General features: G+C 40.6%; 2 protein-coding genes across 3 annotated transcripts in view; both read right to left on the bottom strand.

The window, feature by feature from the left end:
- The window catches only part of CFAP20 (cilia and flagella associated protein 20), an 11894-nt gene extending 8228 nt beyond the window's left edge, over positions 1 to 3666 (bottom strand). Inside the window, exon 1 of the mRNA XM_010985708.3 lies at positions 3323 to 3666. Coding sequence (XP_010984010.1) covers positions 3323 to 3406 — 84 coding nt within the window. The 5' untranslated portion in view covers positions 3407 to 3666. The remainder of the gene's footprint in view (positions 1 to 3322) is intronic.
- Positions 3667 to 14483: 10817 nt separating this feature from the next.
- Positions 14484 to 52622, bottom strand: CSNK2A2 (casein kinase 2 alpha 2). 2 transcript variants are annotated; one of them, XM_010985707.3, is made up of 12 exons: positions 52465 to 52622; positions 51583 to 51694; positions 42402 to 42503; positions 39960 to 40010; positions 30911 to 30970; positions 26054 to 26137; positions 25137 to 25247; positions 23477 to 23578; positions 22847 to 22947; positions 21928 to 22076; positions 20561 to 20654; positions 14484 to 14931 (listed from the first exon to the last, which is right to left on the bottom strand). In XM_010985707.3, the coding sequence occupies exons 1-11, from the start codon at positions 52566 to 52568 to the stop codon at positions 20578 to 20580; spliced, it is 1053 nt and encodes a 350-aa protein (XP_010984009.3). In that variant the 5' UTR covers positions 52569 to 52622; the 3' UTR covers positions 14484 to 14931; positions 20561 to 20577. The 2 variants fall into 2 exon arrangements, with proteins under 2 accessions (XP_010984009.3, XP_064345181.1); XM_064489111.1 differs by lacking the exon at positions 26054 to 26137.
- Between the last annotated feature and the right edge of the window lie 19467 nt (positions 52623 to 72089).

The raw sequence follows: 72089 nt of genomic DNA, 5'->3' as shown, positions 1-72089 counted from the left end.
GGCCTGGAGAACTAGCTAAGAGGCACTAGACCACAGGCTACGTGGCCTTAGAGCCCTGTTGAGGTTTTGGACTGGGAAAGCCATGGTACAATGACTAAATTATTTTAATTTCAGATGTCTGGTTTTACTGTACTTCCTATTCCTACACATCTGATAATCAAGCTTAATTGTAAATTTCTCACTTACTCTTGACCAAATGCCTCAGGTCCCTGCCCTATTTAATAATACTGTATGCCACAACTGTTGCTAAGCATTTTATATACATCTTCATTTAATTTCCATAACCATGAAAAGGAAGTGGCATTATTTCAAAATTAGAAAACTGAGTAGTTAAGTACTTGCCCAAGGTTGCACAGCACAGGACATATGACAGAGCCAGTATGCAAATCCAAGGTGTCTGATCACACTCCAGCACTGGGGTTTCAAGGTAAGATACTATTCTTCCCCTCAAGGAACCTGTAGTCTAGTGGGGGTGTACATTAAATGAGCAGCTGCCATACAGTGTGGTATAAAGCGCCACAGGAGCACAGAGGAGACCTAACTTAAGTTGCCAGTGAAATTATGTTTAAGCTGAGATTAGATGGATGAGATGGGAGGAGGAACGGAGTACTTCAGAGTGTCAGATAAATGCAAGTGTTGCAAATGTAGCCACACTCACAAAACTGCAGTTTGTAAATTCACTGGTATTGTGAATATGGCATTCACTCCTCATATTCATAAGGAGACAGAGTCTAAACAGAAGCCAAATCTAATTTTGCCAAGATTGTTCTTCATAGTAAACAAATTACAGAAATTCTCTCTCCATAAACTCAGGAAGACAAATAGTACAGCTTTGTGAAATCAAAATATGTAATGACTAAAAATAGACACTTATAGCCAATACGTACCTACTAGCAGAGGGCAGGATCATTTCCAGACAAATGTGGACAGTCCTTCCCTCCCTTCATCAAACTCTGCCCTTATTATAAGTTGGCCTTATTCCATGGGAGCAGGAAAAATGTCTTCTCCAACTCTGTATCTCCTCAGATCTACACAATGCCTGTCCCTTAGCTGTTGCTCAATAAATCTGTGATAAGAATTTCAATTCCCAGTGTTTCCCTGACTGAACTGGATTCCCAGCACTTTCTGAAGACTTTATAACATAGTCGAGAAATAGCACATACACACCACAGCCTACGGATCTGGCCCCAAACTATCCCTTTTTTCCTCCCTTTCCTTCTTCTGCCTCAAGGGGGGGAAAATTACATTTTTCAATCTAGTCTAAGAAGAAGAGTAGAAACATGTAATTCATTTTTTTACTACTATAAGAATTTTGCTTAAAATGAGTGTTCTTCTAAAGGTTCTCTTTGCCAAAATGCCTGCTTAATTCACTCCATGTAATTCTGCCAGTCGATCTAGCAATGTTTTCACACGTGTTTATGTCATTAAGTTACCATCCGACCTCTAGTGGTGTTGTTAAGGGACACAGTGCACCATGGTTACTTTGCTTTTATATTCCATGTGTAAACATGTTGACTAGTCAAAAAGCTGCATTTGAAAAATAAAACACATTTCAGAAGATCAAGCCCAGAAAGGATAAAATGGGGCAACTCTAATAAAAGTTTCACTTAATAGAAATGCTGAGGCCTCCCTGCACTAGAATTCATTCTTTCAGTGTTGGTAAATTCACTCACCTGCTCTGAAAACCTCTCCTCCTAGATCAAGTCCATTCTCTATCTCAATTGCCTCATATTGACAGTTTTTTTATAATTCCAAGTTCAACTAGGCACAATCCACTCTCTCCATCCCTTCTGACAGTCCATAACTAAGTCAAGCCACGGCTGAAAAGCCATCATCCTTACAAAGCTCCCAGGTACGCTCATTCCGGGTTCTCTTTGTAGAGGTACAATTTCAGAGTTTACAATGTTTTTTATTCCAATGTGAACAAAACCATGGAACTGAAAAGCTCAGTTATATAGGAAAACAATTAAGGAACTGCTTTCCTATGTAATGAGTAACTCTTGTCATTATCTCTAGCTTGAGGATAGAATCACTGAAAGAAGAGAGCTGGTCAGATTTTTCACATATGCTTAAGGCCAAACTCATTATATTCAGATCTTTCAACTATCTTATAAAAATAACATTGTGTACACACCACCCCAAAGCTGCTCTCAGAATGCAGACTTCCCTAGTGGTGACAGGCAGAAAAGGCCTAATCTCTACATGGCCCAAAACTTTTATCTGTGGATAAGGGAAGATGAAAAAGATGAAATCCAAATTTCTTGGCCTCATTACCAATAAACTGCTTTTTTCAGATTATCCCACATCCACCTCTATAAAAACAGCATTCAACATAACCACCTCTCCGTATTTTCCCAGGAGGAGGGTAGTACTAGGGTTATATCCTAAATCATCTATCTTCCACAGCAGAGTGCCTTATATTAACTTACATTTAAAAAAAAATTCAGATGATTGAATGGGAATTTGCATGAAAAAGGAAATATCAATGTAATAAAATGCAGACCAACTCAGATTGCTAGACACACATGTCCCCTAATCAACATCTCCAAGAAAGTAGGCAAGGTTACCATCTCCTGGAGTCAGTGAAAGTATCATCCAGTGGATGCCTTAATAAAGATGATGAGGTTCGTACGTGGCTTTGAGCTTGTTAACCCAGGCAAGACTATCACCATCTTGCAATTTTCCTGAGGGAGAAGTCAGCCACTGAAGACAGAGTACAGACCCCAAGTCACAGTGAGTGTGGAGATGGTGCCAAAGGTCATCTAATTCTGGCTTCTTTGGGATCAGTGGGAGGAAGGGAGCAAATGAATGAACCCAAACATAACTGAGTTCTGGCTGTGCCTTTATAAGGGGGCCTGGAACAAAGGCTCTGTGTCTAGTGCCCAGTACAGTGCCTGGCACAACGCAGGGTATCAGTAAATATTTGTGAAATCAGTTAACAGCAATCCTTTCATCTGCACGTCCCCAAAGCAACCTCACGTGAAGGTGCGCTTTTCATGCTATGAGACGGGCACTATCAACCCCACCATTTGGATGGGAAAACCGAGGCCAAGTAACCTAACGGCCCAGGTCAAGTATGCGCCGAGGGACCACAGTTCTAACCACACCACGGCCGCAGGACATTTGAACCCCAGCCACGCCCACCCTACACGCACCCCAGCTGCTTACACCTGACGCCCCCATCTCGCGCCTCAGTCACGACAGGCTGGGGACGGCACAGCAGCGACCGCCTGGCCTCCCCCAGAGCCCCAACTCGACACAACTACCCGCCACTCCGGGCCCAGCCCCCGAACCCCACCCGCCGCCGCCCCCAGCCACTGACCTTTTTGTCCCAGATCTGCAGGGGCTTGCTGCCTATGCTGTAGAGGATGGAGAGGAAGCCGCTTTGGAACGTGTTTTTGAACATCTTGCCGCCGGCCTTCTCCTCAGCCGCGCCGGAGCCAACCTAGATTTGGGCACCAAGTGGCGAAGGCAAAACAGGGGGCTGGCTCTGGTCCGCAAAAGGGACGCTGAGTTCCCGAACTCTGTATCAGCAGCCACCGACAGCCGAAATTGAAAGGGAGACGCCACGTCTGTGAGCTTCAGGTCCCAGAAGAACTAACCCACCTCAGCACAGAAACCACAGCAACCGCCAACCGCGGCGCTCTCCCCTCCTTAAATGGTGGCGGCGAGCCGCCCGCCGCTTGAGATGGATCCCTCCGCCCACTTGAGCCCGCCCCCCCTAGAGCGCAGGACCCAATCCCGCCACAGGGATCACAGACTTCCTGTTCCTTCCGCCCTTAAGCCCCGCCCTAGTCCCGCCTCCTCATGGAAAGAACTAGGTAGCAAAGGAACTATTTTCCCATCGTAATCTCTGAGCGCTGCTTTTAGAAAGCGGAAGGAGACAGAGGATTATAGAACGTCTTATTAGTACCTGCGTGGTGTCATGGGAACCTGGAGGGTGGGGTCAAAGGGCGTGAAAACCGGGCCCCATCCCCTACGGAGCTAGGAGGAGTTACAAGAGTGAAAGAAACGTGCGGAAAGGGACGGAAGGTGGCTTGGATAAGCAAGTGCTTATCTGGTGTCCTGCGAATAATAAATAAATGCTTTTTGGACAGTACAGGATAAGGTTAAAGCAGCTAACCAGTACTGCACACTAACTGTGCCCTGAACACTAAATTTGCATCATTGATTCAATTATTAACAGAATCGCTATGAATGCACCTTATTTGCATCATTTTCATCATTGTTTTAATTATTAATAGGATTGCTGTGACTGCACCAAATAGCTTAATTTGTGGAATGCAGTCAAAGCAATAGTTTGAGGAAAATTTCTCGCCTTAAATACATTAGAAAACAAGAAAGCCTAAACATTATGATAAGAGAAATTAATACAATTAAAATACGGTTGGGTTGGTTGACTCAACAGCTTTTTTTTTTTTTTTAATCAATTAATTCCTAGAACATTTCTAAAAGACACAAAATGAACTACGATATTTCAGGTGTGGAAGAAATACCTAATGCTGGAAAAGTCATGGAGAAATAAAAAGATCAGTGCTTAAGCCAGGGGTTGTGGGTGAGGAAAGATGAATAGCTAGAGCACAGAGGATTTGGGGGCAGTGAAAATATTCTGAATGGTAACATAATGATGGATACATGTCACTATACATTTGTCCAAACCCATAGAATGTATAACACAAAAGTGAACTCCAAAGTAGACTATGGACTTCGGGTGATTATGATGTGTCAATACAGGTGCATTAATTGTTAACAAAGGTACCGCTCTTGTAGGGGATGTTGATAATAAGGGAGGCCATGCATGTGTGGAGCCAGGGGATATATGGGCAATCTGTGTACCTTCCCCTCAATTTTTCTGTGAACCTAAAACTGCTCCAAAAAATAAGTTCTTAAAAAGAAAAAAAATCCTTAGAAATATCTTCTAGACCTTCAGGTAGATAAGGATTTCTTAAATAGGACACCAAGTGTACTAATATAAAAGAAACTATTGAAAAATTGAACTTCACTGTAATTTTTAAAGTCTGTTAATTAAAAGACAACATTAGGAAAGTGAAAAGGCATACATACCACAATCTGGGAGAAGGTATATGCAATACATATATCAGACAAAAAATCTTTTATCCAGAATATATAAAAAAAACTCCCACAAATTAATAAGAAAAAGAAAACCTAATTTTGAAAAATTGATCAAAGTCTTGGAGAGGTACTGTACAAAAGAAAATATCCAAATGATCAACAAGCTTAGGGAAAGATGCTCACCATATCTGGTCATCAGGAAAATGCAAATTTAAATCATGAAATCATTACTACATACCAACCAGAATGGCTAAAATTAAATGGACTGACAATAATACCAAGTGATGGGAAGAATATGGAGCAGCTGGAACACTCATAACTTTTTTTTTTCTTTTTACAGTGTTTTTTTTTTAAATTGAAGTATAGTTGCTGTACAATATTATACATTACAAGTATACAATATAGTGATTCACAATTTTTAAAGGTTACATTCCAGTTATAGTTATTATAAAATCCTAGCTGTATTCCCCAGGTTGTACAATATACCCTTTTAGCTTATTTTATACCTAATAGTTTACACCTCTTATTCCCCTACCCCTATGTTTCTCCTCCCCTCTGCCCGCTGGTAACCACTAGTTTGTTCTCTATATCTGTAAGCCTGCTTCTTTTTTGTTTTATTCACTAATTTGTTATGTTTTTTAGATTCCACACATAAGTGATATCATGTAGATTTTTCTTTCTCTGTCTGACATTTCACTTAGCATAATGCTTTCCACAGCCATCCATATTGCTGCAAATGGCAACATTTCCTTCTTTTGTATGGCTGAGTAGTATTCCACTGTATGTATATAATTACATCTTCTTTTTCCATTCATCTGTTAATGAATGGATAGTTTGCTTAGATTGCTTTCGTATTTGGCAATTGTAAATAATGCTGCTATGAACATTGGGGTGTGTATATATTATGAATTAGTGCTTTTTTTTTTTTTGGATATATACCAAGGAGTGGAATTGCTGGATTATATGGTAGCTATATTTTTAGTTTTTTGAGAAACCTCTATACTGTTTTCCACACTACCTGCATCAATTTACATTCCCACCAGCAGTATACAAGAGTTCCCTTTTCTTTGCATCCTCTTTTGTTATTTGTGTGGAACTTCATAGCTTCTTCATGGAAGTTTAAATTGGTATAGCCACTTTTGAAAATTGTTTGACCATGTCTAATATATATATACATTCTGTGACTGAGAAATTTTAATGCTGGGTACCAAACAGAAATGCTTGATAAAAGACATGTACAGGAATGTGCTTAGCAACATCATTTATAATAACTCTAAACTAGAAACAACTGAAATGTCCATCAGCAGTAGATGGATGAGTTGTGATATATTTATTCAGTGAAATACTATGGAACAGTGAAAATAATGAACCAATGCTCCACTCAATAACATGGATAATATGTCTCACAGAAATAATGTTGAACAAAAAATGTCAGACAAAATAAACCAGACTGTGTGATTTCACTTACTGAATATTAAAAAAAAAAAGTTAAACTAATCTATAGTAATGAATCTTGCTATGGTCTCTAACTAGTATATGAACTAGTTCCTCTGTTCTCCATGGTCCCCGCTCCCAGACTCCAGGTCAGTCATCCCATAGCATTCTCTGCTCCTGTTAATCTGCTGCCCTTGGGTAAAGTCCAAATTCTTGCCCTACATTTAAAGTCCTCAGAACTCACCAGCTGAGTGTCTAGGTTTCGTGGTGATCACCTCTTTATAAGACATAGTTTTGTAATATCATTTTTATAAAGAGAATAGGATAACTGAGTCTATCATGGTTGATGGAAGGATTCATAAAACATGCATCTTTTAAATAAATTAAAATAAAATAATTTTTAAAAATTTTAGAACAAAAAAGTTAAAAATAAAAATAATAAATTAATTTTAAAAAACATGCAACTTCACCCACATATGTGCCACTGCTTGTAGTACTGCTACTTGTTTGTGCCCTCCAAACACAGGGACTGATTCATTCTATTTTGTATGAGTTTTACTTTTTAAAAAAAAGTTTAAAAAGGAGAAAAACCCGTTGTATGTTTATAACTATATACCCTGCATTATTGATTTTATTTCTGATGGGAAGGAAGTGCCATTTTGACTCAGCTTTGATGAGACCCAAATAATCTGCTTGCCTTTGCAGATTTTACAAAATCGTATGGAACACTTCAATAAATTGCCAAGGCCCCTCCCAGGGCCTTGGTAAGGGCCCAGAAAGTGAGAGGTCCTGATGCTTGAGTTTCATCACAGTGAATATACCTCTGCTTCTCTCATATTATTCCCTTACTGGTACAAAGTTCAGCCAGAATGGTCTTTGACATTTCCCAGAAATAAGCACTTTCTCTCCTTATTTCCTGCCCATGCCACTCCCTCCTTCACTTTGTCTACTTATTCCCAGGAGGTATGGCTTCCCCCTCAAGCCTCTTAAGTGAGGGTGACTTTTCCTTTGTACCCCTCAACCACTGGGTCTAGAGGTGGGACATGCATCCTCCTTGTTCTTCATCACTCTTCCCAGACCACTGCCTTTTTCTCATTCCCAAAACCTCCATCTACCTTGAAATTTATTCACTCACGGTTCAGGTGGCTAGAAGTCCATAGTCAGGGTGTCGACAGAGTCATGCTGTGCCTAAGGCTCTAGGGAAGAATCATTCCTTGCCTCTTTCAGCTTCTGGTGGCCCTAGGCATTCCTTGGCTTGAGGCAGCATCACTCCAGTCTCAGCCTCCATCTTCACATGGCCTTCTTCTCTCTGTATCTGTGTCCTCTCCTCCTCTTATAAAGATACCAGTCAAGTCATTGGATTCAGGATAAGTCTGAATCCAATGATATCATCTTGAGATCTCCAACTAATTACATTCACAAAGGTCTTCTTTCCAAAAAAATTCACATTCCGAGGTTCTGGGTGGAGGTGAATTTGGAGGGGACACTATTCAACCCTCTATACTTCTTTATCAGGAAGGACTTCTTTTACAACCAATCTGAAATAGCACTCCCTCCATCCGAACTGCTCATCCCTCTACCCTACTCTATTGTTTTTCCATAGCATTTATTATCAGTTGACATTCTTTGTAGTTATTTATTGTCTGTCTCCCTGCACTTGATTTTGAGTTTCTGGGAGAAACAATTTTGTCTGTATTGCTTATAGCCGTATTCCCACTGCCCAAACTAAGTGCCAGTATGTATGCAGTAAGTTAAGTGCTGAATCAGTGAATTACAGTCACAGACTGGGTGGGTCCTGGCCTCTGCAGGCCCAGCACAGGCTTTCTCTCAGCCTCAGCATCTCCATATCCATCCAGCCAGTAGAGGTTATTTTCTGCTTGGAATTAGGGCTCACCTCGTCTATTTGCCACCTCACATTTCTCTCAATAAACATGCAATGTCCCCAGTTAAAATGGAAACAGCTTGAGGTCTGTGGGCTTCGTGCTTTGGACAGATAGCCAGTCAGTGAGCAAGCTGATGGAGAAAATGAAAATGCTTGCTTCTCCTAACTACTCATTCTCATTCTCGGTGAGTGTCCACATGAACTGTGTTCAGTTCTTCCTTAGGTTGGGGTTCAAAGTTTATCGTGATCACAGCCTTGGCTACAGTAAAGATTATTTGGTCCAAGGTTTGGAGAACATAAGTTAGAGGGTTTGCTCCTATTGTAGACTTGACTTTGATGTGCTCCTTCTAGGTGTAGACTGTCTTCTGGCCATGTATCCCACCATGGCAGGCACACAATTAATGAATGAATGGATGGATGGATGGATGGATGGACAGACGGACTAGAACCAAATGGTTACCTCTGACACTTGCCTTCATTTCAAAGTAATGTAGACTAACATAACCTAAGACCACAGATATCTCACAGAAACATGCATTAAGCACTATATAGTCACCCTTGAACAATGCAGGGGTTAGGGTCACTGACCCCCCCACCCCTGCAGCAGCTAAAAATCCATGTACAAGTTACAGTTGGCCCTCCATGTATGCTGTTCCTCCTTATATGTGGTTCCTCTATATCCCTTCCTTATCTGTGGTTCTCCATCCTCAGATTTGACCAACAGCAGATAGTATAGTATAGCTGTGTTTATTATTAAAAACACCCATATGTAAGTGGACCCTGTAGTTCAAACCTATGTTGTTCAAGGGTCAACTGTATTTTTTCAAGAGTGCTTTCTCTTCATCAACATGAAGGATGTAAGGACAAAACACACAAAGAAGTCTTGCTGATATTTTGCTTCTTTCAATGACTTTGCTATTAGAATGAGGTGGATGAGTCAGTTTTAAAAAGTAGTAAGTGAAAAGAGCAGAACTAATGAGGCAGTATAGTGATTACATTGTGAGGAGTGTGTTCGGAAGCTCAACCAATGCCAATCAGGCCACTAAAGGCTGCAGAAGACACAATATTGTAAACTGACTATACCTCAATAAAAAATATATAATATATAAAAATTAAAAGATAAAAGCTGCAGAAGAGGTAAAAGTGAAGTAATTACATGAGGTGCAAGGTATGGGGTGGTCTGGATAATCCCACTACTACAAGAAGGGGCTTAGTTTGTTAACCTGTTGTTTGGGTAGAACCATTGCAGACGCAGCAACCAATTCTGTGCCCAGCGCAGAATCTCTGACCATGAACCATAGTCCTGCGTTATATAGAATATCTCACGTTGGTAGGGTAAGTGTCAAAACACGCAGAGAGATTATGGCAAGTAAATCAAATCCATGACATCAGTAATCGTGCTGAATTGAGGAATAAGTTTCTGATCATTGTGATATTTGTTATTTAACATATTTGAAATAGTTCAGATAGCTCAATTAGAGGACTAGAGGATCTGATACTTTGAATTTAATTTAAAATGCTTAAAGGAATTTGAAATTAGATCTGTGGTTTTAATTTTAAAATGCTAAGAAAATTTAATTAAGTTTGTAAACAATAAAAGATTTTGATTGATTAAATCTCTGAGTTTAGACTTGGATATGTTAGTATTTGAATGCTTAGGAAGATTTCATCAGACTATAGGTCTTTCATATTAGCTATTGAAAGTGTTTGTGCAAATCAAACAGATTAAATATGTGTTTTTCCTTGAAAATGCCTACAGAAATTAGATCAAGTATGTGAGCAATGTTTAGGGTTTAACCCATTACGTTTTGAATTAATCAAGCATCAATCAAGAATTAAGCAAAATAAGTGTTCAAATTTATATACAAAACCAATCGCTTTGTAGTTAAGACAAGATCTGTAAACTGATCTTGAAGACACAAGACAAATTAGACTTTTAGATGTACAGCTTTAATAACTAAGATATTATTTAAAGCACCAGGAACTGTAAGAAACACAGTGCACAAAAGCCCCAGTCAGACGTCAAAACCCGGACAGCGTCCATTCATGTCAGCCCAAGATGAGAAAGTCTGAGCACCTGGCCCTGAGACATAAGGGACTTATCACACACTGTAAAGCAGAGTTTATTCTTCACTCCTCTGTGCTGATGGGGATGGGGAGGTATAGCAATGAGGTGAGGAGTTGTGCCTGGAGACTCATCCCTTAGCTGGGAGCAAAGATGGAAGAGGGCCCATATGACTGGGGTGCTCAGCTGGCAGAGTGCGGACAGCTGAATCTCAGCTCCAGGGGTTATATCCAAAGACATGGGTAGAAGAGCCAGTGATGGGCAGATGAGGCTCCTGCTAGTCTGCGAGTGAAGTTGTAAGGGAATTCTGTTGGGTCCCTGCAGATTACTATTTTTTTTAAATTTACTTTTAAACTTACATACAGTAAAATGTACTCTTTTTGGTGTATCATTTTGACAAAGTCAAGTATACAACCATCGCCACATTTAGGATACAGAACAGTTCCATCAGCCCCCAATTCCCTCATGCTATCCCTTTATAGTCAACACCCCCACCCTCCAAACTTCACCCCTGACAACCATGGGTCTGCCCTCCATTCCCCCAGCTTTACTTTTTCCAGAATATTATTAAATAGAATTACCCAGCCTTTAAGTCTGGCTTCTTCACTTAGCACAATGCTTTTGAGATGCACATTATTTTAAATGCCTGTAGAATATTCTGCAAAGGATTGATCATCCATTCCACCACCCAGCCCCCTCTGGACAAGGATATTTTAAAATATTTGTCAGCTGTCGGCATGCTTACTTTTGAAGGCTTCCCTACAGCATTTCAAACATTAAAAGGCAGCCATTTTTCATTGAAGATAATTTTTTTTTCTTGTAACTTTTTGGAGAAAAGAACTTTGGAATTGCTTTTGAAATTATTTGATTATTTTGTGATTGTCTATGACTCTTCACTAATTATCATGAGAAAAATATTTTTAAAAGTAAATACTGGAAGTGTCTGAGAGATCAGATTGCTGTCAGAAAAAGTTCATGTGATCTGTATGTATTAAACATAGTAATATTGCATTTTAAAAGAATTGTCTGAAGAGAGCAGACATGGCCCATCAAGGACATGACGAACATGGTCACAGTAAAATGAAACTTCCAGATTATAAACAATGCAAGATAGAAGGGATATCATTAAAAACTGTCCAGGAGAAGCTGACTGCACAAGGGTTAAGGGACCCATGGGGCCGCAGAGCAGCTTGGAGATACATGGGTGGCTTTGCAAATAATATTTCCTTTGTTGGTGCAACATTAAAAGGATTCAAATGGGGATTTGCTGCATGTGTGGTAGCTGCAGAAGCTGAATATTACCTGGAGTCCCAGAAAAAAAGATTAGCAGCATCACTGAAGATAATACCTGGAAGTATCTTTTAAAGTGGTTTCTTAACTCTTATAAAAAGGAGATTTCTTCACTGTAGCCAACTGGTCTGTGTGTTTGTCCTTTAAAGAATACTAGTAATATTTAATAAAATAAGAAAACATGTTTAAAAAAAGTAAATACTGGATTCACAGTTCACAGGATTGTAGAGACATTTCATTACATTTATTAATTTTTTATTTTGCAACTTTCTTATGTTAGAGCCAACATCCTTTTTTCAAGTCCCAAACATTTCTGTAGATCCCTGGAAAGCTCACAGACCCTGAGCACCATGCCCCAAGTTCCTGACAGAGTCCCACAAGAATGTCATAGCTGAAGGCAACACGGTGCCAACCTACACCAGTGAGAGAAGAGAATGGAAGACTGCTTTCTCTGAATCATAATAATGCCCTTCCAAAAAGAAAAAGAAAAAAGAAAAAGAAAAAAAAATGGCACAATAATTCTTTTCTAAGATTGTTTTTATCTCACAAACATAGACTGTGTAAAAATGTATGTGCAAATTTGTTCTTTGTAGCAATATTGGTAATAGTACTGGTAAGAGTATATCCATAAGGGATTGCTTCATCTGTGGTACATCATCACACAGTGGAATACTGTACAGCCATGAAAAGGGGTGAGGTAGATCTATACATGCGAACAGCAAAATTTTCCCAACTAAGTGAAAGCACAAGTCACAAAAAAGAATGTATAATCTGACTATATTTCTGTAAAATAAAAATCATTATGATTTTAAAATGTTAGTAAATGCACAGAAAAAAAAATGGAAAGATACATGCCAAATTTAACTATGGTTACCTCCAAGGGAGGAAAAAGTTTTTTATGTATGTATGTGTATGCGGTTGAAGGGAGGTTTTCGCTATTTACTTTTATGTAACATTTGAATTTACCATGAACATATATTAATTTGGTAATCAGGAAAAGTCACTAAATATTACTTTAGACGATCCAAACACAAGCAGGACTACTGAAAAATGTGAATTGATGTTCTGAATTTCCAAGCACATTGTGGATGAGCTTTAGACTGTTTCGGGGTTAGTGGGTTCCTTGTCCCCTTTTCTCAAGGTCAAAACAACCTAAACAAAAACTCCTCTTTCGCCTTCTTTCTACAGCCGAACACTCCCACCCAACGATAATCATTCACAAAAACCAAGATTATCTTGGAAAATAAGACTTTCCCACTGATTGAGAAGGGAAATTGGATAAAACTAGCATTCAAGTTCTACATGGTATCTAAAGAACTCCCAAACTAACTGACCGTGCATGTGCTCTGAAGAGACCCTCCTTGTCTGGGAAGGCCCTCGAATGCCAGCGGGTCAACATGGAGATAATATACTATGTAGATCAACACTCATGTATGAAGCACCATGTTTATGAGTTTTGGGGATGTGCTCATTAAAACATGGTACTGAGATGCTGTCTCAGAGATGTGGGAGACCAACAGAAGCTTACAGAGCCTTGGGTCAAAAAGGGTCTTGTGACAGAGACCGCTTGAGAACACGAGGCCGGTGATGGAGCTGGAAAGTAGCAAGTCCATCCATTCAGTGTCCCACCGGCCTTACAAAGTCAGCTGGTGATGAGCCTGTGGGCCCAAACTCGTTCGTGTCCAGGGCAGGCACAGTCTTGAGCTCCCACATCTGAGGAGCTGCTTGGATATGACAGGAGCTGGTCCAAGGGACACTGTGATGCTGAGGTGGCCCTGAGAGGCCTCTGCTTTCCCCCCATAATTGCTTCAAAAATTGTGAGTGTCCACACGGGTTCCCACAGTCACTTGTTCAGGACAAGCAGCAGAGAAGGCAGGAGAAGGGATGTTCTGTGGAACAAGTGGCTTGGCTTTTGTGGAGAACTAGCTGGTGTCTCATCCAGCCGCCTGGGTGCCACAGTCTGCCCACCACTTCTGCTTCCTGCAGGTGGTGGGAGGATGCAGGCTTCAGCCAGAGACGAGGCTGGCAGCCACCAGGTTGTTGCTTTCACCTCCCTGGGGCACAGCTGTCCTGGGAGAGGAGGGCTGAGGGAGCCAGGGAGCTCATTTGTAAAACGGGTTTCATTTTCTCACTTAACAGACACATCTGGTGCTTCTACTCCACCCTCTCTTCACATTTGAGGGGCCTCTTCTCCTCCCAGTTTAGGGAGCTTCAGGATGCTCTGAACCGGAGACCCTGACCCCTTCCCTGCCTTGGGGCAGCAGACTCCACCTGCCTCCAAGGTGAGATGCTTTTTCAGAAGGGGGCAGGGGGTGAGGGGGAAGGATTAAAAGGTGGAATGAAATATGGCGACACTTGCAAAGGGAAAGCAAACAAGGGGCTAAGGCAGCTTCCTGAGTTCACTAGAGGTGATCTTAACCTACGATCTAAATGGTTGGGAGACTCACCTGCTTTGGAAGGAGGGGCTCAAGGAGACCTGTGTTCAAGGCAAGGCCTGGCTTTCCTGGCTCACCAAGTCTACTTGAATGATCTGTGGTCCCCCATTGCCAGCTCTGCTTCACGTACCTCTTCAACATCTTGTCTCTGTAAAGAGCATCCTTGAAACCGCCCTCATCACCGCTGGGAAGCGCCCTCTTTCCTCTGGCTAGAACCTGGCATAAACGCTTTTCTATCTCACTCAGTCCTGGCGGCCATCGGTCTCGGTTAGTGGCCCCTTCCACACTGAAAACTCTCCATACATTTCTTTTAAAACCTTTTATTCAATAATATATACTTTTAAAATTATAATATGTAACCGCCCTTCATGCCACATACCCCCCGTGCCCCCACTGTGGAGTCTGTGGTCGGCTAGTTAACGTGGTCTGCTGGAAAACAGGTGGCCACGGGATGAGCCAGGGGCACGGGGGGAGCAACAGTAACCAACAACCATTTTGCATACCCTTCACATTTCCCATGCTTTCTGGGTCAGGAGGAAGTCAACAGGAAGCCAAAGGCGTGTGAACCTTTTACATTCGGAAGTGAGGTTTGATATACGGTGGTGGGCTGCCCTTCGGTTGGTCTAGTTCGTGCTTGCCAAACCTGCCACCATTTTGTGTCTGCTCACGGAACGTGATCTCTCTACACACGTTAAGACGTTTGATTTGGTTCTTGTTCTGCTTATGGAAAAGTGGGAGGAACCGCAACAGACCTGGGGAGAGATGGGAGGAGGGGAAAGACGGCATTAATCAATCTGACTGGGAGTGAGAACAGGTCTCCACTGGCTGGTGGCTCCCTTCTCCAGGGGAGTGCTGGGAATAGTATGCAAGCCCAACTTGCCCATGGCAGTTTGTGGGAAATCAGGTAAGAACCAATTTTACGATTTCAGGTTTCAAGTAGTACCCTTTTCCTTCCTCTTCTGATCACCACTAACGGGCAGTCTTTGTCCCAGCCTTGCTGTGACCCACTCCCTCCCTTTCTCTCAGTCCAGGAAGCTGATTTAGAAGCTCCATAGTCTCCTGACCATTCTGTGCAAGCCAAGCTACCAAGTTCAGCAGATCCGCATGACCTGATTTACAGAGGACACCTTGGGACCAAGACTCAGATGACTGTTTTTACACAGGGTAAGGGTCCAGTCCAAGAGAGCTCAAGTATTTTTAACTCTTCCCTGGAAGTGGCTGTCAGGCTTGGCCTGAAAACCTCATTTCTCCTTCCATGTCCAGCACAGCAGAGTGGGTGGTGAGATGCCAGAATTCTAGAAGCAGCATCTCAGGATGGTACGAGAGCATTGGCAGAAGGGACTATGCACCTGGGAAACTGTCACACAGAAACACTTCATGACTCAAAGTTCCTTTGGGCAAAGGAAGGGTTCTACTGCTTAGTACCTGAGAAAGGCTGCATGGTGCATATGGTTAAGAAAGAAATGACTCTTCAGCAGATGATTTTCAAGCTTTCAACTCCACAGAGGGATCAGTGAGAAACAAGCACACTAATGAAAGACACCACCATCTGCCAAACAACAGCATGTGCCTACTTGCGTTGCAAGGAATGGAGCTGTGGAGAGGTTTTCATAAATGCAGACACCCTGCCACAGTGGTTAAAGTCGTGCAATGAAATGGTCAACCCCCAGCAGCAGGTTCTGAGTGGTGTAACTCAGAAGCAAGAAACAGAACAATCCCCACCACACCACCCTAGTCCTGCCTCTTGCTAAAGGAAAGTCATCACACCAAGGTAATTAACTGCAACCACCCACCCACATCTTTGCAGTTCAAAGTTTATCCCTCCTCTCCCCCAAGACACAGGAAATACAAGTTTAAGGTCCTTATGGCAGTGGCTTGTCTCCCACTTGGGAAGGCTGGTGATTATCAACATTTTTATTTATGAAAACAGAATTTAACATAGCATTTTTCTTTCCTCTAAGGGCAGCAGCACATAAATCATACATCAGTCATCCAGTGATACAAAGAGGTGGCCAATTGAGTCTGAAGTAGTCATTAGTAAAAGATCACAACCCAGGCAGTGTTGCTTTTCTGCAAACAGAAGGAAATGGCTCCATGGTTCTCGAAGATTTATCCAAGCTTTCCACTGGGTGTAAGATTTCTGTCCCAACCTCTTAGTCACCATTTACAGCAAAAAAAGCCAGCAAGTGAAAAACTGTTAATTTATTGATTCAATGAAAGTTTTTTTTTTTTAAACAATCCCCAATACATGCAGTTCAGGATTAAGTATCACATTTGTAGCACATTGTTGAGTCTCTACACAAAAGTATGCATCACCTGTATAATCCCCTCACATCACGTTCCCCAGCCTCTACAATACCTGGTTGGGGTCATTTTCATGGACACATCCATACAGCTCCAAAGTGTATGTTATTACTGGTTTTCTTAGCCAGATGTTTCCCTGCCACCTCCCCTCTCCTCATCCCCACCCTGGGGTTAGTTTTTAACGGCAAGATACTAGTCTTAGATTAATTAATAAGCTTACTGACAGATTTGGCTTCTTGTGTGCTCACACGGACCCTGCTTTTGTTTTCAGGCTTATGTTCTCAATGACCTTGACTCTGATCAGTTACTATCCACTCCTATTAATTTGCAGGAGGGAAGTTTGCTTTTTCTTGTGAGTGCTCATGCAGTAACACAGGTTTCTAAACAAATCATTAATCTGAACTGGCATTAAAGGAAACTGTCAACGGGGCTCTCTCAGATCCATTTCAATGCATATATAAAAATTCTTCCAATTTTTGTGTCCCCAAATAATTTTGCGTCCATCCTCATCATAGCAGCACCTGGGAGAAGCTAAGTCATTTCCCTGAGTAGGCGCAGACTGAGGCCCACGGCTGCCAGCTCTCTCCGGGACTCAGCATTTGCCTCGAGAGCACCACCTTGCAGCCCCACTGGGACCAACCCTGGGGCAGTGCCCATCTCAGGGCACATCAGAGAACTTCAACTTTGTGCCCCCTAGCTTTCTCCTCTCAAGAAGTCCTGTTCCCTCCTCAAGATCTACTTTTTGACTGTTTTTACTGGTTCCCTTTCTTCTTTTAACACCCTCCTCTCCCATCCTCTCTCCCAGCGCCCAAGGATTACAAGCTCTTTTGTCTCCTGTAATCAATCAGTTGGAGAGTACTTTAATTCTCTGCGAGGGAATACATATGCTTTGAGCCTTGTTAGTACCGACATGTTAGAGAAATGCCTGTTAGGAGACCAGTAGAGTGACTGATGTTCACGTGCCTCACAGAACTGGCAACTGGCACCCCTCTAACTAGTAAGAAGCCCCGGGAATGCTTGGTCCGCATTACACACCTGATGGCTTCTCCCACCTGGTACCTACCACAGGGATAGGGCAGGACAGGAGCAGGCCAGCTGACAAGATCCTGGGAAGAGTGAACTGCAAGCAAACCTGATGGAAATATTAACACTTCCTCAGTTCTACTCTCACCATGAGATTTCTCAGCTAAAGCAAAACCTTGCAGTTATGCTCACCGTGGCCAATAAACCATGATACACCCATCTGTATTTGGCACAGGAACCTTTTGTTCTCACCATACAGGTCTATGTTCTTGAACATAGGCAGTACCTGAGATGACAGTGTAACACTACCCTGTTCCCCACATTTTTTTGCTTTTCTTTAGGAAATAAGTCCTTATCATAGGCACTTTTAACCTGTTAAGGTAATGAAGCAAACAAAATGTCTAATGAAAATTACTGAGATGAATTTAAGAAATAATATGCCAACCCAAACAGATAATGGATGGGTGAATCTATCATAGCTTTGTCTAAATGTAAGACTAGATTCACACATGCACACACACACACAAACACACACAGGCATACTTTCATCCGTCGTTTGGAACTCTGCAAGACCGCCTTCTAACCCAGGTAAATACTCTAAATCTCAGGGGAGCTAGGTCCATCTGGACACAAAATGGTTTTGGTGATTGGTAAAAGAGGAAAGGTCTGGACTGGATTCAGTTCAGTTTGGGCAAGAACCACGCACAGCCAACCAGCCAGCAAGCTGAGTGTTAAGACCAGACCCAGAAGAGAGCACTTCAAACTCAGTTATGCTGTATGTCTAAGGCATGAGAGGTAAAAAGTATAGGTGGTGGAAAAGTAAACTACATGAATAAAAAGGAAGAACTACTCCTTTGCCAAGCCGCAGTCACAGCCCAAGGACAGGCAGGCCAGCTGTGTTTGCACCTACTACATCATGACCAGAGGAGAGAGGCAGCAGTCAGTCACCTGACTCTTCTCCTCCAGATGCTTTTATTGCCTCTGGGGGACCCAAGAGAAAGAAATGGGGTTACCACTTCACCAAGACCATACAGTAGGCTAGCCTGCTTGGTCCAGACAGGAAACATTTAAAAAAAAAAAAAAAAAAAAAGGTGGTGGGGAAAGGGAATGCGTGACAAAGCAGGAGATGGGTGGAGCAGGAAAGACACACAGTCGCACATCTCCCTGATAAATAACAACCAACAGTTTGGTGTTGCCTAAAAGGGAGCAATAGAAGGCTTTTGATAATCCAAAACACTGAGTTTCACTGCCTGACGTATCAATATGGGTTCAACCAAGAGCTCCTGTCTTGTCTGATATTCAGGTAGAACAAATGTACACATTAATACACAGAATGTGCAATGCAGGTAGGTAGCACTGGTACAAGAACCTTAACTGAATGCATTTCCTGGCTTTGGGATCTTATCTTTCATCTGTAACCTATAATAAAAGTTTTATTTGTATTTTTAGTCCCCACCGACCAAACAACAAAAATAGAATCTACATTTAGAGATAGGACCTGCTACCAATACCAATATGATTTTATTGGAATATGGAATGTAAACAGATGTTCTCAAACAACCTCACCTTATAAAAATGTATGGCATTATTAAATAGTTGATAAAGAAATCCTAAAGTGTGATGTGGTGGTAGACACCTTGACCTCTAGCCTAGGTGTATGAGGTCCCCACAGCTGTGGCATGGCTCTGCAGCTGGGGTCAGGGGATTGCTTGCAAACCATGTTGATGACAAGTCCCCAGAATGAAATCAGCCTATTTTTTATTTCCTTAAACAATATCTAGCTTCCTTTGCTAACATGAAGGCTAGCATAATGGATCCCAAGCTTTGATACTTGCCCCAGGAGCTCCACTCCCTTCCCCAAGCCCCTCACATCTTACTCTCTCTGATCACTTGGGTTATCTGCTGGTCCTGCCCACACAACTCCAGTCCCTGCATGTGAGAAAGACTTATCTTTGCCAACACATTCCTGTGTTAACTACCAGAGCTTAAAAATGCAGATTACCCTGATTACAGTGGGAAACTGTTTCTCATGGGGCTAAAAAGGAACAAAGGGTGGGAAGGGAATATTTTTTTTCCACCCAATAGGCCTTTCTTGCCTAAATTCTAATAGGACTTTTTTTTCTCCCTCTCTGACTTCCCTGAAGACTGACTTTCCAGCTTTAGTTATGGTTGTGAACAGAAAATCTTTGTTTCTGAGATGTGCATTAAAGTAAGTGCACACACAGGGATGTGCTGGGAAATAGTGAGGTTTCCTTATAAGGCTGGGGAAAAAAAAGCTACATAAAAAAATAGCAACAAAGTTTTAAATTAGGCAAATCAACAAAGGTTACGGTGAGCTCCAAGTTATGCACTTAGCATCCAACTTTTGATGAGACAGACGGACCTGTTCATGGCATCACAAGGTTTAAAGTGATGCCTCCTGACCCATCAAAGGGGACTCTTGTGAGAGTGACTGCAGTTTTTTCCCAAATGAATACACTTGGAAGAAAACTGCAGGGATGAAGGTACATTTCCTAGAGAGCTCATGTCATTAAAAAAAAATACATAAAACATGAATTTGTAAAAGAGCTTTAAAAAAAAATACTGTCACTGTTTTAGTATCTCCTTTTCATAAATGAGGCTGGTGTGTCAGAATAGACTGCTGATGCTTTGCTAAAACTTGAGCCTGAATCTCACCAAAAGAAACCCAGACCACAGTGGAATAGATAGGAAGTCAGATATTCAGAGCTTGTTGACTGAACGGGTTAATTCAACAGTGGTCTCCTGTTAAATAAAGGTAAACGTGCAACAACTCCGAGTCTCTCGTCTCCCATATGCATTCCAAAGGGAGAGGCCCCTCAGATCCTCAACTATGTGCATCGTCAGGCTACCAGAACGGCAGCTCCCTGTAGACTAGTACTGGGGAGTTTCTTTCTTTTTGACAGACTTTTAGGTCTTTACTCTTCTTTGCGTTTAGAAGGAATGGCTAGAATTTCTTTTTATCACACTGTAGTTTTCCTTCAAGGTTTGTGTTTGGTTGGTTGGTTTTATTGGCAAGCATCAATGCCGCATTACCCGTCGCTTTCCAGTCTTCATCGGGCCGCCGTGAGACCACTGGAAAGTACAGCATTATCTGCACAAGGCTGGGACTGCTCCTTCACCACAGGGTCTGTAAGAAACAGGAGAGTCAGCCAGTGTAGGGGAGAACATCATGACAGACCCAACCCCGTTCCACAGTGAGATCGAGATAGGCCGCCAGGAAGTCAGGGTCAGGAGGGCAACAGAAATTACAGACACTGAGATGATCAGGGAAATGCTAGTACAGTCAACTTGTATACTTCTTCAGAGTACAAGTTCAACTGCTGAGACTCAGGGAAAAGAGGCACAGAATCACACATCTGCCACTGTGCAAAATGTCTACTAACTTCTTACGTGTTATTTTCCTTGAATATTAATATCATATCCAACTCATGATTTCTTTAAAGCATGTTAGACAATAAACACTTTGGAGGAAAGGGTGAACAAAAGGAACCATTAGACCTATCAATTTAAAAAAAAAAAAAGAAGACCTATCAATTTTAAGCAACAGTATAAAAGTTTTTTATAGAAGTACAGTATATATTCAGAAAATCAGAAAGATTATGATTTACATAATCAGTGTACTGGAAGAATGAAGGGTAAGACCTTCTAAATTTGCTGTCTACTAATGCTTAAGGGCCAGTAGGTTCAAGACTATTATCTTGAGAGGGGGATAAAGGAAAAGGAATGAGAGTACATTTTCATCTCACTTCTGAGAGAAACGGAGCAGGTCACTTAAACTCCCTTACTCTCGGTATCCTCTGTGACTGGACTAAATGACCTCATGTTGCCTGAAATAAGAGGAAAGTCTGAGACACACTTTATCAGCAGGGAAAACTATATGCACACAGACAGATACGCAACCACATAAACTGAATATATACACATCCTGTGAAGTGAAACACCTAAGAAGTTGGTAATTCAGAGAGGATTTTAGTGAGATCTTTCCATACTTGCTTTCCTTTCCTCAAATTCTTTCTTTTTATTTAACTTACTTCCTTCTTTAAAAATACACTATGGTCATCTTATTACTTCCAACTAATCACTTATTTTTTTTGAGGGGGAAAAACCTTTGATTAGGTTTCCACACAAATGTATATATTTGAAAACAAAATTTTAGATACTTGTGATCCATCAACTCAGGGTCAAGGGCAACAAACAGGCCAGACTCAAGGGAGCTACAGTGGGGAACAAGCAAACATCTTTGGGCATCAAGAAGCAGATCTGCAGAATTCTCAACAGCCTAGAACTAATGAGACCAAATCCCAAGGACGAGTCATCCAAACACTCAGAATTATCCTGACTGTCCTCAGTGATAAAGGGTGGAAGAATTTCCCTTTGACAATCAGGCCCCGGAGACTCACAGAAGTACGGGTGCTCCATGGCCTCTTTGGCAGTCAGTCTCTGTTGATGGTCATATCGCAGAAGTTTGTCCAGAAGATCTAGGGCCTCGGGGCTGACAAGATGCCTGTTCTCACTATGGATAAAGTTTTCCCAGCGTTTCCGTGAATGTCTGACAAAAAGAGGAAAGCATTAGTGTCCTGAGGTTAAGTTAAACAAGAATCCTTACATATTAGGGCTAAAGCCAACAATGTCTTAAAACACTGTGCTGATTACAAGCTCATTAAATCTCATTCTTACCAGTACCTGCCTCACTCCCCAGTTATGATTATAGCATCCTTAAACAAAACAGTGCCGACTGATAAATAGAATTGATTACAACTTCTACATCTGATTTAGGACTTTGTGGAACCTCTCTAGATAATTTTCTAGGTAATTTCTAGATAATGCTCCAGGCTTTTAGTCAATTCTGGGTGAAGCATGGAGATGGAAATGGTGAAAGTTGTCCACACATTTACTTTTCAACACTACTGTACTGTATCTGAAAAATGTGCTTTAAAATTTGCTCCCTTATTCAAAATCCATTACACAGAACAAGAAAAAACTATAAATCTCTTATTCAAAGAAGAATCACAGCTTTCTAAGATTTTTCATTAAAATAAGCATATGCTGTCCAGAAAGCTTTTTTCTGTTACATGATTGTCTTTCATTTTCTACTGATAAACAGGTTATTTCTTACAGAAGTAAAATGATTAGAAGACACATGTAAACAATGCCCAATTATCTCATGATAAGATAAAAAAAATACAGATGGGGAAAAAAGAGTATTTCAATTCTGGTATGACCAGAAAGGGGAAAGAGCTTTAAAAAGTGATTTTGGCTAACCTTTCCACTTCTGAAATGGGTAAGTTAAAACCCTCTTTCTTTCTCTCTCTTACTTACTGTCCCAGGATATCGTTGAAGTGCGGATCTAGGTCTATGTGATACTTCTTCAGATACCCATACAGCTCGTCTGTACCCAGAACCTTTGCAATGCGAACAAGCTGAAACACAAAACAAACTGACCAAATCACTGAGCACAGAACTCACTGCAAGCCCACGGGGATGCTGGATCAAGAAATTAGGAGACTTCCACATCACTAAATCTCCAGGGACTAGATACAGATCCAAGCCTGGGGCAGACAGGCAGCAAACCACAGATAGGAAGTTTACATGAATGCAAATTTCCAAAATGCCTTTAAAATGGTAACACAACTTATGACAATAATCTTCTAGAAGCTGATGATTATGGGGGCATAAAATCTAATGACCAGAATCCTGTTTTATTAGACAAGGAGGTACATGACTTCATAAACTCACTTTGGAAGTTGGGCATAACACAGTACTATCTGTCTCTATCTTTGGAGATTGGCTAACCACAGACAAGATTTTGTGAAATTTTTTACCCTGAAGAAAAGCTCATATGCAGACACAGAGTGATTTTTAGTGCCTCAAGGACAGCATCCCTTATCAAGATGCTATTTTCTTGGCATCTGCCCCAAAGTAGATAGGATCCAGACAGTGCTTGCTTACCTGGTCATAGTTATCCTGTCCATGAAAGAAGGGCTCCTTTCGAAAGATCATGCTCGCTAACATACAGCCCAAACTCCACATGTCCAAGCTATAATCATACATCTGAGGAAATAAAGACAACCAGTCAGTCAAGGATGTTACAAATGCCATTTTTCTGATCTGAGTTTCTAGTCTTTAGTTGACCTTTGTAGATATTTTTAAATTCAAAGTCAAAAAAAAAAAAAAAAAAAGGCTGAGAAAAATCTGTAATTAATCATTTTGCAGTAGAATAGACTGGATTTTGAATATATCCAAATCCAAATCAACTAAATAAAAACCAGGCTTTTTAAATAAAATGGCTTAAAGACTTAAACATAAGACAGGACACCATAAATCTCCTAGAACAGAAAAAGGCAAAACATTCTCTGACATAAATCGTTGCAATGTCTTCCTAGGTCAGTCTACCAAGGCAACAGATATAAAAGCAAAAATAAACAAATAGGATCTAATTAAACTTAAAAGCTTCTGCACAGCAAACAAAAACATAACCAAAACGGAAAGACAACCTACCTACTGGGAGAAAATATTTGCAAACAATGGGACTGACAAGGGCTTAACTCCCAGAATATACAAACAGCTCATACAACTCAATAACAACAACAAAATTAGCAATCAAAAAATGGGCAGAAGACCTAAACAGACACTTCTCCAATGAAGACATACAGATGACCAATAGGCACATGAAGAAATGCTCAATATCACTAATTAGCGGAGAAATGCAAATTAAAACTACAATGAGGTTATCACTTTACACCGGTCAGAATGGCCATCATTATTAAAAAGTCCAGAAACAATAAATGCTGGAAAGGATGCAGAAAAAAGGGAATCCTCCTATTCTGTTGGTGGGAGTGTAATTTGGTGAAGCCCCAATGGAAAACAGTATGGCTATTCCTTAAAAACCTAAAAATAGTTACCATATGATCCAGCAATCCCACTCCTGGGCATATATCTGGAGAAAACTCTAATTCAAAAAAATACATGCACCTCAATGTTTATAGCAGCACTACTCCCAACAGCCAAAACATGGAAGCAACCTAATGTCCATCGACAAATGACTACATAAAGAAGTTGTGGTATATATAACCAATTTACTACTCAGCCATAAAAAAGAATGAAATAATGCCATTTGCAGCAACATGGATGGACCTAGAAATGATCATACTAAGTAAGTCAGACAGAGAAAGACAAATATCATATGATGTCACCTATATTTGGAATCTAAAAAAGAAAAACACAGATGAACTTATTTACAAACCAGAAACAGACTCACAGACTTACAGAAAACAATGGTTACCAAAGTGGGAAGGGGGGGAGGGATAAATCAGGAGTTTGGGATTAGCAGATATAAATTAATATATACAAAATAAACAACAAGGTCCTACTGTAGAGCACAGGGAATTATACTCAACAGCTTATTATTACCTATAATGAAAAAGAACATGAAAAAGGAAATATATATATAAACCTGAATCACTATGCTGTAAATTAGAAACTAACACAACATTGTAAATCAACTATACTTCAATTAAAAAAAGAAAAAACCAAAATACCTCAGGAAAAACCAGGCAAAGCCCTAAGGAAATATAAAAAGAATCCAGAGGTGCTTCACTAGCCATCTTACCTGATAGTCCACAAGGAGCTCTGGTCCCTTGAAGTACCTCGAGGCTACGCGGACATTGTACTCCTGAGCAGGGTGATAGAACTCTGCCAGACCCCAGTCTATCAGTCGCAGCTATAAATATGACAGAAATAAAACATGTGAAAGGAGTGTTTCTCGATGCCTGTGCCTTACAACAAGGCCACGTATATTAGAAAACAATTATTTGACCATATAGAAAATGTCAGCAAGTACACTGGCTAAAATCTATACTTGCAACTGCATAAGAGGTCATTTCTAGAGCAGAGCACTCAGAAACTTATTTGCTGCTGCTTTTTTCTTTTTCAAATTTAAATTATCCTGGCTTACCACTCTCTCTAGATCAATAGAGCTTAAGCATTTTTTCTGCCTCCATACCAGCTTCATGTGTTAACACATCCGCCCATTACTGAGAGTTCTTACTATAAGCTCTAGTCATAACGGAAGGGATGGGGACATGCGCCCACTCCTGGATTGAAGTGCTGCTCTAGCCTTCCATTAATCAAACACTAGTTGATTCATTTACTCACCAGTCAGGGACAACCAGAATTGGATACTGAAAATAGGAAGGACTCAGTGTACTTGTAAGGCCAGGCAGATTAGTCTGAGGGTCATTAAGAAAGGAAGTAAAAACCATCAACTGTAGTTTCTTTCTTGAGGCCCTCCAGAAAAACATGACCGAAGTAAACAAGTGACTACAGTTAGGGTTAGCTGTCTACTTTCCTTGTGTACTACGCTTATGTATAGTAGAAACCAACACTGGAGACTGGAGAAATACTATTATCACAAGTCTGCCAAAGAAAAGAGAACGAGTCTTCAGAAATCACCTAGTACTGGTCAGAGTTTTGACTGGCCCTAAGCCTTCCAATGAAAGGCTTGTGGCTGCCTGGCTGTAATGGTACCTTTTTCTGTTGGTGATCTATCATGACATTGTGAGGTTTCACATCCCTGTGCATGATTCCCTTGCTGTGGCAGTAATCCAGAGCCTATTAGATAAGAAAGCACAGAGAAAAGTAAGCAAACCCTCTACCACCCCCTGCAATGTAAACATATTCTTATTATTTGTTTGTGACAGCTTGATTTGAATACAGTCTCTCAGGGGCAGTTTAGTGTCTGTAAAAAAAGAGAAAAAAACATGTTCAGAAGGCACCCCTAGCTCTCTGAGCACACGATGCTGGCAGCTGGTAGAAAGAGGGCTATGGAGAGGACGTCAAGGGCTATGATGAAGGTTTCTTAAAAAGGGGCATGATATACTTCTTAAGGTACTCTTCTACCTGTCCCTGGTGGCAGTGTCTCAGCCACCTGGATTTAGAAATCATACATTAATCTGCAGTTGTGTTTAAAACCAGATCTAGGAACCTCACTGGAGTCACTTCTTATAGTTGTTCAAATAACATGTAAGGGTCCACGTGGACATGAAGAATGACATCCAAATATACCTGTCAATGTGGCTTGTCTTTCAGGTAAGTGTCTCCGGGTTTTCTAGATTTACTTGCATTCTAATATTAGTATTTTCTTTAAAAACAATCCCTGAGCCAGCTGGTTTTTAAGAATCATGATTATGTTATTACTCTAAGAGAGAAAATTACTTCCTATAAGATTGTTGGCATGCAGCTAAGATTTTTAAGTTTACAAGTCAATGATTTTTTAAGTAAACTTCTCAAGTTGTGCCGCCATTACCACAATTCAGCTTTAGAACTTTTCCATTATCCCAAGAATTTCCCTTAGGCTGGGCTTGCCTGCAGTCAGTCCCACTCCATCTACCTCCTACTTCCTCCTTCCCTCCCCTCTCCTCCCAGCTACTCATCTACCACCTAATGCTACAGATATGCCTTTTCTGAACATTCATAAAATGAAATAACACAACATATAGTACTTTATCTTCTTTCACTCAGCACAATGTTTCTAAGATTCATCCATGTTACTTTTTTCCTTGCTGAGCAGTATTTCATTGTATATATTAGTTGATAGACATTTGGGTTGTCTTAACTTTTGTCTATTATGACTAATGTTATCTATAAATGCTGCTTACAAATCTTTGAGAGGACATATTTTTTTCCTTTCTTTTGGGTAAATTCCTAAGGGTCAAAGTGTTGGGTTGTATGTAAGTTTACATTAAACTTTTGAAAAATCTGCCTAATTGTTTTCCAAAGTGGCTGAACCATTTTACAATCTTGTCAACAACATATGAGGGTTCCAATTTCTCTACATTCTCGTCAGCACTTGCTCTTATTTATTTCTTTGATTACAGCTGTTCCAGTGGATCTGAAGAGGTATCTCATTGTGGTTTTAAACTGCATTTCTCTAATTAGTGATCAAATTAAACATCTTTTAATATGCTTTGGGGCTAGCCTTTATCTCCTTTGGACAAATGTTGATTCAAAATTTTCACCCATTTCTTATTTGGGTTAAGTCTATTTTTTGTTTTATGTAATATAAAAATTTGCTCCTAAATCTCCCTTTTCCAACACAGTAACTATTTCCATAAACTTCAATGTTGGTTGCTTTGTCTTATCTTAAAAAGCTCTTGAAGTCAACACGAGTCCCATAATATACTCCTTGAGTAATGATGCTATCAATCCATAATCTTATGGTATCTATGATGTGCTTGGCACTGAGTACTCTTGTAAGAGGGACAAGATTAGGGTTTCTCACCGTTGGCACAGTTGACATTTTGGACTAGATAATTCTTTGTTGTGGGGAGTGTTCCTGTACACTGTAGGATATTTAGCAAAACCCCTGGCCTCTACCCACGAGATGCCAGTAGCACCCCTCCAATTGTGACAACTGAAAGTGGCTCCAGACATTGCCAAAGTCCCCTGGGAGACAAAGTTAACCTGGTTGAGACTCAACGGACTAGACTAGCAAGGACACTCTACTAGGCATCTTTACATGGGAGGGAATACACAAACTAGAGGATGGTCCTAAGGACCTCATTCTAAGAACAGGCACACTTTGCCTTCCCCAGATACCATAGAGTATACCCTGTATGATGCTTTTTACATCAAGGTCAAGAACAGGCAAAACTAAACTATGATGGTAGAGATGAGAATATAATCTATGCAAGGAGAGAAATATTCTATATCTGCACTGTCCTGTATGGTAACCATTAGCCACATGAGGCCACTGAATGCTTGAAATGTGACTAGTGTGACTAAGGAAGTGAATTTTTAATTTTTAACTTAAATAGCTACCTTTGCGTAGCAGCTACTATATTGGACAGCATAGTTTTATGTAGATGTGGATGAAGGTTTCACATTTATGTAAAATCCAGAAAACTGTACTCTTAGATCTACTCATTTCATCTATGTAGGTTCTACTTCAGTTTAATTTTTCTCTGTCTTGTTTTACACCAACACTTGTAGCAAGACTCCACAGTGGCTTTGTGGCAGTACCTTAGGAAACCAGGGCTCCTGAGGACAGACCTCCCTAAATCTGAATCAGGAGCTCACACCTGGTGGGAAGCCTCAGCAAGTCACCACGCAATCACTCTGATGCCCTCAGACTTAGTTTCTTCTACATTTTTAATGATGTTAAGTATTTCCTCTTCCCCAATCCTGTTTTTCTTCCCTTTTCCAGGAGAAAATTTAGCAAGTGTTGATTTTATTATTTTGCCCTGTCTTTGCCCAAAGGAATAAAGTAATTAAAACCACAGTACCTGGGGTGTGAAAAATACCTGATGAAAGCAAAGGCTGAACAGATACAGTAAGGGAATTAATTCTTCTGTCAAGTTCACTAGTCAAGATGATTCCCTGTGGAATTACTGACTGCTTTTAAATTCCTTGGGGAATTATTTCATTTTTAAAAGCTGATAGTTTCTGACTATTAAGCATGAAGGAGGTTTTTCAAGTTTCATCTGGGGTTCTAAGTCTCATTAGCAGAAAGTATGCCCTTATCCCTAGCTGCTACCCCCGGAAGGCAGAGGGAACATCAGATACTGCGTGCCATCGGAATGACTAGCCTGAAGACCTGCATCACTGGGATGCTGTTACCTGATCAAAGGACAATTGCACTAGGTTATAAATATTACCTTTAGTGTGCTAGCTAACCACAAAATCTTAATCCTTACTTAAAAAAAAAAAAACCCAAAACAAAAACAAAACAAAAAACCCAACCAAACCAAGTATCACTATGCCCACCCCAACAAAAACAAACAAACAAAAACAACCCTGTAAGAGATCTGGATTGCAGCTTTCATGGAGTGAATGCCTGGGGTTTTCTGAGAAGCACCTCTAGGAAAAAGGCTAGCCTGACAGTTCACAGGGCCATAGCGCTGCACACCCCTGTCCCACCGAGTCCTCCAATTCTAGCCCGGAGAAGAGATGGAGAAAGATGGGATAGATCAAGCTCTACCTTCTTCATCATTTTGCTTATTGACAAAAGAAAGACCCGTGAGCCATAAGAGTGAACCCTTAAATCCACCACTATGGCTCTAATGATAAGTGGTTTGTGCAAGTGCTTGTAAAAAGAACATGTTTACTTCAAAGAGCTAGTTCTTCAAATCCCCATTCCCAAAAGCTTTAGCCTTAATTTAACTTGGTATTTTGTTCCAGCAACTGTTCACAATCCCATCAAAACTCCATCCTGGCAATTTTCATCAATAATGCCAATACCTTAGTCTCCTCTACATTCTTCCAGAGTTTCTTATATTGAGATCCACATGTTTCACTCTAAAGCTGTACATAATGCTGTATGTATATTTTCATATGCATTTTTGGGGAGAGTTCATAGCTTTCATTACACTTTTGGTGATCCATGACCCTAAAAAAAATTGGTCTATTCTATTTTACAAATCTTTTCAGAATTCTTAAGTGTTTACCTAGACAAACTAAAAAAGATCTTTCCTCTATTTATCAACAATGCTTGAAAATTTCAGTCTTGGGATTAGTAAGTCTCCAAGAAGGTCCACCTATCACCTCTCCCTGCATGTTAAGGTTAACCAGCCAGGGCTAAATAGGTAGGCTAAAGGGTATGTTGTCTCAACGAGACAGGGGAAGAAAAGGATGGCTGCAAAATGCCTGCCATCCCTGAATGCATGTCCTTCCATGATGTGACTTCAATGCTTTGCTCATCAAGAGGTGGAATCTACCTCTCCAACCCCCTGAATCTAGGTTTGGTCATGTGGTTTGCTTTTGCCAACAAGGCATTAGCAAACATGACACAGCAGAATCTTGAAAAGTGCATACATGTCGAGGTTTCCCTCTTTTGCTGTCAGGACCCTCAAGACCACCACAGGAAGCAGCCCAGGATAACCTCCTGGAGAATGAGACCTCAGCTATTACAGCTGCCATCGTAGATATGTGAATTGGACCATCTTGCCCCAGTCAAGTGGACTCAAACCAAAAGACTCATCCATTCAACCCACTGAATTATGAGAATTAATAGATCATTTTAAAAAGTCATTAAGTTAGGGGGTGATCTGCTATGCAATGAAAACTAATAGTAAGTATAAATTAAGCAGGAAAAAAAAAATCCAAGTACCAACAGGAGTTATGAAGAGTGAGGTTCTAACCTCTGGTATAATGTCCCCAGTACCCCTAACTTGACCATTTTCAGTTCCACTGGAAAATTTCTATGTAAAGATCCCCTGATGGAGACCTCAAAATAAGTTAAAAAACAAACAAACAAAACAAACAAACAAAAAACACTATAAATTCTCTGGGTATCAAAAAATATTCCTGAGGTCTCTTTGTCCTCTCAAAAACTTCTCCTTTAATGAATAAGCCTGAAAAAATTCACTGTTTAAGAATGTCACTTACTTTAAGTAGTTCATACATATAAAACCGGATATCAAAGTCTGTCAGGATCTGGTACAGTTGCTGAAACAGATTTTAGAAAACAGAAAGTTTATTTAGTCTTGTTGTATCTTGTCATCCCAAAGTTGGTCATTTTTCTCCATAAACTTAGTGCTTAAGTCACTCAAGAATCCCAGAGCATTTTACTACCTGATTTGGAACAAATAGGGATAAAAACATAAGACAAGGCGCTAATACTTCAGTCTTCAGAAGAAAAAAAAAGAGGAATTCCAAGGGGAAAAAAAAACATCTATACCAACATGGATCTTTCAAAAACTCATGTAATGCTCTATGATTTCAACACCACAATTACATTATTATGGAGATGAAGTCCAAGTTGTCCAACTGACCTCATATTTTTACTGCACTTCAAACAAACTAAACCCATTGCAGCACCATGGTTTAGATAACTGACTTCTGAGTGGACAGCGGAACTTGAAAAATTTCATCAGCCCACATGGTAAAATAGTGACAAAACAGTCTGCTTGTGAAACATGAAGGAAATGAACTGCTATAGCATTTGGAGATGGCAAGAGACTAAAAAAATCTGTACCTTCCATTCCCAAAACGAACTGCAGGCTGGAAAAAAAGAACACCTCATAGGCAATAACTGATGGGAACTAAAGAAGTAAAATGTTGTAGAGGGGAAAAAAGGAGTGGTGGGGTGAGATGTTTAAAAAAATAAAGAAAAGAAAATATAGAAAAGGAAGAAAGTAGGGAAGGAAAAGATACAGGTACTGAAAATGATTCAAGACCAAACTGACATACAAATGAAAGTATTCATAATTGATAATCCAAAGACCCACCCGATGGGAGTTTTTAAATTCCAATTTCTAAGAGAGACAGCAGAATTTACACATCCAGGTTCATTTAAATTATCACAAACCCTTATCAGAAACTATACTATTATTTTTGATAATCAATTCCAAGCAAATCTTTCCCCAACAGTCAAATAGTACCTTCTATAAAATTAATTTGCACACCTTTATCAAACCTATTTTGTTTCTCTCTTTACTGGAAGACTCAAACCACGTGGGGAATCTTTCCAAGGTGCACAAAACAGCATAAACAATCTGTGTAAAAGGAGGGGAAACTTAAAACTTTACATGCATATTTGTTTGTATCTGGAAGAATGATGTAAGAGATTAATGAAAAGTGGTTTTGTGCATATATGTCTAGAGGATGGACAGTTGGACACAGGAATAAGGAGACTTTTTACTGCGTACTATTTTATATTTTAGATCTATGTAAAGATATTACCTGTTCAAAAAAATTTTTTTAGGAAAAATAACAGGTTTGCCAAGAACCTAACACTTTCTATCACCAGGACTTTGCCTCTTTCTCAAAATTCCATTTACTAAGATCTGATTTCATGAATCTCAGGCAGTGCCTAGCTAAGGGCACTATAGGGAATGAAAACATACTTTCCAGTACACTGGTGGTGCCTTGAGCTGCTCCACTACTGGAGGCTGACCCTGGTTGGGAAAGAATCACATTCAGGCCCAACAGCAAACACGCCACCACTTCTGCTCAGGAGACTCAATCACCTAACAGCTAAACACCCAAGTGTTTTGTTCTCCCTCAGCTCTGAAAGGCTTCTCAGCCAGCACATGAACAGCCTGTATGGAGACACAGGCTGAAGATACCATCTCTTTGGATGCCAAATCAGCTTTTCCTCTGACAGTTAAGGAGATCATTCCCAGAGACTGGGCCAAGTTGAACCTCAAGTCAATAAACAGGCCATGAAAGTGAAAAGGACATTTTCTAAACCCTAAAGGGCTAGAATATTTTATTTCCGAAAAACAGATATGGGCTATTTAATTATTTGGATTTCTATCTGTGGGAGGCTTTCCTCTCATATCACGTGGTATCTATACCAAGCACCCATGTGAACAGTGTAAGGCATAAAAATTGCCTTGGACTGCTAACATAGTATTTCTGGCTACTCCAACCAATATCAATTTTATGTAATACAAAAAACCCTAGCTGACTATAGCTTTTAGGCCTAATACATTATAAAGACCTAAGCGACAGGCTGACATTCACTCTCACTTTTCAGGAGCTCTGGGTAGGAGACCAACTATACCTGTAACATCTGACCACTGGGGCCTGGAATTCAGGCCTCGCCAGGGTCCAGTCCGGCTTCCCCTAACTCTGTAGCTCCTTCTCCACTGCAACCCCCAGGAGATCCCCACCCTGACCAAACAAACCTGTGTGTGCCACTTCCATTCTTCCCTCTCCAAAACCTAGAATACCTGCCCCTCCCCCTTAGCATCCCATCCCATCAGGGTTCTACAGAGCTGACAGTGGTCTCTTCCCTCTCTGAGCCCCCATGATGTTTACTGTCCTCTGGGGAGCCCACAGGACGCCAACAGCAGCAGCATGCCCAGAGTTAACATTTCTCACTCAGGTACTGGCAGTGACCTGAAGTTATCAAGATAATTTCTCACTCCGCTGGAAACAACAAAGGGCTTCTTCACCTCGTCCACATCCTAAGAGTCCCATGCCAGCATCCTTGCGCATTGTGGCATATGCATGATGGGGAGGAATGAGTGATGTGACTGGTGGCAGTCACCAATTTGGTGATTCAAGATCTCTGAACCTTCCCTCCCCCAAGTATGTCAAGGGCCCACCGTACAACCCAGTCCATATTCTAAGTCCTCACACAGCAGAACAGCCTATGTTTTATATACCCTACACCACACGTGGCGTGATCCTCTGCTTGCACACAGAAGACAGTCAACAAATATTTGTCTTTGATGATCTTCACCAGTCAATGAAACAAAATTGATACCTTTCCAAGAAACAGAAGTACTGAGTCAACAACACATTAGAAAGGGAAATTTCACAAGAACTACACTTCTCCTCCATTATTCTTAGTCAGGTACATGGACATCATTAACCAACCAATGGCAAAACGCTGCCAGGAAGTTAGTTTTACTTACATTTTCATAAAGTAAGTGACTTACCAAAAACAAAACAAGCCTATGCTTCCCGGAAAACTACAAAGGTGCTGAGGAAGAAACTATTCACCAATCCTAGTTTGGGTCCAAAGCCTCAAATATACTGGCATTTCCCTAGAAATCAGTTATACTCCAGAACTATTCAAAGAACCCAAGGTGGAAATCTCCTGAGACCTTTATTAACCTCAGAAAGTCTGGGGAGAAGAATGCAAAAAATACAATTTGATCAAGAAAATCAGGGCCTACTTGGTCAAAAACCAACATGCAGAATGGAATGGCTGCAAGGCCCCAGCCCCAGTGACTGTCATTCAGGAGGGCTTCTCACTTTAAGAAGGTTCCCAGCCAGATATGGGAATTACCAACACAGCGAACTTTCACCCTGCACACACAGCTTGCACATTCCCTGACATACACAGCTTGGTCTATGTCCATAAACCCCAGTGGTCCCCGTGTAGGGAGAAGACAAAGTGGGGGAAGTGTGATATAAAGTAAAAGTGAAAGGTGGCACCCATTTTGCCACTATTTACACATAACCCCAAGATTCAGAATGAGACCAAGGGAAACATTTTTAGAAATTTAAGGAAGCAGAACAAATCATTAATCAAGTACATCAAAGTTACTACAAATCACATGAAAATGTCTTACAAAGATGACAAAATAATGTCAGTGACCAATAATAATAAAAGTAAATTTTGTTCCCCCAATTAAGGAAACTTGAGACTGTGAACTCATCCTCTCCACATCAAACTCTAGCAACATGAACAAGACCTCAAAACATCAGGAGTCCAAGGCCTCCTCTAGGAGTGATATGAAATTTTCCACAGATCAATATAGGTCTACCGTCTTCTTAGGATGGGGCCCATTTGAGATGTCTTATTAATCTTTAAAATGCCCACATGATATATTTTACTTAAACTGTATATTCATTTTTATTTATACTCTTCCAAAGGCATAGAAAACTGAGAAGCATGTCTCAACGAAAACTCTTTCTACCTCAAAACAGTATCTGAACCTCCTTGGGATAATTTTGAGTTTGAGAGTTTTCTGTAACTATTCATCCCAACTTTTAGAAATTGGCTTTGTCTTTTGTTCTAAGTATCACCACGTATCTTTTATTATCACTTTGACATATATGAAGCTTAACTGTTGATTTCAAGGAGAAATTGATCAAACTAGTACCTCTATCATAAAATAAAGTATCAAGGAAAAAAAATCAGCAAGGCCATAAAAGATCTGAACTAAATTAACAATATAAAAAATATGACTATGTACCAAAGTCACAAAGCAACCATCAACAAGTTCCAAATAATCAACATTATATACATACAGATCATGTTCTCTGGCCACAGTGCAATCAAATTAGGAACCAACAAAATAGAAGAATCATTTTTTAAAAAAAACCAAGTAGATCCTGGATATATATTCACAAACATACAGCTATGAAGGCCATTCCTAGGATAATAACTACTGGGAAACTTTTGAATTTAAACTCTGTATGGTATATTAGATGGCATTATTGTATAAATATTAAATTAAGTATACCAATAGTATTGTAGTTATGTTATATTAAGTTAAGTTATATTAAGAAAATATCCTACCTAGTTCCAGTGCTAGCATATTTAAAAATGAAGTATCATGATGTCTACAACTTACTTTATGATGACTTCAACAGATAGAGACAGAGATAAAGAGGGGAGGGTGGAGGAGAGAGAAATAACTGCAAATGTGGCAAACAGTATTAACAACTGGTAAACCTAGGTGAGTAATTTAAGGGTATCAACTGTGCTATTCCTCCCAATATTCAGTGGGTTGAAAACTAAACAGGAGTTCCATAATCATGGAATGTAGCTAAAATGGTTCCTGGTGTTGTACAGACGTAACACTTACTACCGATCAAGAAAGAAAGAAACAAATCAAGTGAGTTGACTTCAACTTGAGAAGTTAGTAGGAAAAACAGTGAAAACTCAAGAAAGAAGAAAGAAGGAAGGGGAGAGGGTATACAGCTCAGTGGAAAAGCACATGCTTGCCATGCACGAGGGTCCTGGGTTCAATCCCCAGTAACTCCAGTTAAAAAAAAAAAAGGAAGAAAGGAGAGATGGAAGAAAATAATTAAGATAGGAGCAGAAACTGAATGAAATAGAAAAACTAACAAAAACTATCTGAGCAACAAAACCAAAAGCTGGTTCTTTTGAAGGTATGAATAAGAGAATTCTAGCAACACTGATTTTTTTAAAAAGAGGGAGAAAACACAGCAAAGGTACAAGTAATGTTACAAACGTAAAGGAAAGCATAAATTACAGATGCATTATGTTTTTAAGTCCTAAGAGAATTCTATTAACTTTATGAAAATATAATCAAAAGTAGACAACTTTAGAAATAGATATTATCTAAACAGACTTGGAAGAGATAGAAAGCTGGGATAAAACTTTAGCCAATATTATGTTTTAAAAAGGAAAGTTTAGTCCAAAGTCTCCTCTCCCCACCCCAAAAGACACCTACCTAGATAATTTCTATTTCATGTAAACTTTCAGAGAACAGAAAGGAAAAGCTATCTAGTTTATGTTATGAAGTTAGTATAAGCCTGATACCAAAACCAGAAAGGTTCTACAATAAAAGGAAATCAAAGATCAAAATTTATTATCAATTGTATCCATAAAAAATACTGAAAAGAATGGGCTGCAGGCTGTATCACTGTTGATTCACCCCTGATATTTAAACCAGGGATGGGGGGAAGGTATAGTTCAAGTGATAGAGCACATGCTTAGCATGCACAAGGTCCTGGGTTCAATCCCCAGTACCTCCATTTAAAAAAAAAAAAAACTAATAATAAATAGACCTAATGACCTCCCCCTCAATAAAAAATAAAATTAAAAATTTAAAAAAAATGGACAAACCTCTGGATATCTAAAAGCCAGCTATTAGTACACTTAACAGTAAAATGAGAAAAAATAAAAACAAACTTTCCTAATAAAATGGACACTGGACATTTAATCAACTGATTTTCCCACCTGTGGCCTGTTATACCATCTGGAAAAGAAAATAATTTTTCTGTCATGATCTGTTCTTCCAAAGCACACAACTGCTACCTAATATTTAATGATCTTTTAAGTTACTAAAATGGCATGGCTTGAACATGTCAAAGGGACCTCCAGTTTAACATGGCAGAACAAACCCATCCTACCTCTGCTTCTTCCCAAAGCTCCTCTAAAATAACAGTAAGAGGAAAAGGGGGGATTAACTCACAATAACTAAAAGAATGGAAGCAATAACAAATTTTGAAGCTATAAAACAGATGTCCAGTTGACTTAGCAGACCACACAAAAGCTGAGAATTCTGCTAACATTCTGCCAACAGAGGCGGTCCAGTAGCAAACACTTCACACTGAAGAACTACAGAAAGGTTCAGGAATTAGTGACCCCAGGGATCCCCGAAAGAGGGCAGAGATTGAGCTGAAAACAGGAAAATGAGTTTAAAACACCACACTGAAAAGGGGGAATTAAGTGAAAGTCCACATGACACTCCCCATAGCTCTCCTTAACTTGAGAAGTTACTAAGACGCTGGCAGCCAGACTCGCATCCTCGAGATAGGAGCTGACAATCAGTAATCATTGAATTCATTACTCTGAAGTATGAGCAGACATTTAATAAAAACTATGACATTTCAGACAACTGTAAGAGGCAAAAACAGAGAACACCCCCCAAAAAAGGAATTTAGAAGAAAAAGAGAAAAAGGAATGAAGAAAACATAATGGGAAAAAGACCACATATTCTCAGTGAGAAAATAGAAGATATTACATAAAGCATAAAAGAACAGGATACTATCTTTAAAAATTCAGAGAAGAAAATAGAGTTCTAAGATATGAAGTCTAACTTTTGAAAGAGTTCTAGAAAATGAGAACAAAGAAAGAGAAGAAAATAAAAGAACATTAAAAATATTTTTCCAAATGGAAGGACATGGGTTTCTAGACTGAAAAAGCCCAGTAAGTCCCCAGGACAAAAGATGAAAGCGACCCATACGAAAGCACATCACTGTGAAATTTCAGAGACTGAGAATGGAGAGAAAATCATAAAAGCTTTCAGAAGAAAAACCAAAAACAAAAACCAGATCACACAAGATGAAACCAGAATGGCTTCAGTGGTAGTAGTGGAACAATCTCTTCAAAATTCTGAGGAAATTATTAATTACAACCTAGAATTCTATACCATGGTAATTATATTAATTGCAAGGATAGAATAAAGATGTTTTCATATATGCAAGCCTCCAAAAACATCAGTTTCCCTTTTAAAGGAAGCTCCTAGAGAATGTACCACATCAAAACATCCCCTTTGTAAGAAGGAAGATTTCTCTAGGAATTAAAAACTGATCTTCTGCATGTTGTTAAATCAAGAGAGCAGCTGTCAATTTAAGAAATACAAAAATGCTGAAGTGAATATTTTTACATGTGTGGCTAGATAATTGGTAAAAACTCATTAAGGAAGCAGAGGCATTGAAAACTGAGGGATTTTACTATGAAGTCTCATTAAGACCAGCTTTAAACTTTTGCATTAAGAGAATGTTTGGTTTCATTAAAGCCCTAAGCCTTCTTAAATGCACACACATTCCCAGCCACGGACATCTTGCACAGCAGAAGTGTAATCATCTACAAGCATCAGCACGGTAGTCTAGCAGCTAAGCACTGCTCTGCTAGGTAATGAAAAGTTTACATCCCACCTTTTAGAATTCACTATTGATTTCACCTTAAGGAGTCACATCAACAAGGAAATTTGTTACACATGGGAGAAGCTATACAACCGGCCCTCCACATCTAAAGGATTCAACCAGCCACGGATAGAAAATATTCAGGGAAAAAAAAAATCCAGAAAATTGAATTTGCCAAGCTCCAGCAACTATTTACATAGTATTTACATTGTATTTACAACTATTTACACAGCATTTACATTGTATTAGGTATTATAAGTAATCTAAAGATGACTTAAAACATATGGGATATGCATAGGTTATATGAAAATATCATGCCATTTTATACAAGGGACTTGAGCATCTTCAGATTTTGGTATCCCTGGGGGGTATCCTAATCCCCCGTGGATACCAAGGGATGACTGTATATAAAACTTCCTTATTGTTTTATAAGTCATACAATCCTCTTTTGCTTACTTATCACTAACCTTATTTTAGAGTGATTACCTAATAAAAAGTAAATGTGAGAGTAAGATTCTTTTATTTTCACCCAAAAGTATCACTCCTGTTACCAGCGTCTTTCAGCTGCTGTGTTGGTTTTGCCATACCTTCTATAACAATAAAACCACAAGCCTTTTTTTTCACTGATAGAGAATTATAATCACCTAAAAGTTCTCTAACTGCCCATAAAAATCAACACGACTATTTATTTTTATATTGGTTTTCATATTATGCTCTACCATGTTCAGTATGTCTGGCCCCAAAAACCTTATCAGAAGGTTGCAGTGTTTGAACAATAAAAACATATTCATGAAAAAACAGCTTAAGACCATGCTTTTCGAAGAACACTTCAAAGTCTAAATTAACATGCATTATAAGAAATGTAAACACCCCAAAATAGGGCTTTTCTAAAGCACAGTGATGCTGCATCATTTGCTTTGTATACAGTGTGCCTGACCAACACACATCATCTAGATGACAGCTTGAATCCAATGTACTATACTGCATTTTTTCACACAAGCTGTGGACCCATTTACCATTTGCTATCAGGAATGTAAGATTCCTATAAAAAGTAGAGTTAACATCTACCTAAAACTATGTTGTCTAAAACATGAGTGCTATAGATGACGCATTAACTTAGAGCCAGACCAGCAGCGATTCCCAGAGTAAGCAAGGCAAAGGGTGATAAAAATGTAAGAACCTAACGGCTTTCTGCATCCTGTACTAATGCTGTAAGGAATCCAATCTGTTACTTCCTGCTCTCACCAATGACCTTTCCTGCCCGCCTTGTGTTCTAGACTATCAACAGTACTTATTACCACATCCCCATTCCCCGTTAACCCCATGCCACAAAGAAAAAGTACATACGCACCTTAAAATCTGTATTATTGATATATTCAAATACCAAAGCTGGTGTCTTTGACTGCAAGAGAGAATAGCAATGCTTTATAAATATTCAAAAAATAAACAAATTTACTTCTATCATATTGGCCCATTCCCAAACCCTACTCAGATGAAAGAGATTCACTCATCAGGGAACGCCTATTAAGAAAGTATCCTCCTGAAATTTTTTGTTTGGAACTTGCTTCAAAATAACTGGGGATGGTGGGCGGTGGGGAAGTGGGTGGGGTGCAGATGAACAGCGCTGACCACAAGCTGATTAACTTGAGCTCAAGTTGGGTGATGTGTGCAGGGAGACTCATTGTATTATTCATTTTACTTTTTTAAATGGTTGAAATTTTTCATAATAAAGGTTTTGCTTTGTTTTTTAAAAGAGACATATCCTCTGACCAACTTGTTAGTGTGCCTGGCACATTATGTGAAGATTTATACTCTGCAGTGTTCCAGTTTGCCAACCACGAAAGAGTGATACATTTTCATCTTGGTTTAGTAAGCCAGATGCATTTCACAGAATTATCAGAGGTCTTGGGAATTTATCACAGGTCTTTTCAGGATCAAAAAAAAATCTGTGATTATTATTAAATTATAATGTGAAATTACTGCCTTGCCTTGGCTAGAGACGATTAGAGAATGTCTCACTTTACAAAGATGCATTCCTCAAAAACTCATGTAAAATCAAGTATTTTGAAAGCACTATGATCTTCAATGCAATAATAACAAAATGTTCAATATTTCCTTGTTTAAATACAGATTTTCAAATGTCAGGTTTACTTAAGTAAGGTAAAATAAGGCTAATTGGCAGTGGAATAAGCTTTCAAAATTGAGAGAAAAGCAGGGGCTTAAAAGGTTATAGAAAGTAACAAAATCATCTTGGAAATCTTTATGGCTAGGAAAATTTTGCTCAAGGAAGCAGGTGAAAGTTACCTAGGAAATAGGCTACAATGCATGCATGCAGGTCTTTGCCAGAACAAGCAACAGCCCTGGTCCAGGGATTCCTCACTAGCCCAACACTGAAAGGGCTTCATCAAGACCACCAGATCTGTCTACAGGCTGGGAGCAAGCCTGTTCCCGTACAAGTTATGGGACAGAGGTTCCCTGTTGGTTTCCATCCACTTCAGTTTACTTGAATTACTTATCATGTAAAACACACACATGCTTTAAATAACGAATTACCAAAATAGTAAGACAGGAATCACTAAGTTCTAGGAACTTAAAAAAAAAAAAAAAAGCAAAATGAAGATGTTCCAGGTATAAAACTACATACTGCTTCACAATGCAGGCCATTTTCAAATATTATATAGTTCAGAGTTAGTCATCACTGTAAAATCAATCTGAGCTTATAAGGCTGGGATATATTTTTAATGCCAACTAGACAATCTAGATTACAATCATCCTTATCAATCTTGTCAGGATCCCAAAGGAAAAACTTTCCTTATTCTTCAGTTCAATGATACTGTGTAATCTTGGGCAAATAACTTCTGCAGACTTCAGTTTTCTTATCTGTACAATGTGACAGGATGGACAATGATGGTACCTACCCCACCTGATTGTTGTGAGGATTAAACAATGTGATACAGTTAAACATTGAGAATAGTGCCTAGCACACAGTTTCAATGTATGTTAGCTACTACATTACAAGGATGTCTTTAGCAGATACAAACAAAAACCTATTTCTTAAACAAAAAGCTATCATGGGAGAACAGAGAAATATCTGAGGTAGAACAGGTGAAGAACAGAAATGGGATGGGATGTGCTATAAGCATGGTACCAAAAAACCCTCAGCTAATCATAAACACGTGAGGTTAAGTTCCTCCCCTCAGGGAGAGAAAACAAAATTAACAGCACATTTAAAATGGCTAAAAATCAAGCATTTTAACAAAAATATTTAAGTTACATCTGCAAATACAATGTGAGTCCTAAAGATGAATGCTGAATTAAAGACCACTATGAGAAATAGCAAGACAGCCTTTCAAGGGGTCTGTGGGGCTGTGGTCTGTTCAGCTCTCTATGGCAAGGGTCCACATGGAAACACTTGATATTTCCTTCTCTAAACCCAGATTTTCAAATGTCAGGCTTACTCAGTGAGGTAAAATAATGTTAATTGGCAGTAATAAGCTTTCAAAATTGGGGAAGAAGCAGGGGCGTAAAGAGATTCAGCAAACGTTTGCGGACCATATCAAAATAATGAGGTAACAAACCTGGGACAGGAATTTTTTCTACATGTGCTTTTAGGTTCCAAAAAAGTGGTGGTGGCTGTTTTATCACTAGGCCGCTATGATTTTTTCTGGTTTTCATAACCATTCAGTAGTAAAGACAAACTCAATCATCCCCAGTAGATTATAATGATGTTTCTCATATTCTGAAATTCTGTGACACACTCACTCACTCACTCTCAGAACCACCAGGCACCTACCACAGGGTCCTTCACAGTGTCAATCAGCTTAATGATATTCGTTCCACCACGAAGGTTCTCCAGAATCTTAACCTCTCGTTTTATCTTCTTTTTCTTCACTGGCTTAAATACATAAAAGTAATCAAAAGTGAGACTCCTTTTGAAGTTAATAAATAAAACTTTAAAACCATGTTTATATCAAATGGATACTGCATTATCTCACACACTGTGTTATGCTAAAGGGCATGTCTAAATCAGGAGAGAAAAAAAAAAAGAGAGATAAAAACGGGCCTGCCCATGAGAACTTTTAAGATTAAGTTAAATAATTCACAGACTCATATAGCTTATGTGTCAGATCTTTAAGTAGTTACATTTAGGGCACTTAAAATTTTTGAACACCCATGTCATACTTTAAAAATAAAATGCTTACTAGATAACTGCCAAATGGAAACTGTTATAGCTCTGAACAGCTGTCTATCACGCACTCACAAATAGAAAAACTGAAACAAAATGGTGAGACACCTGCTCTTACAACGAGTTGCATGTAATTTTGTCTTCTAGGAGGGAAGACCAGTTCACTGACATCAAGTTACAAACTTGTTTCCCAGCTGCTGGCTCCCATTTCCTGTCACCACTCCCATTTCCTTAACATCTAGAATCTGCAATCAGCACAAAGCCAGTAAAACTTCCCAACAGATCCCATTCCTACAGAAAAACATGATGGATCAGCAAAGGAGAAAACTGATCTCTGATACAGCAGTGATTGAAAAACCTCTGCTACTTGCTAACCTCTTAACCTACTTGATAGCAAAACTGAAGACCGTAATGAGAAACACTAGCTTTGCACACATTATTTCTTCTCTTAAATGGGCTAAAGAATTTGCAGAAGAATAAAAGTAGTTCCAGAAAAGTAAGTATCACAATCAATTACATTTTATAAAGTATTTAAACAGTGACTGGCATTTAGTAGCAATCAATAAATGCTAGCTTTATTATTTTCAAATTTTTAGTTAGTCATAAATCATATTTCATCCTCATAAAATTTCTATGAAGACTCAGCCAAGTTGAGCTATTTGCCCAAGATTGCACAGCTAATAGTAAAGAGTGGAGGCAGGATTCAAATCTACACAGTCTGACTCTGTCGGCCTCACTCAGCCACTGTGCTTTTACTTCCCAAGTGTGGCTTTGGGAGAAATGTAACTAAGGAAAAGGAGTATTCCATCACAGTGTTATACTAGCTATACTAGCACAGGCAAAAAGAGTTCAATGGATTGGCCATGAAACAAGATTAAAAAAGTCTGTGTGTATGGTGCATTGGTGGGGAGGGAAGGGGAGACGTAACACACGCATATGCTCGAGAAACCATCATCTCTTGCTGGTCACCAAGCTACAGCTTTGAACACACAACAAAACAGAGATTATGAAACACAGAACACCTACATCACCTATAACAAGGTGCTCAACTGAGGCTCTGGAATCTAGCTGCATTCTTTTAAGCCAGCTGCCACAATCATGACCACTTCACTTGGTCAGGGTTCTCAGCGGAACAGACCTCACTACTGTGGTTCTTCCCTATCTTCACTTGGGAATTTTACTCCTTATTTTCCTTTTTCATAATTACAGAGCTCAGTACTTTGGGAAGAGAAAGCTCTTGAAAATAAAGTACAACTTGATCAGAAAACAGCCAGAGAAGGACATATCACAATATTTTAGTCGATAAGCTTCAAAAATGTCAATGTCATGAAACATACAGACTGAACAACTGCTCCAGATTAAAAAGATATGATAACTGAATGTACCGCATGATCTGAGGTTTCCCTTTGTGATAAAGAACACTGTAAGGACAACTGAAAAATGAGAATGGGGGCTGTAGATTAGCTAACAGCACTGTATGTTAATTTCTGACTTTGGATCATGGCACTGTGAGTTATGTAAAAAAAACTGTTCTTGATTTTAGAAAATACAGGAAATCAGGGATGACTGCAATTACTCTCAAGCACTTAAAACATGTAAAAAATATAGTTATATAGGCATATACATACATATCTATGTGTGTGTGTATACACAAGAGACAGTGTGAGAGAGAAGGATAAAAACAAATGTTGATACTTGAGAAATCTGAGTGAAACATACACGGGAATTTTTGCACCTTTTCTGTAAGTCTGAAATTTTGTGAAAAAGTTAAAAGGAAAACAAAAGCTGGGTATTATATCTAAAAATTTACTAATGCTACCAGTATATTCAATGTAAGAAAATTCCAGAGTTTTCATCCACTACTGGAAAGCAACTACAAATCTGTGGGATTAGGACTGGTAACAGAGGGAGAAAAACACCACAGCCAGAAGCAGCCTATATTCACCAAAAGCCCTCCTCTCCTTCTAACAGTGGGTGAGCACAGGGGTAAACCATTAAATAAGTTGCTTTCATGACAATGCCCCATATAAAGCCTTGCTTTGTTCTCCTGCTATTCAGCAACTGATCAGACAGGCACACTGTTCCTGGACAACCCAGTTAAGTTAAGATGAACGTATCTTTCATTACGTCTAAAGGTAACTTATAGAGCAAGTGAAGCATATTTTGTTGCTGAATTGTCACCTGTCCAACAACTTCTCGAACCAGAGACTGGGGACAGCACGGTAATTCTGAAGTCACACAATGGAGTTATACTGCAGCTGGAGTCCTCATATACTGACAAAAGACCAAGAGACTGTAAGAAAGGAAAGTGATGCACAGCTCAAGACACACCTCTGCAAAGCAGGAGCAGCAAGTCTCTATAGGAACCAGGCTACAGGTAACTTCCTTTAGCCTCAAGATTACTCTGCTGAACCTGAGAGATGCTCCAGAAGCTAAAAAACCAATGAACTCCCAGGAAGTGAAAGCAATGATTTAAATTCTATAAATAGTAACTGAAGAGAAAAAGTTAGGATTTATAAGGGACCTTTGCCATTTAAAGGAAAAGAGACCATGAATTTTTACAGAAATAAGGATGCTTTGACCCTCTAGCCCAGAGTCTGCACTCATTCACCACCAGGAAGGTGGCGAATACATTTCTATCACAATCTCATCATTTCACCCTGCACATTAGAAAGAGCCTCTCTCCTACCCAAGGTTCATTTATTCCAGTTCAGAGAATTTACCTGATTCTAACTGGATCAGTTTAGCAGTTTAACAAAGCAAAAAAAGGAAAAAGAAACACAAAGTCTAGTAGATAAAATGGTAAAAAGCTAAAAAAAGAAATTAAAGTATTAAAATAAGTTTCAATAATAAATGAATTTTGGCACACACCTAGAGACAATATTTATGGGGAAAAAAACACTCATTAAAATTTTCTGTGCATGAGATCTGAAAAGAAAGAAAAAAAGCATTTTTTTCAGGTTTCTGCCCACAGTGAAGAGTCCCAGCTATTTAGGAGAAACTTGTTCAAAATAATTCAAGAGTAAGGTATTTTTTCTCTTTCCCCATTCACCAACTTAAAACATTTTAAAACAAAAGAACAATTTAGTGATGGGCTGCTTGGAAAGGAAAAAGTTGATAAAGTCAGTAATCTGTTCTATTTATTTACTCAGAGCTGGTTTTTAAAAAGCCAGATGTGAGAAAGGTTTCAACTACTAGCATTTAATTGTGATTGAATTTGCAAAGTAATGTCTACCAAAGGCTTAAGAATTATGACCCCAATAAATCCCAGCAAATATTAACAGGCAAAGTCCCATCTTAAAGTCTTTCCAAGCACAACCGACCTGATAAATTCAAGGAAAGTGGGACTATAGCTCAGAACTTTCAAACGTGGGATTACTTTTATTCCACCACGAAAGCAACAATTGCCCGACTAAGATACTGATTTCATCACCAGTAACAAACAATTACAATGAACAATGGTTGTCAGGAATGTATGATAGGAGAAAGAAAGCTCAGTCTGGATGATAGCTTTTATTTCATTACCTTGGTAGCATCTCTAAAATCTACTGCAACTGACCTAAATATAAATATTATCTGAGCAATGTTAATTTCTTCACAGCAACTTTCCCCCTAATCTTTCAACTCTCATCTTTCCAACCACAATACCAACTCCTTAAGGGTAACTGTTTATTCTCAGGATTTAAAAAATGTTTTTTATTTTAAAAAGCGAGATATACAGCAAGTCTTTTGAATCTCATTGAGAGGATGGTATAGTCCTTTCTATGACTGGTTCTGCCCTCTAAAATCATTCACCTGGCACAAATGAAATATTGTTGTAACCATATTTTTACTGCTTTGTAAGTCCCAGGCACCGCTTTAAGCACATTTAATAGTACTCTGAGATGAGTACTACTAACTACTGCAATTTTACATGAGGACACTGAGGAAGAGAGTTTAAGTAACTGCTCAAGGTCACAAAGCTCCTAAGTGTTGGAATTAACACCTGAATCCAGGCAGTCTACTTCACACTCGAAAAAGAAAAAAACTTTGTAGATTACTCAAACACCATCCTCTAACTACCTACTCATCTATCTGCATCTCATCTGATTTTCCCAACAACTTGTGAGTCAAACAAGAAAGGTATACCCATTTTACAGATAACAAAAGTCAAGTGGGTATAAATGAAGAAGCTGGTTCTAGAATCCAAGTATTCTGCCCTCCATTTGCAGTACTTCTTACACTATATCACCCTGATTATGAGGTGACAGATCCTAAAATTAGGCTCTAAAAATTATTTGGAGTCATGCTCTACACATGAAAATAGGTACTCTATATATACCAAAAGATTCTTTTCACACATGGTGCACTCTCCAATAAACTCTAATGTATTAAAAGAACAAAACTGTTAACCCCTAAACCTTACAAGTAATCAGGATGAGACTTGGAGAAACTGTATGGGTTAAAAAAGTACAAAAACACTGGTTCTTGTGGTATCAGACCAAGAAAGGAAAGTAACATTTCACTTATGCATTAAACATGCTGCTGTGAATACAAACCAGAGAACCCAAATCTGGGTCTCCATAGCTCTCTGGGTATTCATCTATTCCACACTTCAACTAGCAACCCACTGACATCAAGTTATTTCCTTTCAGAAGAATAACTCCAAAAATCATTAGAAACAAAGTAATTCATTTGACTTCTGCTGAGTGTTCGTCCATCTTTCCAGCAAGATGTACAGCAAGAAGTCAAATATCCAGTAAATGTCCTACCCTTGCCCTTCACATCTACCAAGACCCCGAAACAGGGACAGAGGGTTGTGAACCTAGTGTTTCCCCTCACAGCCATGGGACCCTGAGCAAACTGCAGGCACTCCTGGGTCTTGGTTTATTTGTGAAAAAAAGGTTTGGGTTCTAATCATTTCTATGTTCCCCTATTCTGTGATTGTTTCACAGGTTAACCACACTCTTAATCTCTGACCCCACAACCACAATATTAGAAACAGCACTGACTAGTTCACATACAACTTTTAAAATCTGTATTACTTTTAATGTCAGTGATACTTAGGGAGGAAGGTATATAGCTCAATGGCAGAGTGCATGCCTAGCATGCATGAGGTCCTGGGTTCAATCCCCAGTACCTCCATCCAATCAATAAATCAAATTACCTCCCCCCTCCAAAAAAAATTAAAATGAGTGAAGTCAGTAATAGTTTAATAATACTTTTAAAAAAAATTTGTATACTTTGAGACGTGTGGAAACTAGAAATCATGAAAAATTCTGATGAATTAACATTAATGTCTTGCTTCAGGAAGATGTCTTGTTACACTTGCCTAATGAAGTAAATGGAGGGGTAAAAAACCTTCCACCTGAGAAAGTAGAAATAAAGGAGAAAGCACAGTATCAGCATGGAGAAAACATCATTTTGATATAAGATAACAGCCACCAGCTCATCATGAAGTAACTAAAAAGGATCTATAATCAACAGATATCTCATCCTTCTTTTAATACTACCTCCTGACAGCAAAAAATTTAAAAAATATCTATAAACAAGTAGGCTAAACATGCTGAAAAAATGAACTTGTATTACTACCACTCTTTGAAGCTTGAGAATTAATTTCTGGGGGAAAAAATGGATAGTCAAGCTCTTTATAAAATAATACTAGCAACAGGAAGCCTCATGAGGATTTCTAGTCATCACAGCATGGGTCCAAAGTCCTGTACATCTGATTTTTAAAAACTGGTATTGCTCTTAACTTCTATTTAGGAAATAGCAGTTTAATTCGAAGGATCCCAAGGAGAATCGAAATCCATATATAGGTGGTACTCACAAAGGGCTGGAAGTTGCCCAAAATGGCCAAATGCTCTCATTTTTGTGTAATTTTCCTAAGAGTTACCACAAAAGAACTGAAAAACTGATTTTTTCAGAATCAAAAGATGAAACTTTAGGAACAAAAATGGCTTCCTGTCATACTACAGTAACCCTTACCATCTGCCCTCCTCCCTTTCTCCTCAAAACAATTTGTCAAAAAAGATAACCTCCTTATTTGATTGGAAAGTTTAAGACTTCAGCCTCAGAATTTCACTTCAGCATAGACAGAAGCATTTTGCTCACCAGTTTCTAAGTTCCTCTTAACAGCCCTAATATGTTTTGATCAAAAAAAATTTAGAAATCTGATGTAAATTAAATGATACAAAATTTCTCCATGGTCATTCATCATCCAACCATTCTCATATATGGAAAAGGACTGGATGGAAATGTTACTGACCAAAAAGATAGGCAGCTCCTTTCCTCGAGGAACATACCCTCTCTCTTGGTCACAACGTGCACATCAATACGTAAGTTCCTTCCTGCAGTTGAAGTACAGTAGGTCTACATGAAGAGGAAGCTTTTTCTAGATTCCTCCAAATTACGAGCAACTGGCATTCTATTGAGTACCTAATTTCCTGTGGCCAAACACCACAATAGTAGGCAGTAGTCATAACTTTGTCTCATCTGAATAGGTACATGTAACTTAGAATAAAGATCCTAATCTTTAAAACAAACAAAAAAATCCAGTATTTTTAATCTACTTTAATTCAGCCTGTCAGAACAATGGGAAAACCCCAAAAATACAGTTAGTACTTTCTTACCCCATCATCCTTCATACAGAACAAAATCTGGATAGAAATGTTACAAGGCTTTGAAAAACAAAAAGTGAGTATAGTTTTTCACCAGTGGAAAGAAGGTGGTTCAGGCCATAGTCTGAAAGGAACTTGTGTCAAAGAGATACAAAAGAAACAACACTTCATGGACTAGAGCATCAAAGGGGCCTCCCAAGTCTTATTCCAGAACACTGGGACTTCCTCTGTGCTCAACATTAAGATACAACCCAATGGTAAAATGAGCAGCAAGAGACAGGAAGAAACAGGAAATGGGAGTTCTGGCTAAAGGTTATTTCAACATAGTGATGTGAGATATGTTTCTTTGTGCCTACGTTTCTTGTTGGTAAAAATAAACTTCAGCTTCCATATTGGATTCCCTAGACATATCCCATGAATTTTTAGAGCAGGGGAAAAACTATCCAACTGAGGTTATGAGGTTCTCTAGAAGGATGACTAAGGGGCAATAAGATGTCTTCCTAAATCAATGTACTATTACTTGCACGTACATCTGAGTGCTGTTCCTTTTCAAAAAAGACACCATGGGAAGTTGTACATTTACTCTAAAATGCTACCATCACACAAAAGTTTAGACATTTTTCTGGAATTTAGTCAGAAATTCATTCTTCTGAATGCACAGCAGTGGAATAAGAATATTCCTAATTTCAATTTATGTCTTGCTTACTTCCTAGAGAGATTTTAAGCAGCTTTTTAAAAAAACATTTATGCTAATGTATAAAGGAAAAAAATGTATAGCTTTCCCAGGTGACTTCTCTGAAAGGAACATTAAATATTTATGCTCGTGAAAAAAAATATGACTTTGTAGGTGCAATTCATATTTAGGGAAGAGGGGAGTCAAACGCCACATCTTCAGTATCAGTTCCTCACTTCTCACCCCTACTGTTTCTGGCAGCACAAGTAACTTGCCTGTTTCTCTCGACTGCAATCCTGCTTCTCCATCACTAAGCTAGGATGGTACTGAGAGACAGAGTAGACCACTTTTCTGAAAGGTGATTTTCAGACAGTCTAAGTCTGACTCTTCTTTCTAAACAGGGACACAGCTGCCATAACTCTACTTAAAACTTTTCAATCCTACATTCTTATTTACAGAGCCTCTCCAAAATGGCCACATCTGAAGTCCTGTACATGTAAAATGCTTGTATGTATATATTTAGACATTAAAAAAAAAATCTTTACTTATTTTTTTGTGGAGGTACTAGGGATTGAACCCAGGACCTCATGTATGCTAAGCATGCACTCTACCACTGAATTATATCCTCACCCCCTAAAAGTGTTTGTATTAATTAATTAACTCTTTGGTCTTATCAAGATTTCACTGAATGACAGCCACACACAACAAGTGATCTGGTAATGATGAATAACCTTCACAGATTCTAAGAATTATTTTTTAGTACACCCTATAATACATTATTAAAGCTACAAAATCAGTTACCTGAAAGAGAATTTAGCCAAATCTTCACATTTCATCCAAGAGATGACAGAAGTTGTCTCTTTAACAAACTTAGGCTGCTAAACCAGACTGAGAGGGTTTTGTTCCAATTATAATGTTAGTGATTATAAGTGTACTCTCTACCGCTCCCAATTTCACTTTTACTAGATGATAAGCAACAACGAACCTTCCTGGCACTAACAGCTCACCACGTCCACCCCACCTGAAACGTTTATTGCTAAAGGAGAAAAATAAAGTGATAATCCACTGAGGTGTTTCCCTCCACTCAAGCTTCAAACTTATCTTTAGAGCTGCTCCAATTTCTTCCAGCTCTCTTTCTGGAATAACTTAGAGCACCAAGAGTAACGAACTCAGTGCTCAAGAAGCCCTTGGATTGATGAGATCTTCACGAAAAGGCTCTTCTTGCTTCTGAATACCTATTTATTTTGTAACAAATGGAGCCCCTTTGGAATAGGCACTTTGGGAGCCTATAATTACATTTCAGAACGAGAATGTTCCCAAATTCTCAAGCTTAGATTTGAAACAGGTCTGCATATTTTCTCAAAAGATTACAGGAAAACAGGGGGTGGGAGTAGAGGGACATCAGAAGATAAGTAAAATGAGACCTAGTACTGCTCACTCTAGAATGTGGCTGGAGTAGTTTATATCCTTCCGACCTGTGAAAAGGAAATTTCAGTGCGACTCATAAGACACTCACCTTGAGAATTTTTACAACCACTCTCTCATTGTTGGTGATGTTAATGGCCTCAAATACTTCACTATACTTTCCCCGACCAAGTTTTCGAACCAGTTGGTAATCATCTTGATTACTGTGAAAGGCAAGAGTGACAGATAAATGCCAGGATTTGGAATTAACCAAACCTATGCCCATTACATGCCCCCATCTAACCGCCTCCATTAATCAGGCATTTGGTAGTGTCTAAACATCACGCCACAACTCATTCCCTAAATGAAAGCCACAACATAAACTTGGCTCCTTTCACTGGACACAGCTCCTAACGTAATCAGTCCCTCACAACTTGGTGGAGATGAGGTAGGAAAGGTACAGCTCTAAGCCAATTTAGGGGGAGAGCAAAGCGTCCATCCTCAGAGGGTGCCCCTCTGCCCACAGCACCTGCCTTATATTTCACACCCGGAAGGTAGACTGCGCCTGCCTTGAGAATCTGGACGTCTTTAAAAAATTTCCTCCCACCCAGCCTCATTTCACGAAACTAAAAAAGCAGAGAATTTTAATAGCTCAAGAGGACAGCTGCTGACTTCCCACCCCAATATAAATTAAAAAGCGTGAGAAGGAAAGGCTGCTCCCTCACTTCCACCAGGCTCTGGTCCCTGGACCACTGTACTTCTCAGTAAGATAGCATTCCCTGGGGTAAGCGGGAGAAAGGGGGTGCGCACGGCGGGGAGGAAGAGGCAAGAAAAAGGGAGAGGGAGACGAAAACATGTAAGGGGGTGGTCTGCTTCCAACCCCAGACCCAAGGAAGCGCGGGCCCAGCAGAAGGGCCGGCTGAGAGACAGATCGCTGAGGTTTGCGCCGGGGGGCGGCAGGGGTTGGGGTCAGAGGGGCCGGCGGCGGCTTTACCCCCAGCTCGGGACGTGAGCCTCATAGTCCCAGTACTCGCGGCTCCTCAGGCTGTTCACCTCGGCGTAGACCCGGGCCCTGCTGCCCGCGGCCGGGCCGGGCATGGCGGGCGGGACCGGGGGGCGCCGCGGGGCGCAGAGGGCGGCGGCGGCGGCGCGGCGTGGGGCGCGGGGCGGCGGGCGGAGGAGGCGGCGGGCAGGGGGCCGCCGAAGTAGGAGGAGGAGCGCGGCGGTGGGCGGCCGAGCCAGGCCGGGCCCGCGGGGGCGGACGGGCTGGGGGCGCGGGGGGCGCCGGCCGAGCCGGCCCGGCCCTGGAGCGGCCGGCGGAGCGGCGGGGCGGGCGGCGCTCGCGCTCCGCGGCGGCCTCCGCTCGGCTCGCGGTCCCGAGGCGGCGGCGGCGGCGGCGGCGGCACCAGCAGCGGCAGCCGCCGGCCGGGAAAGGGGCAGCGGTGGCGGCGGCGGCGAAGAAGGAGGAGGAGGAGGAGGAGGAGTAGGAAACCCGGAAAAGGGGGCGCGCTCACTAGGAGCGGCCGCCGCCCGGCCCGGGGCTGACCAGGCTCACAGCGCCCCCTGCAGCGCTGGGGGACCCGCCCGGCGGCCCGGCCCCGCCCCGGGTTCCCCGGCTTCCCCAACCCGGCTTCCAAATCTTCCCATCCTGGGGCTGGCTAAACACGTTCAACGCAGGGCCTACCCCACCCACAGGCTGCTGTCCTCGAGCCTTACCCCTTATACCCTTTCAGCACTCTCCTAGAGACCCCTACCCCAAGCTCTCTACCCTCTTGTCATCCAGAGTTTACCCATCCCGACCTCCCATATTGACCCTGTTGTGACCCTTTTGTCACCCAAACTGTTCCCATCAAGCCCTCCCTAATGTCTCGCTCTTACCACTCTGAACCTCCCCCAACTCAAGATTTCCCCATCCCTCCCAGAGACACCGGCTTCTCCCAATGGAGCCTGCACTGTTACCCATAAACTCCTCAACCTCCTCAAGACTTCCCCCTCTCTCTTCATCCAGAGCCTTCCTCACAAAACCCTTCTCTTACATTTCCCCCCAAATTTCCTTCCAGAACCTTCCCTAAGATCTTTCTGTGTGTTCACTTCCCTCACTTGGTTAACCTGGAGTCAGCCAAGTTGCTGAATGTAAAGTTCCTGTTTTCCCCTTTGTAATTAATAAGCAATTTGTGGGGAAATACTCTGAGACTCAGTAAATGCCCTGGTTTTGTTTAGGAGGACAGAGAGCAGGAAAAGAATTGTGAGAGTCCTGCCTGAAGGGACAGGCTAGAGGTTGAGCATGGACTGAGGGTGGGGTAGCCAACCAAACTTTGGCTCATTTTATCATGTTGCCTTCTAGCGCTGAACACTCTTCTCTCTTTGATCTTCTGGGCCTTTCTTTTGTCTTGCTTTCCCATCCCACATTTTTTATCGACAGATCTTCCTCACTTAGTCCAGGCTGCTCTGACTCCAATCCTTTTTCACATTCTGTTTTCTAGGTGAGACACTTGATACAGTTAAGAGCACAGACTATGGAGGCAAATGAATCCAGGTTTGAATTGCAGCTCTGCTACTTACAAGCTGTGTGACCTTGGGCCAATAACTTAACCTCTCTGTGCTGTAGATTTTACTGCATAAAACTACTAAAGGCATCTACTTCAAGGGCTATGGGGAAAATTTAGACAAGGTAAACCATGTAAAACACTTAGAACAGTATCGAGCAGAGTCTAAGTGCTCGATATTATTATTACCAGACCAGGACCTTTCTCCTATCACTTTTCTTTCCTTGAAATCACCACATGCTCATCTTTCAGTTCTTTCTACCCTCCAAGCTTGGCCAGAGGCACCTCCATGCCCACCACTCCCATCTTCCTATACCTGACTCCTTCTTCCTTTTCAAGTCTCATATTTAAGTTCACTTTAAGTGTTAGAATTGGTAATTTCTATCTCAGCACTCACCCACATTCTTCAGAAAACTGCATATTTTGTAATTATTTGTTTCCTAATTTGTTCTGTTTCCTCCACTGTAAAAACAGCAGGAGAGCAAGGACTGAGTCTTGATGCTTGCCACTGGCTCACCCAGCATTTGCCACTGCTCAGGGCTTTCATTGAATACAGTGTTATCCTACAGAGCACATGTTAATTACAAAGGGGAACCTGGAGGTCATCACTCTAATCATGAATCAAACTTAACATCATCAGTAAGGGACCAACTGACCCTCTGATGTGATGCACCAAGAAGGGGTACAACATCTGCCCCAAACCTTAACTTGAATCTAATCAGAGAAATCCAAACTGGGGAGCATTCTGCAAAACAGCTAGCCTGGACTCTTCAAAAAGATCAATGTCACAAGAGAAAACAATACAAAACTCCAGAGTAGTGCCCTGATTAAAGGAGCCTGAGTGATATAACTAGATGAAGTGTATAATTCTGGATTCGATCCTGGATGAAAAAGATAGGAAGGGAAGGAGGAAGAGAGGGAGGGAGGAAGGGAAGGAGAAAGAATACAGCTAAAAAGACACTACGTATTGGAACCAGTACGTACGAATATAGGATGTACATTACATAAAGTATTGTATCAATGTTAAATTTTATGAGTATGTGGTTTATATTGTGGTTAGGAGATTCTCTTAGGAGTTACATGCCACGTGTTTAGGGATGAAGTATCATAATATCTGCAACTTACTCTCAAATGGTTATGCAGAAAAACATGGGTTTCTTAGAGCACAAGCAGACATGGGGAGGGGGAAGCGATTAGGGAGAAGTGTAGACAACTGGAGAATGTGATTGAAGATATGAGCTTGCAACCTTTTGGTAGACTTGAAAATTTTCAAAATAAAAGCTGGAGGAAAATAAATAGAGCATGTATGGAATAAGTGGGCTTTGGAATTTAATTCCCAAACCTGCAAACCTCCCTAAATCTCTATCACATGAGAAGACATAAACATTCTCAAATTTTTAATGCAGCGTTAGGATTTCTTTCTGACAAGTCCCCGTGAACTAGTCTAGATCAGAGGTTTTTAATCCTAAACTCTTGGATGAGCTTTCTAAGTTCAAGGAACCCCTGACACTGTGCAAAATTTGTGGGTTGGTATGTGTGTGCATGCATTCTTTCCTTAGCATCCATCTGATTCTCAAAGGAGGCCATGACCCAAAAATGGTTCCAAACTACTGGTCTAACTACTAGATCCAACCAGAGCTGGGACCTCATTCCTGGCCTCCACCCTCGCCCACCTCTGACCCCACCCACCCTCCTTGCATCTTCCTCTCATCCCTCACCGCCTAACCCACACCCATCTCCCATAACCTGCTCCCACACCTACTGGGATGCCTGAGGATTCACCCACAGATGACTCTGGTGCAACATGCTCTTGGATTTGGCTGACACTTCACTAACTCAGCCCTGAAACCTGCGGTCGGTCCTCCCACAGCCAAATGGAATATGCTTCTCTGGTTTACTGATAGGTAGATTGGGCACCCTGTGGACTTGCTGGGGACCTACCTCCTCTCCTTCCTGCCAGATTGCCAGTGTGCTTGGTGTGAAGTAAGATGGGCAACTGGAGATGGTACCAATGCAATTCTCACTGAAGGAGTCTCATGTGGATATGGAGAGGGACAGGCCAGTGGCTCTGCAGGGGTGGGAGACAGGGCAGGGACATTCAGTGAACCAGAATCAACTTCCCCTAATTACTCTGTGTGGGTTTGGGGGTGAGTATAATTCAGAGTTATGCAAGGGAGAATGAAAGAAGGCATCTTGAGTCAATTAGCCCAACGATTTCCTACCCACTCCTCCTATGCCTCCGAATTCTATCCAAACACTAAAAAATACCCCCAACCTCCCAAAATTAAAAAAACCCTCATAAGAACACTTTTATCTTCACAAGTACTGTTTCCAAAACATTTGAGAGGTTTACAGGCTTTTATGCTATATTTGCTGGTTCTAAGAACCTAGCTCAAGAAAATAATGAAAATTATGATCAAAGAATTATTAATAGAAGTGACAATTTTTGTTTTCAGTATGATTGAATCCTGCAAAAACCCTGAGACTAAAAATCATTGAATTTACCCCTTAACTGGATGGATTGTGTGGTATATGAATTATATGTCAAGAAAGCTTTTTAAAAATCCAGTGAGATTGGAGCTGAGGTCCCTTTTTTGCAGTTGAGGAAAACAAGACTGCAATGAAGCAGATAACTGAGGCTTTGGCTGGATTTGAACTCTGGTCTTTCTGATCACCAAGTCTGTTTCTTTAAGCCATTTATGATTCAATATATCCCCCCACAAAGACCCAAAGATGTTCATCATGAAAATCATCTTTAAAATCATGAAAATGTAAAACAACCTAAATATCCCCAGTTGGGGGACCAGTTCAATAAATCGTGGTGTATCCCTACTGAAATATTCGGCATCATTAGGAATTATGATTATTAGGGATTTTTAGTGATGAGAAAATTTTTATAATACAAGGTTTTTTAAATAGTTTTTTAAATTGCACAAGTATTTATGGTAAGCAGAATAATGCCACCCTCCCTGCCTTGTTTCTCAGAGACCTACTTCTTAATCTCTGTAACCTGTGAATATGTGAAGATATTACTTTACATGGAAAAAGAAACTTTGTAGATGTGATTAAATGAAGGATTTTGAGATGGGGAGATTATCCTGGATTACCCAGATGGGCTTAATGTAATCACAAAGGCCCATATAAATGAAAGAAGGAGGCAGGAGAGTCAGTGAAGTACATGTGATGATGGAAGCAGAGATCAGAATGAAGCAATTGCTGTCTTTAAAGATGGAAGGAGGCCAGGAGCCAAGGATTGTGGGCAGCCTCCAGAAGCCGGAAAAGGTAAGAAAACAGATTCTCACCGAGCACCTCCAGAAGGGATGCAGCCCTGCCAATCCCTTGATTATAGTCCATGATACCCATTTCAAACTTCTGACCTCTTGAACTATCAGATAATAAATTTGTGTTGCTTTAATCCACTAAGTGTATAATTTGTTACAGCAGCAGTAAGAAACTCATACAGTACATTTACTAAATATGTTTTCAAGAAATTCATTCAGTGAGCTAAAACATTGACAGTGTCCTTCTTTTCCCTCCACATTCCCATAACGGGGTGTATATCCTTCCAGGTCTTCTTCTCTGCAATAAGAACATGTAATACAATGTATGTTCTTTTGTTTTGTTTGCTTTGTGCCAAAATTTATGTATATATTTAGTAGGTGAGTTCTCAGGCATGTAACAAATGCACAGGAAAAGAACTGCAAGGAGATACATTAAGTGCTTTTGAGTCTTGGAATCATTTGATTTTACTTTTATAATCAGAAAAAAAGAACCAATGTTTACAGGCGGTTGACTATCTTAGCCCTTCCCCCAGCAATCTCTGGGTTAATGGAGGCTTTTCACCAGTTGGGAGGTTGTAGAGGGTGGGGGGAGTAGGATGTTAAATTCTCTCTGTAATCCAAGGAATCCACAAGGAATGCTGGACTCTCACCTTTGCATGTCTCTGAGGCCCCAGAAAGGTGAATAAAGTGTGTTCATTAGGGGCTCCCTGGCAGCACTCCACCTGGGTCTATTCACACAACTTGCTTAGGGTTATCACTTCTTGATTCTTTTTTCCTTAACCATCCTTAAAGTATGACCCACTCTGCCGTCCAACCAGAAAGTGCCCCCCCACACACAGTGGGCAGGAGGGGATGTGACCTAACCTGCCAAAGCTAGAAGCAGTAGAAACAGAAATTTCCTGCTGGTGCTCCAGTGGGGTCCCCTTTTATTCAGTTTTGTTTGACTAGAAAAGGGGAAACAGTTTTCTCCCCCAGTTCTTCATTATCCGTCTGTTCCAAGCAGCTCAGTGAACTTAAACCTTTCTATTATTCTCAGGGAAGGATAAATAAACTCATTCAGACTAAAATAACAGCTTTCTAAACAAGATTTGCATTTTAAGGAGGATCAGGATTCAGAAGTCCTGCAGCATAGTTCCTTAATCCTGGAGTTGCAAGTGATAGGTGGAGGCAGTATTCTGGAGGGCAGGCACTTCTTCCCTGAGAGCTGCACACAAAAGGTTGGGGTGGGCAATTGGAGGGGAGTGGGCTGAATTCTACAGTAGCAGGCATCATACCCCCTGGCAAGGCTGTTGTACTTCACAAACATTTATCCTCTTCCTGGCAAATCAACTGCTCTTCCAAATTGTCCAAAATCACCACCAGCTCCCACCTCCCATCCATCACCAAGTCCAGCTGGCTTTCTGTCCAGACAGCCACTTGCTTCCACCCTCCTAACTTGATGCCCATCCATAGCGTTGGCCCTGATTTAAGCCTGAATCATTTCCTCCTTGGGTTTTCTGTGGATCCTTTTCTGCAGCCATTTCTGGGCTGTCAGGCTCACCAAGTGCTAACCCAGGAGTATTTAACGTGGGTCTGTGGCGAGAGCTCAGGGCGTTCATAAACTTGGATGAAAAAAATTACACCTTTATTCACTAACCTCTAAATAAAATTTAGCATTTCCCTCTGTTATGTCTGTAGTAAAAAAGAAAAAGTTTTTTTTTTTTTAAGTAAAAAGAAAGCGCAGTAGCATTAGCAGTCCCTGCCAGTTTGTCGCCAGTAGAAATCACAGATACTTGCATATCACTTTACAGTTGGTGTTATTTTAAAGCAGGAAAGTTTGCTCTCCAGAGGACCAGCTGCTCTGATTGTTGGAGGCAAAAGGATACGGAGGAATCCTCCTGGCATTAGGCTTTTCCCCGTGCATCCAAGCCCCACCTCTTCCTCACCTTAAGGCATCTGTTTAGAGGACTCTGAGCCTGAGAATCTGGGAGTTTTTTATTTCCCCCAATAGATACTAGGGGCTATCCCCTGAGGAATAACACACACGCGCACACACACACACACACACACACACACAACAATAAAGAACAAACTAAACTAAAAGATGATGCACCCACAAGCTCTACTTTTTATTTTAGGAAGTGCATCATGTCTGGATGCTTGCAGAAGTCTTCCTGTTTGGCTGGAAGATGACACAGAAAGCCCAAATGCTAGCAATGGGCCGGCCCTGTGAACACAGGGGCCTGCCAGCTCTGCTGCCCAGAAGAGCACAAAGTACAACAGAAGTTCCTGTGGGTGACCTGCCAGCCCCAGAAAGCACAATCCAAACCCAAGAAGAAAATCCAGACTCCACACCCCTAAGGTGGGGACCAATCCTTTCACTGAGAAAGTGGAGGATGAGATATAGACAACAGTGAGAGAGAAGGCTGGGAGAAGATGGCCCTGGTGGCGAGCACACTAGACATCCATGGTATCGCTGGGGCCATCGCGGAGTTGAGCAGGGACTCGCCCTAATTAGTGCAAGAACCGTGTCATTCTACCAACACCGTGACCCTTAGGTCCCCTTCTAATTTTGCCATTTACCCCAGTGAAGTCCTTCAGAGGAAATGAACCCCTCCATAACCACATGTCATTTCATTGTCATGTTTCTTTTTTTTTTAAATTGAGATATAATTGACATATAACATATTAGTTTCAGGTACACAACATGATGATTTGATCTATGTATGTATATTGCAAAATGATCACCACATTGAGTCTAGCCAGCATCCATCACCACACAGTTACAGTTGTCATGCTTCTTTAATCGCTCTCAGTTTAGAGCAGTTCCCCATTACTTTTAGGAAACGATAGGCCCGTACTTTTGTAGCTTGCTCCTCAACTTGGGATTATCTGATATTTCTTCATGATTTGATTCAGATTATGTATCCTTGGCTGAAATATGACAGAAATAATGCCATGTCCTCATACCATCCTATCAGGTGACGTACAGTTTCTATGGTCCCATTACCTGAGGTATTAACTTCAATCACTTGATTATCAGGGTAGCATCTGCCAGATTTCTCCCCTATAAAGTCACTCTTTTTACCTTTTTAAGGAATATGTATTTCATGGTGTTTTGAAAGCTCTGTAATTATCCTGATCCTCATCAAACTTTCTATTTATTTCTTTATATTAGAATGAACTCATGGATTCCTATCTTATTCAATGAATTATAATGAATTCTTGCTATTAGTTATTTTGATGTTCAAATTATCTCTTATTTGCCTAGTGGGAGCTCCCTCAAGCTGGCTCCTATATCCTTTTGATGTTCCATCATCCTTTGAGTACTTTCTTATTTTTGGCACAAGAAAAATGTTCCAAGTTCATCTTGTACTTTCCCTGCCCCAGGCCTGGAATCAAACATTTCTCCAAGGTGTCCTGATTCTTTTTAGTGGAGAAGAGTATTGAGAAGCCAAGATCAGGCCACAATGTATGCTCACTCTTACCGGACTGCTGCTGTTCCCAGGCCTTCTCCAGTGGACTGAACAATATATATATGTGTACACACACACACACACACACACAATCTATATTTATCTATATTTCTATCTATATTTATTTCTCTGTATATCTGTGTATATTGAAAACCATGAGTTCACTCCATATCTCCAATTCCAATCTAACACCATAGAATTCATTCTAGTTTTCTCCCTCTCTATATTTGCAGCCATCTTTTCTGAAAGTGGGCAGTCTGGCACATGCAGGCTCTTTTAGATGGAGTGGGTAGTGGTAAGAAGGGCTTCTCTGAGGAAGTGACATTTAAGCTGAGACTCGAAGCAAGTGAGGGCAGGAGCCATGCAGATTCTGGGAGAAGAGTGTTCTAGTCTGAGGCCCTGAGCAGAAGCACGCTGGTGTGCCTGAGGAAGAGTGGGAGCCCTGTGGCTGAGCCGGCAGTCAATGGCATCAGCCAGGTAAGAGGGAAGAGTTCAGGTAGCACTGTATAGACCGGTGTAAGACTTTGGTTTTTATAGTGACAGAGGTCGGGAGCCATTGGAGTCTTTAGAATAAAGGAGGAACGTGTTTTATAAAGAATTCCTCTGACTGCAAATATGGAAGCAGGGAGACCAGCGGGGGAGACCTGCCGGAAACCAGTGGGTGAGCAGCAAGGCTGGAAAGGGGATGAGAAAGGGTCAGATTTCTGAAATCATTTTTCAGTGGGAGCCAACAGGATCCGTAATAAACTAGGTGTAGCATGTGGAGTGTGAGAGGTCGGTGGTGGCACATGGTGCTATGTAAGTGTTAATGAATAAATAAATAAAATAGAACACTGGTTTGCAAAGTGCTTAGCACAGTGTGGGGCATATGATAAACTAATATGATCACCAATTATCACTTGATGAGTGGAGGTGAAAACTTTCCCAGTAGGCCCCTTATCCCAATTCTGGCCCCCTCCTAGTCTCTCTTGAGCAGAGCTAGCCCTTTTCAACCAGAGCTCCCTCCTGTCCCTCCCTCATTCCTCCCAATGAGTCAAAACTCCCACTTCCTCTGAGCCCTGTCTCTGCAGGATGTGGGTGGGCATCTGATAAGCTAATTCACAATAAGGTATTGACTTCTTGCTAGATGCCTACTCCTCCCGGGAGCATTCACATTTTTTAAAAGGCGGCAACTTATTTACTTAGCTCTGGGAATGTGGTGGAATCTCTGACAGTGTGGCAGGGTGTTGAAGGAGGCATTTTCTTCTGGCCGGTACTCAGAGGACAGCTTGCAGAAGTCTGGGACCTCCTTGAAGGGATCCAGTCTAGGGCCAGGCTACAGTCCTCCGCTCCCTTGCCTCACACAGCAAGCCTGGCATTTCCTGCCTCTATTTACCACAAGAACATGATCCACACTTGGCCAGAAGTCCACACATTCTAGACACTTTCTCCAAGGTGGGCAGGGCTTGGTTTAGCTGCCCTGCCCCTCTGGGAGCCCCCATCACTGTCCCGCTGGTTCCCTTGTTAACAAATTAAATTTATCTTTGGTGCATGCTCATTTGTATGAGAGTCTTATTTTTAATGTTCTTCAGGTTATACTTTAACAGAGAACAGAGGTCATTTGCTGTATTTCAAAAATGATACAGACAAGTGATCGCCTTAATCAGCATAAACAATCAGAACTTGAACGTTAAGGATAAGCTCTCTGGATGTATGAATAGAGTGATTGCAAAGGACTCTGGTGCTTAAACCAAGGAGAGGTATTACAATGTTAAATGAAAAAGAGTTTTGCTTAAAATGTTATATATACACACATGTTCTACACAGAGGAAAAGAAAGTAAAAAGACTGGGGGGCTCTAAGAGTAATAACAAACATCATGTTATTGATGACTTTCTGGAATGAGCCTAAAAGGAGATGTAAAATTTTCTTCCCTGTGATTTTCTGTATTTTTTAATTTTCAACAACAAATATGTATTACATTTAAAATTTTTTCAAAGTTATTTAAAATAAAACCAGCAAATAAACTTGATAGGGAAAAAAAATCTGGGAGTAAATTAAGAGAGTAAATTAACCCCCTATCTGGGCACACAGGAAACTGACATGGTGAGAATATAGATCCTCTCCTAAAAAATCATAAATAGCTAGTTTTACCAGAAACAAAGGAAGCAAAAACAGCTAACTGGGTCACTCGTTGCTAAGAGAACTTCAGATCAGTTTTCAGCCAGGGGTGAGTTTGCACTAGGGAGCATTAGGCAAAGTCTGGAGACATTTTTGTTTGTCACAGCTGGGTTGGTGGGGGGGGGGGAGAGGTGGAGAAATGCTACTGGCATCTAGTGGGTAGAAGCCAACGATGCTGCGAAACAGCCTACAACGCACAGACCAACCCACAGCAAAGAATTCTCTGGTTAAAATGTGAGTTGTGCCAAAGTTGAGAAGTCCTGGGTTTTAGCAATAAAGTCAAGGGGAAAGTAACAGAATCTGACATGTCCACCCTACGATTATGATTACATACGTGGAATCAATGATATAGTTAAAACTGTACACTCCATCCCCACCCACCAAACCCTCTCCCTGAGGGGGAACTCTCCTGGGGAGTCATCCCTCCACCTGGGGGATAAGGAGTGACAAAAAGGAGATTTTTCCCCCCTTTTCTCTCCCTTGGAATAGAATTCCTATCCTTCATGGAATATTATACAGCTATTATACAGAGTAAAGTAGATCTATATAAATTGACTTTGAAAGATGCCCAGAATACATTAAGTGAGAAAAGCAAATTGCCCAATAACATCTATACCATGATCCATTTTTGTAAAAGTAAACTATACAAAGAGGTATTAATACTTGCTCATGTGCACAATGAGGCATTATTGCACCAATTTCTATTCAGGGAAAAATTAGAAATGTGGTGCTTTCGGTTAAAATAATAGATTCAGGACATGTATTTTCCTCTCCCTCCTCCCAAAGCCCTACCAAAATCAAAGCAAATGAACCCAAAATTTATCAACCTACAAAAGAATGAAAAAGAACAGGTGAGAGGACAGTAGATGAGAGGTGTTCAATTTTGAGCAGGTAGGGAGCAGGTGAGTTAGCAAAGCTGAAGTTATCTGCAGAAGAGGGTGCCAGCAAGCAGCCAGGCTACCCAATAGCCTTACAGCCTCTTTGTATGAAGAGGAAGGAAGTAGCGCTAGATACTTGACTTCCATCTGGTGGGAAATTGACATAATATGCTCTTTCCCACCCCACCCCCTTTTACTGCCATCTGCTGGAAAATGATCATAATAAATAGACAAAGTGACAATGTTTACAAGGTGAATAACACCCCTAAGATATGGTTCCACTGTGTACTGTCCAGCTTGCAAATCTGTATGTGGGTCCCCCCACCATAAGAAGTTGGAAGATTTATGGACTAAATCCAAAAATACCAGGAACTGAGTCAGGACGACGTGTTGGAGGTGGAGAGGGATCACCAACAGAAGGATGGCTGGGAACGGGGTGTGAGAAGCAGTGAGACCACTGTGACACATAATATTTTCCAAAGATGGTCACAGCAGCATCTCTTATTCCACGTGGATTTCAAAATGTGATCGTAACTCTCCTCTTCTGAGAGCTGGAATCTCTGTCCCCTCCCCTTGAACTGGGGCAGGTTTGTAACCACAGAATGCAGTGGAAGTGATGTGTAATTTCCAAGGCTGGAATTCTTGGTGTTGGAATCCCATGTAAGCACTGTGAGTCTCCTGAGACCACCATGCTGTGAGGAAGCTCCAAGAAGCCCCCAAGCCCCATGAAGTGGACCTGAAACTAAGGAGAGAGAGAGTGAAAGAGAGACAGACTTGGATGCTGGCCACCTGCTGTTCCAGCTTCAATCATCTTCTGCTTGCAATCTCCTGAGAGATCTCAAGCTAGAAGCACCTGCTGAGTCTTTCCCAAATTCTTCAGCCACAGAAACTATGACAGATGATAAAATGAATGTTGTTTTGATTAGTTTGGTGTGACTTTTACTTAACAATTATAACTGGAATAATAACCACCTAGGGACCCCGTTCAGATCTGATGCAGCCAAGTGACTACCCTTTCCCACCCTCGGCAGAAATTTGTTCCAGAGAAAAATGGAACCAGGGAGGCTCCAGACCTAAGGACAGCAGGCACAGTGGAAGTTAGGGAGGAACACCACTACAAACAGGGATGTGGTAGGAAATTCTGTGTGCTGACTGGGAAGAACCCTGTTCCCTCCTACCACTTGTCTCTAAGGCTGCGGCTAGCCGGGCACATAGCCTCATCACAGTGAGAGACGGGTGCGTTATCTCTAGAGAAACTCCAGAAAATCAACCTGTGGATATTGTGGGCCAAGCTAAGTCTCCATGTAGCAGCAGGAGTGAAACTTTTTAAAAATGTCAGATCTCACTATAATTAATATCCTCAGAGGGATGATAAGGTCTTGCATCCATGAAACGTGAATAAGATTCTATTAAATCAAGAAAGGAATGTCTCAGGTGGGTTTCCCTAGAAGTAGAATCTGAGACAATGATTCCAGTGCAAGTGATCTTGGGTAGGTAATCCCAGAAAATACTGATTGAGGAGATGGGAGGTAAGACAGGGAGGGGAAGAAAGGCAATAAAAGGTGTGTTATTCCAGTCAGTTTCTCTGGTTGGCACTGGAGCTTGATCTCGCTGGGGAACTCTTGGAGACAGTATAGAACATGCCTCAGAGGTATCCCAGTCAGTGCACAGAGATCCACTGCCTCCAAGGGAAGTGACCTTCATTACCTCCAACTCGTCCTGTACTCTGAGGATGCTACGTAGAAGAAAACATCCCTTGGGCAGAGAGTCATAGGTATTTGCAGTAAACAGCCTTGGGCAGCACGCAGGGGTGGATGCCAAGGGCTTATGCCAGCAGTGTCTGCTACAAGAAACAAATCAGATAACAAGTAAGAGTTCTTGCAAATTAAAATGTGAGATTAGAAACAAAGCATCCGATGGAAGGTTGAGAAGGAAGAATCTGACGACAGCCTGACTTAATCGATTTGGGGTGCAGACTGGGCTTCAGGATGATTTAAATCTCCATGGGTGTTTTAAAGCTCCCTGGGTGCAGTTAGAGTTGAGAAACACTGCTTGGCAGGAAAAGATACTTCCACAGTCACAATAACGTGAACAGAGAATACTGATTTAACCAGAAAATTGTAGCTACATGGGAAAGACAGAGAGAGGGGAAGCAAGTAAGTGAGTGTGGTACATATAAAGCGAGAAATTTGTCTCCACCACAATAGGAAAGCAGTAGACCATGTCTCAGGTTGATAAATCAAGAAATAGCACATAAGCATCTTATTCAAAAATATGGAGGTAAATGCCAGAAGAAACAGCTGAAAGAGTAGTAAGTCATTTTTTCAGAAGAGGATTATGGAGGGATATATGTGGGGGTGCGGGTGGGGTTGGGGAATGCATAACTGATTTTGGCTATAAACATTGGAAAATTATTTAATTTTTAATATCATTAACATGCATAATAATTTGATCAAAATGGGAAAAATGTAATTTTTTTAAAGGGACAAAAGAAAAACTTGGCAGCAACCCAAGTATCAACCAACAGGGAAAGCCTAAATGAATTGTGATATATCATTTAATGGAGTACAATGCTATGCTTGGAACAAGATAGTCCTGACATGGCTGAATCTTCAAGACTCAGTATGACTGTGACTGGCAAATAATAGGTATGATATGCCAGCATTTATGTAAAACACATGCACACAAAATAGAGCTGTATATTTCCCACAGGAATAGAAATCTGTACAAATAAAAGCAAAAAGACGAAAGTGGGGAAGAATACTCTTAGAAGAAGGACAGGCATAATATATGGGCCATGATGAGAGTAGACTCAGAGGGGGTAAAAGTCATGGCAGATTTTGTCCTGTTTCATATTTTTTTCCCAAAGAAGGTAAAATTTTGTGTTACTTGTTAAATTTTCAAAGTTGAATATACATCAAGAGACTGAGAGAACAAGCCACAGACTGGGAGAAAATATTTACAAAAGGCACATCTGATAAGGCACTTTTATCCAAAATCTACAAAGAAATCTTAAAACTCAACAATAAGAAAACAAACAACCCAATTAAAAACTGGGCCAAAGACCTTAACAGGCATCTCCCCACAGAAGACATGCAGATGACAAACAAAACAAATGAGAAGATGCTCCACATCATAGGTCATCAGGGAAATGCAAATTAAAACAACAGTAAGATACCATTACACACCTACAAGAATGGCCAAAATCTGGAACACTGATAACACCAAATGCTGGAGACAGTGTGGGGCAACAGGGAATGCAAATTGGTACAGCCACTTTGGAAGACAGTTTGATGGTTTCTTACATAACTAAACATACTCTTACCTTATGATCCAGCAATCACATACCAAAACCTGCACACAGATGTTTACAGCAGCTCTTATTCATAATTGCCAACACTTGGAAGCAACCAAGATGTCCTTCAGTAGGTGAATGGAGAAATAAACTGTGGTGCATCTAGACAGTGAAATATTATTCAGCTTTGAAAATAAACATGCTTTCAAGCCATGAAAAGATGTGGAGAATCTTTAAATGCATCTTACTAAGTGAAAGAACCAATCTGAAAAGGTTCTATACTGTATGATTCCACCTATATGACATTCTGGAAGAGGCAAAACTACAGAGACTGTAAAAGGATCAGTGGTTGCCAGGGGGTGGGGGTGGAGAGGGGTGAATAGGCGGAGCACAGAGGGTTTTTAGGGCTGTCAAAATACTCTGTATCATACTATAACGACAGATGCATGTTATTATACATTTGGCCCAAACCCATAGAATGCACAACACAAAAGTAAACTGTAACGAAAACTACAGACTTTGAGTGATTGCAGGGCATCAATGTAGGCTGATCAGTTGTTACAACTGTACCACTGTTCGGGGAGGCTCTGCCATGTGTTGGAACAGGAAGAATATAGGAAATCTCTGCACCTTCTCTTAGGTTTTGCTATAAACCTAAAACTGCTTCAAAAAATAAAGTCCTAATAAATGAAATTGAATATGCATTGTACAGAATCTGGGATGTTCCCAAGCTCTTAATAGTGGTTTCCTTTGGGGCATGGATTGAGGAGGAGGGCAGGGAAGGAGAGAAAACTCCCTTTTTCCACTATGTCCCTCAGTAATATTTGACAAAGACTGTGTTAGTCTGAAGGAATTTTGAGTAGAATGGGGTTCTGGGGTCCTGGTATTTCTGGCTGGCGTGTGTCTTCGGCTTTCGACACAGAAGGAAGGTGAGGGTTCCGGCTTGGCAAGGGCAGGGCCCAGCTCCAGGGGGATCTGGTAGAACCAGCTGTAACTTCAGATGGGCATGTTGACAGAGTGAGTCACTTTCCAGGAGGGGTGGAGGTGGCTACCTCCTCTCTTCCCTGTGGGCTGCCTGGGGGTTGGAGCCTACAGAGCGCCCTGTTTCAGCCATCGTAACAGAGGAGTCCTTTCCAAATCAATAAAAACAAGGAACCATGTCAGTCTGGGCCTTTGCACAGAGCTCTCTTGGAGCCAACCCAGGGCGGGGAGGTGGGGATTGTGCAAGGTTCATTGATTAAAGGATGAAGAGGAGTGGATGGAGAGGAGCTTGAAGAGAGTCTTTAAAATGGGGATCTGGGGACCCCTGTGCAGGGGTAGGTTTGCAATAGTGAACAGTTTCATCATCCACTGAGCTTCATTAGTGACCTTTTATTTAAAAGAGCTTTTCCATATAGCCATTTTCTTATTTGGCCTTCAGGACCACCTGTGAGGTAGATGGAACTGATGTAAATACCCCCATTTTCCAGATGAGAAGACTGAGGCCTGGGAAGATTAAACCATTTACCTGAGGGGCAAGTTAGTAGCTGAATGCAGTGTCCACTCAGTTTGGCCCACAGCTTCCCTTTGCCTTTTCACCTGCCACAGTGTCTCTCCTAGAGAGGGGGACAGAAAGACACCTCTGTCCCTAAGACCATGATCTCTGTCCTTGGAACCCAATGTTAGCAGCTGGTGCCTGGCTGGCAGGAGCAGAGGGACTCTCAAGCACTAGAGACAAGTGCTGGTCCCTGCTAATGAATCCACCCAACACTGATGGAGCACTTGCTCCTGGCTGGGCACGGCACTGACTGCTTCATGTAAATGATCTCATATCAGTCTCACAACAAGCCTATAATGTAGGTGACATTATTATCACCAGGCTGGCCATGTGGGCAATTTTTGTAACCTTGTTTTTATAATACTTCATTTTGTTTTTTAGCACATACAAGTAAAACAACAATGGTTGGTGTCCCTTGATTCCTGATTGCCTCTGATCCTTGAACGTATACCTTATTGAGCACTTGGTCCATGCTGGTCTCTTGTAGACGCAAGCACACAACGGTGGACAAAATGGGTGGTATCCCTGCTTTTGAGGAGCTCATGGTCTCCTGCGGTGGGAGTGGCACAGAGAGACCATAAACAGATGTTATCACCCTTGAGCCTCCTTAGCATCCTGGCAACGGGTAGGGGAGGGGACGAGCGGTACAGGCGGTCACCTCTAAGGGCATGCAGAGTGGCTGGCAGAGGACTGGGATCTTCTGCAGCCAAAATGGAAACAAATAGAACCAAAAGCAAGAAGGAAGGGGGCACCTATGGGAACCCCAACAGTCCTGAGGCCCCACAATGCACAGTGAGTGGAAAACTCCAGATGTCAGCGATCCCTCCCCACAATCATCATCTTGTACAATTCTGCTAGCCACCCATGCAGGAGGCAGCCAATGTTTCTTCACTTGAGGGAGGTCAGAGAAACTGAGTAATTTGTTCAGGTCACACTAATGGGACATTATGGGGCTGGGGGATGGTTCGCTTTGGACTCCAAATCCAGCTTCCTTCCTCATCTTGTCTCTGGGTGGAATGCAGAAGACAGAGTTTGAAACCAAGACGAAGAGGGATTCTGACTTACAGACTGACACTCTCAATGCAGTCTGATGTTTTAAGGTTTACAAATCATTATGGTACTCACATCTTTGTCACACTGTCCCTTCTTTTGTGGCTGATTAGGACAGACTTCACGTGTGTATCCGCAGGACACAGGTGACACACAACTGGGTCACTGAGGAGATTGTAATAAAAGGTCTCTTTACAAAGGTGAAGGCAGGATCTAGGGAAAACAACTGGATTTCATTGTCTGGCTCTTCTTAACCACCTTCCCCATCCCATGGTTCTGAAACCTCCTCAAATAAAATGGAGTAAAATCCCAATGTATGAAGATACAAAACAGATATTAGCAAAGCCGCTCTGAGGGTTGGGGTCAAGGTCAGTGTTCAGAGACACCAGAGCTGAGCTCACTGAGATTCCTCGTCACACCGTGGACTTCCCTTTTCCTCCTCATTTGAGCACCTCTAGTAGAGGCTAAGGTAGGGGGTGTGCTTGGGAGGCAGAGAGGTAATTTGGATCCACATTCGGGGAGAACCTCAAAGGTAGACTTGTGGTGTAACTATCGCCTGAGGAGTACAATTATATTTGCATCATATTTTTTGTTTTAAAACTATTGATTTCTTACATGCAAACACTTAAACACATACTACACTATTTGTAACCCTCCTGCTCCTCCACTTTTGGGGCACTTCTCTGCCTCATCCTCCTTTTCTTTGTTCTTCTCCTTCCTTCTTTTTAAAATGGAAATATAAATTCTCTACTAAAAGAAACTCGGGTTGTTTGGAGAAATGGCTGATGCCAGATTTGGGTAAGGGAAATGGAGATGAATACCCAGTTGGCCAGAAAACAAGCAAGCATACAAAAACTGGTGGGGACACTTCAGAAGGACAAGGGGAACAGCTCGAAGGGGCTCCCATGGGCCAGATTTGGGATAAGTTGAGCATTAAATTAAATAATGATAGTAAGGATTTACAACTCATAGAATAAAATAAGAATTCCTGAGTCCATACAGATATAAGTAAATAAAGTAGAATCCCGACTAATAAATGTGAAAGGAATCATGAAATTAGAAAAATCACCACTGGGCAACTGCATTCTAACAATTTATTCAGACAAGAATTACCAATGATGGCTGGTGAGAGTATGATGAGAAACAGAATATTTACATAGACTTAGAGTATCTCCCTACAAGATACTTACAAACAACAAAGAAAAACAGTAACTTTACCACAGAGAAACCTGGCAGGCACCACCTTAACTAAGTGATCAAAGTTAAAATCACATGATATCAAATGCCTCCTGACGTGTTGCGCTGAGAATGACACATCACTTCTGTGACATTCCTGCCCAAGATGCAGAACCTGAATCTAATCATGGGCAAACATTAGACAAGCCCAAACTGAGGAGCAGTTTTCAAAATAACTCGCCTTGACTCTTCACAAATGTCAAGGTCACAAAAGATGAAGACTGAGGAACTGTTTCAAATCAAAGAAAACTGGAGACACATGACCACTAAATGCAATTCTGGACCAGAAAAATTCATGCATTTGTTTTACCCTAAAAGACAAATTGACAAAATTTAAATATGATCATTATATTAGATAACAATATGAAATCAATGTTAATGTCTTGATTTTTATAATCTTGTAAGACAGTGTCCTTGCTTTTAGGAAACACACACTAAAATATTTAGGGATGAAGGGGCACATCAGGTCTGCAAACGTTCTCAAATGTTACAAGAAAAAGAAATGTTTGGGTAAAGAAAACTTAGATGAATATCTACTTTGTTTTTTATAGATATAGATAAAAGAATAATAAAGAAAATGTAGTAAAATGTTAATAGTTGGAGAATGTGGAATATCTGAGTAAAGGGTGTATGACAATTCTTTATTATATTTTGCAACTGAAAGTATTTCAAAATTAAAAATAATTCAGTATTAAAAATATACCTCATAGATTGAGATTATCAGTATGAGCCCCAAAGGGGTAACTTACGATCTGAGGCTACTGTCTGGGATAACATAAGCAAATTCATCAAAAATATTATTTTATTAGAGAAAAAAAGTTAATTTTTGGTTTGTTAAATCTGAAGGGTATAATTTGTTTTTAGGTCATTACTAATCATAAATAAAGTAGTACATGTTTGAAAAAAATTGAGATGCAGTATACATGCAATGAAGTACAATTTTGTATTATATATGATGTAAATTTTACAAGCTCTGCTACCACTGATGATCAGCCATTATTTAATCCTCTCAGGACCCTGGCCAGGTGGGCATCATTATCTTTATTTTACAGAGAAAAAAACTGAGGAATATCACACACTAGCCAGGGGCAGGATCCAGACTCAAACCATTATCTTTTGAATTCGAAAGCCAGTGTTTTTAAGCACTCTGCTACACCCATTATTGATGCTATTCTCATCAAC

Source organism: Camelus dromedarius, chromosome 9 (assembly GCF_036321535.1).
Source record: "Camelus dromedarius isolate mCamDro1 chromosome 9, mCamDro1.pat, whole genome shotgun sequence".
NCBI classification, from domain to species: Eukaryota; Metazoa; Chordata; class Mammalia; order Artiodactyla; family Camelidae; genus Camelus; species Camelus dromedarius.
This window is presented reverse-complemented; position numbering and strand designations above follow the sequence as displayed.

Bases quoted from the DNA above. Each gene is read 5' to 3' on its own strand.
- CSNK2A2 (XM_010985707.3), bottom strand. From the start codon at position 52,568: ATGCCCGGCCCGGCCGCGGGCAGCAGGGCCCGGGTCTACGCCGAGGTG. The intron at 42,504-51,582 runs GTGAGTGTCTTA...TATGTATTTAAG, and splicing joins TGGTTGTAAAAATTCTCAAG to CCAGTGAAGAAAAAGAAGAT. The intron at 20,655-21,927 runs GTGAGTCTCCGG...TGTTTCTTACAG, and splicing joins CATGGAGCACCCGTACTTCT to ACCCTGTGGTGAAGGAGCAG.